This window comes from Hemitrygon akajei, chromosome 4, assembly GCF_048418815.1.
Source record: "Hemitrygon akajei chromosome 4, sHemAka1.3, whole genome shotgun sequence".
NCBI classification, from domain to species: domain Eukaryota; kingdom Metazoa; phylum Chordata; class Chondrichthyes; order Myliobatiformes; family Dasyatidae; genus Hemitrygon; species Hemitrygon akajei.
Genome location: NC_133127.1, coordinates 91,315,629 through 91,387,717, shown reverse-complemented (window position 1 = coordinate 91,387,717; position 72,089 = coordinate 91,315,629). Strand labels below are relative to the sequence as shown.

Here is a 72,089-nt window from a genome sequence, read left to right as displayed (position 1 = left end):
ACACACTGTCTAAAGAAATTTCTCCTCATCTCTGTTCTAAATTGATGCCCCCCTATTCTGAGGTTGTCCTCTCTGGTCCTAGATCCGTCCACTATAGGAAGCATCCTCTCCATATCCACTCTGACTAGGCCTTTCAATATGCAAAAGGTTTCAATGAGATTCCCTCCCCCCATTCTTCTAAACTCCAGTGAGTACAGGCCAAGAGCCTGCCTTGACCCTGCCTTGTGCAGCTGGATCCTGGAATTCCTGTCAGATTGCCAGTAGGTTGTAAGAGTGGGCTTCCTCCCCTCCATCCCTCTGACTCTCAACACAGGAGCTCCTCAGGGCTGCGTACTGAGTCCCCTCCTTTACTCCCTGTATACCCATGGCTGTATCCCCACCCACAGCTCCAATCTACTAATTAAATTTGCCAACAACACTACATTGAATGACCTTATCTCAAACAATAACAAGGTGGTCTACAGGGAAGAAATCATCTCCCTGACACAGTGGTGTCAAGAAAACAACCTCTCCCTCAAAAACAAACGACTGATTGTGTATTACAGGAGGAATGGAGATGGGCTAACCCCTATTAACTTCGATGGATCTGGGCTTGAGGGGTAAACAGCTTCAAGTTCCTCGGCATCCACACCACCGAGGACTTCACATGATCTGTACACACCCAGCTATGTGGTAAAAAAGGCATAACAGCTCCTCTTTCACCTTAGATGCTTGAGGAAGTTTGTTGTGGGCCCCCAAATCCTAAGAACTTTCGACAGGGGCACAATTGAGAACATCCTGACTGACTGTATCACTGCCTGGTGTGGGAACTGTACCTCCCTTAATCACAGGATTCTACGGAAAGTGTTGCGCACAGCCCAGCGCATCTGTAGATGTTAACTTCCCATGATTCAGGATATTTACAAGGACAAGTGTGTAACAAAAAGGGCCTGTAGGATCATTTGGGACCCAAACCATCCAACCACAATCTGTTCCAGCTGCTACATTCAGGAAGCGTACCGCAGCATTAAATCCAGGACCAACAGGCTCTGGGACAGCTTTTTCCACCAGGCCATCGGACTGATTAACTCACGCTGATTTGAGTGCACTCTATATTACATTGACTGTTCTATTTATTATAAATTACTATGATTGCATATTACACATTTACATGGAGACATAATGTAAAGATTTTTACTCCTCATGTATGTGAAGGATGTAGGAAATGAAGTCAATTTAATTCAATCAAATGATCCTCATATGTTAACCCTTTCATTCCTGGAATCATTCTTGTGAACTTCCTCCAAAGTGTCTCCAATACCAGCACATCTTTTCTAAGATATGTGGTCCAAAACTGCTCAGAATACTCCAAGTGGAGTCCGAGCAATGCTTTATAAAGCTCTTATATTCTAGTTCTCTCGAAATAAATGCTAACATTGCATTTGCCTTCCTGACCACCAACTCAGCCTGCTCAAACTTTAGGGAATCCTGCACATTGATGCCCAAGAGCCTCTGCACATCTGATTTCTGAATTTTCTCCTCAGTTAGAAAATAGTCCATGCCTTTACTCCTATCAAGTGCACGACCATACATTTCCTAATACTATATTCCATTTACCAGCTCTTTGTCCATTCTCCCAGTCTGCCTAGGTCCTTCTGCAGATGCCCTGCTTCCTCAACTCTGCAGCATCTCCACTTATCTTTGTATTCTCTGCAAATTTGGCCACAAAGCTATCAATTCTGTCATTCAAATCATTGATATATAATGTGAAAATAAGGTATCCCAATACTGGTCCCTGTGGAACATCACCAGTAACTGGCAGACAACCTGACAAGGCCCCCTTTATTTCTTCTTTTTGCCTCCTATCAGTCAGCTAATTCTCTATCCATGCTAGAATTTCTCTTGTAATACCATTGACTCTTATCTAGTTAAGCAGCATCATGTGCGGCACATTGTCAAAGGCCTAAGTATCCAAATTAACAACATCCAAAGACTCTCCTTTGTTAAACTCACCTCTATTTTACTCTCTCTTTCTCTCGTGTATATAAACCTTCTGATATCCTGTTATATATTATTGGCTAGCTTATCTTCATAATTCATCTTTCCTCTCCTTGTGGCTTTTTAGTTGCCTTCTGTTGTTTTTTTTAAAGCTTCCCAGTTCCCTAACTTCCCACTAATTTTTGCTATATCATTTGCCTTCCCTTTTGCTTTTATGCTGTCTTTGGCTTCCCTTGTCAGCCACAGTTGCCCCATCCTCTCTTTAAAATAGCTCTTCTTTGGGATGCATCTATCCTGCGCCTTCTGAATTGCTCCCAGAAACTTGAACCATTGCTGTTATCCCTGCTAGTGTCTCTTTCCAATCAACTTCGGCGAGCTCCTCTCTCATGCCTCTGTAATTCCATTTATTCCATGGTATTATTGATACATCTGACTTTATCTGCTCCCTCTCAAACTGCAGGATGAATTCTATCACATGATGATCACTGGCTCCTAAGGGTTCCTTTACCTTAAGATCCCTAATCAAATCTGGTTCATTACACGACACGTAATCCAGAATTGTCTTTTCCCTAGTGGGCTCAACCACAAGCTGCTCAAAAAAGCCATCTTGTCGGCATTCTACAAATACCCTTTCTTGGGATCCAACGCCACCCTGAATTTTCCAATCAACCTGCATATTGAAATCCCCCGTGACTGTTGTAACATTGCCTTTTTTACGTGCCTTTTCTGTCTCCCACTGTAATTAATATTTCACCTCCTGGCTACTGTTTGGATGCCAAGGGTTATTTTACCCATTCAGTTTCATAACTCTACCCACAAGGATTCTACATCTTCTTACTTCATGTCACCTCTTTCTAAGGATTTGATTTCATTTTTTAACCAACAGAGTCACCCACCCATTCTGCTTGTCCCTCCTCAGAGTCTCACTACACACTGCATTTACTTGCTTAGCAACTGCCCCATCCTCAGCCCTATCACTCCTCTTCACATACTCCTGCAAAATTAGCTTAAACTCTCCCCAGCAGCTCTAGAAAACTGGCTTGTGGGGATTCTGGACCCCTCCGGTTCAGGTATAACCCGCCATTTTTGTGCTTGTCATACCTTTCCCAGAAGAGATCCCAATGATGCAGAAATCTGAAACCCTGCCCTCTGTATCACTCCCTCAGCCATACATTCATCTGTGGTGTCATCTTATTCCTGCCCTGACTAGCACATGGTGCTGGGAGTAACCCAGAGATTACCACCATGTGTGTCCTGTACTTCAGCCTCTTCCCCAGCTCCCTATTGCCACTGTGCAGGATTTCTTCCCCTTTCTAGCTATGTCATTAGTGCTAACCTGTGCCATGACCTCAGGCTGCTCACTCTCCCTTTTGAGAATCTTGAGACATCCTGAACCCAATCATCTGGAGGCAACATGTTAATATGCCGTTCTGGCTTCTCTTACATGGCCACAGAATCTCCTGTCCATCCCTCTAACTATTGAGTCTTCTATTGCTCTGCCTGACGTTACCCTTCCCTGCTGAACCTCAGAGCCAGCCACAGCACTATGAGCCTAGCCACTGCTGCTGTGTCCTGATAGATCACCTCCCCCAGCAGTATCTTATCCTGGGGAGTACTTATTGCAGAGGGGGATGGCCACAAGAGAACCATTCATTCACTGCTTACTGCCCTTACTTTTCCTGGTGGAGGAGCATTGCACAGCCTTACCTACCATCCTGATTACACTTGTTATACCTCTATCTTCTCTCACTTAAGTTATAGCCTGTACCTTTTCTTGCCTAAGCCTGCTGAGCCAAAGCCTGACCACTCAAAAACTGGCCCTCTCCAACAATAGCCACTCCACTTACATCTCCCTTATTTATATTGGCTGCTGCAGAGCGTCTGATAGATCATTATGACCGCAGCCCACAGAAAAGTTTCAAAAGGCTCCGAGCCCTTTGTAAACTTTGGGGTGCCTCAGCAATGAACAACATTTTGCAGTAATTGCACAACACCATAAAGAACCTTGGATAATGCCACCCAGGCACATGAAAGAGGTAAGATCCTAAATATGAAGAAAGGCTTGGAAATATTTTCTGCACTTGCCAACTTTTTTTATATTCAAGAATTCATGCATTTCTAGTGTTGAATGGGGATATGTATTGTAGCGGCAGGGACATAGTAGCAGGCCTTTACACCTTTCAGCTTATTCCACCACTTACCTTTGCAACCACATCCCTATCCAACTAATCTATTGAGGCCAGTTAGGCAAATATTAATAAACATTTAGGAGATTGTGAACCCTGTTTGGGAAAATTATTTGTTGAGTTAACTACTAGATGTCCTGTTCTAATTTTAAGATTATGCCTTTGCTCTAGTTACCTAATTTCCTCAACTCCATTGTCTCATTAAATTCCTCAATGAGATCACTATCAGGTAGTCAAAGGATTCTAAATAATTTTATGGTATCTGCCACGGCGACTGCACGTTGCATCCTTGCCAAGGCTGATGGAACTTCATCAAGGTGATGAAACAAGGTTCACTGTGGAAAACTGAACATAGTTTTCTGACGGTAGTTGGGTGATACTTGGAAGCAGCAGTTCATTATTGTTACATTGACACAAACATAAGCATACCTTCATGGCATGTCCAATTATTATTTATAGCAATATATCTATTGTAGATTTATGTACTTAAGTATCCGAGTCCTTAGTTCCTCTACAGCAACCACTTTCTCATCTTTTAAATAAAAAAAAAGATAGGAGGGATTTATCCTTGGTGCTCATCTCCCATGCATTGTTGCAATTTTTAATCATCTCTGCAGGCTCACTAATGTGTACATGGTTAGTGGTTAATATCCTCATTACCTGGAATGACGAAGCTGAGAAATGAACTTGTTCCTGATGTTTTTCTGAAATGTAAAGTGCAAGACCCCTAAGTCTTCATTCTATCTTTGATCATTTTTCCCTGTCATATAATTTACAAGAGTAAGATATCTTTGTTCGCAACTTATGATCTGTCTCCTTTTTTGGCAGCTTCAATATTTCTCACATGCTGACCACAGGGAACAGGTTGCAGCTAAATCAGTATCTAAATCATGACAAAAGTTAGTATCAGCATGATATTTTGAACAATGTTTGGCAGGTTCCTACAGTCTAGATTTTGAACCAGTGTTTACCAAATAGAAAGATTTAGCAAAGGATTATCTGCCGATATTACTTTTCAGACGTTACTTCATTTTTTTTTTATCAGTATCTTTAATTTTCACTGTGAGATGAACTAATGGATTAAGTTCTAGCCATCCTACTACTCCTGCAGTTATTGAGGAGTTTGTTCGGCTGTGTCACGGTAACTGTAGATAATCACTCTCTTAGATTCAAGCATTTATCATTTGACATATCTGAACACAACTTGCACTGTATCTGACTAGCTTTTTACTGCTTTCTTGAAAGAAATACCGTGAGCACATTTTGGTTATAACATGGAAATATCTCATGCCACAGTTTGTTATCCTTTTTGCCATCCATGAGGTTCAGTATTCATTTGGCCTTACATTCCATAACCCTCCGTTGGTCAGGGTTGACCATAACTGTTCCATCCTTGCTGGCAAAGTTGACACACAAGCCAGGGCAGTATGATATGAAGAGTAAGCTGTTGTCCATGCAGCAGGCTCCCCTCAGCTGATGAAACCAAAAGGACGGTAGAGACTAATAGAGTTTAACACCAGTAGCATCGCAGGAGCTTCCAGGCAACGTTGAAGTCAAGGTAGGACTACCTTAGGGACTCCAGCTCCAGATTTTTCTTTGGGTTTTACTCCTGCTTTCCCCATGAGTGGGTACAGCTGCAATGCAGCCAAGGTTTGAGATCAGAGTTTTCCTTCTAGATGAGCTGCCAACTATGGCTGATGATCCCCATTTTCTCAAAGTGACTGATTTCATCACCAGTAGCCTACCCCTGCCCCTGCTTGACAAACAATAGAAAATCTGCAGATGCTGGAAATCCAAGCAACACACACAAATGCTGGAGAAATTCAATAGGTTAGGCAGCATCTATGGAAAGAAATACAGTCGCCATCTAAAAAGTTCTAACTACAGTCGCCATCAAGTTGGAGGCTACCTGATTAGGTAAGGGAGAAATAAAGAGATCTAGGAGTCCTTGTTCATCAGTCACTGAAGGTGAATGGGCAAGTGCAGCAGGCAGTGAAGAAGGCTAATGGAATGTTGGCCTTTATTACAAAGGGAATTGAGTACAAGAGCAAGGAAATCCTCTTGCATTTGTACAGGGCCCTGGTGAGAGCACACCTGGAGTATTGTGTACAGTTTTGTTCTCCAGGGTTAAGGAAGGACATCCTGGCTGTAGAGGAAGTGCAGCATAGATTCACGAGGTTAATTCCTGGGATGTCTGGACTGTCTTACGCAGAGAGGTTAGAGAGACTGGGCTTGTACACGCTGGAATTAAGGAGATTGAGAGGGGATCTGATTGAAACATATAAGATTATTAAGGGATTGGACAAGATAGAGGCAGGAAATATGTTCCAGATGCTGGGAGAGTCCAGTACCAGAGGGCATGGTTTGAGAATAAGGGGTAGGTCATTTAGGACAGAGTTAAGGAAAAACTTCTTCTCCCAGAGAGTTGTGGGGTTTGGAATGCACTGCCTCGGAAGGTAGGGGAGGCCAATTCTCTGGATGCTTTCAAGAAGGAGCTATATAGGTATCTTATGGATAGGGGAATCAAGGGATATGGGGACAAGGCAGGAACCGGGTATTGATAGTAGATGATCAGCCATGATCTCAGAATGGCGGTGCAGGCTCGAAGGGCCGAATGGTCTACTTCTGCACCTATCGTCTATAAGGTGTTGTTCCTCCAACCTGAGTGTGGCTTCATCTTGACAGCCTCCAACCTGATGGCATGAACATTGACTTCTCTAACTTCCGTTAATGCCCTTCCTCCCCTTGTTACCCCATCCCTGATATATTTAGCTTTTTTAACCCTCCTCCTTTTTGTTTCTCTCTTTCTGCCCATCACTCTGCCTGTTCTCCATCTCCCTCTGGTGCTCCCCTCCCCCTTTCTTTCGCCTGAGGCCTCCCGTCCCATGATCCTTTCCCTTCTCTAACTCTGTATCCCTTTTGCCAATCACCTTTCTGGCTCTCAGCTTCACCCCACCCCCTCTGGTCTTCTCCTATCATTTTGCATTTTGCCCTCCCCCTCCTACTTTCAAATCTCTTACTATCTTTCCTTTAAGTTAGTCCTGATGGAGGGTCTCAGCCCAAAACATCGACTGTGCTTCTCCCTATAGATGCTGCCTGGCCTGTTGCATTCCACCAGCATTTTCTTTGTGTTTCTTGAATTTCCAGCATCTGCAGATTTCCTCGTGTTTGCCAGAGGAGGTGATGGGCAGGAAAGGAGATAAGATTAGAGAGGGAAAAGGGAATGGTGAAGGGAGCTGGTGGGAACATTACTGGTAGTTCGAGAAATCGATGTTCATGCCATCAGGTTGGAAGCTACCTGGAAAAAATATAAGGCATTGTTCCTCCAACCCGAGCATGGTCTCATCACGATAGTAGAGGAGACCATGGATTGACATATCAAAATGAGATTGGAAAGTGACCACTGGGAGATACCACTTCTTCTGACGGATGGTAGAAATGGTTCCACCAGGCTTCGTAGCAAAGCCTCACATGAAGGCCAAGGACTGGACTTGGTTGTCAGAAGCTGTAAGAGATGCATGCCATTGGGAGCATCTAATAGGCAGTGGGAGAATATATCCCCACTAATTCCACTACCGACCTCCCCACCTGACTATGACAACCTTAAGCAACCTGACTTTACATTAAATAGATGTTATTTTTTGCTCTGGAGAAAACTTACATTTATACTACATTGTAGATAGTGGTTAGCACAACATTTTACAACACAGATGACCCAATTTCCATTCCCACTGCTGCCTGTAAGGAGTTTGTACGTTCTCCCCATAACCTCATGGGTTTCTCCAGGTGCTCTGGTTTCCTCCCACAGTCCAAAGATATACCAGCTGGTAGGTTAATTGGTCATTGTAAATTGCCCTGTGATAAGGCTAGGAATAAATCAGGGGGTTGCTGGGCGGTGTGGCTCCAAGGGCCAGAAGGGCCTATTTCGTGTTGTATCTCATTAAAGAAATAGTTCTGACATCAACTTTGAAGTTTGCTTCATGAAAGCTATGTTGGAATATTAGCTCTAAGAAAGAACAAATAGTTTGATAGTAGATGAATACTGGACAATACAAATGGAAAGGGAAACAGACCCTGTTCTAAATAACATTATGAAAAATCTCTATATGAATGTGTCTTCACTTCAGTTTATCAGTGGTATCTATTAGTAATTATATTCAAGAATGATGAAAATGACCTCTTGTGGGATACTGATGAATTTGTAGTTGGACATTTAGAATCAAACATGGAAGGCTAACAAGCAAGATGTTTTACATAACCTATACCTGTTGGGAAAGCATAATTTACCCCTTTCTGTCAATGTACGAATATCATCTAAAGCCTTCCTGTGGTTCCGTCATTAACTCTTCAATACAGTTATCTTGTTTTCATAAAAATGTGAAGAACAAATTAAAACAGAAAGCATGAAATAGATTAATGTTCATCACTAGATAGTGAATTTAAGAGATTGCAATCTCCTTTCAGTTCCAAACTTTGTAAATGACTTTGTTTTCACATTTAAGACATATGGATAATACACAGGTTGTGGGAAAGTAGAATTCCATCGGAAAGAATTATCAGCATCTGGTACTTTTAGTATTCTCCAATGACATCAAAAGCTTTGTGACAGTATGTTGGCTGTGAACTATTTCAGATCAACAATCACAGAAATGAAGACATGGTGGGAATACTGGTAAGAAAGACAATAGTCTGTGGAATTTATCCCCTGTTCCTCATTTGCAAACAATCCAGACCCCAAAATAAGTTATGTCAGTGGGTGTGGCATTAGTCTCATCCTCCACAGTAGAATGCAGTGTTAGAATGCAGTACTGCATGAGGGAAGAGCCAGTCCTTCAAAAAGTAACCAACCGTGCCATGTTGCAGGAGTTGTTCGAAGGTTTGAAATATTTAACCTTTCCCTCAACTATCAAGTATGTTAAATTAAGATCTGCCTGTAGCCAAGCACAACAGGAACTGCTATCCTCTCTTCTTTTCTGAATTTCAACCTTACTTCATCCCAAAACCAATCTCCAACCCCCATCCCCATTTGGTTTCAACTTATTTCCACACAATGAAGTTCATAGAAAGTTTTCATTTACTTGCCAGTAGAACGTTCACTAAGAATTGGGCTGATCCCTGGAACTGGATCTGAATTACAATGTAGGCCTAACTGCTGGTTGTTAAATATCTAATAAGGTACATCAGGAGTTTATGATTTCCTCCATTTTAAGTTCAAATCATCACACTACCAGGCACAATGCTTCATTCTACTGTATGCAATCACTGCCTATTAGGTCATTGTTGTTTAGGGCAGCAATGAAGGCACTCCATCTCTGTCGCAAACAGCTATTGAGGATTCTTCATTACTGTTTCTATAACAATTTTATTTTGCCACTTAAGGTTGTTAGCTCTGAGCTGAATTCCTGAACCTGAGGACTGGTGGGCTACTTTTAGCCTTTGATCTGTTTGGCATGGGTGGGTGACCCTACCAAGAACCAAGGCACAAGCCCTTGACTTTAGCCAATATAGCTCTCCAGGTCATTGAGGCACACAAACCTCGAAACCCTGTGACAAGATTGTGGTCCTCTTGAGGGACTGTTTGCCATACTGAGTGCAAAAACAGCAAAGAGTGAATGGGAATTAAATATTATACAACGTTAGAATAGTTGATGGTTATTCTTTCACTAAATTTGATGGTAAAAATGATTGGTTTGGATCAAATCTTTAAGACATAACTGAAATGTTTTATTTGTTTGGGGAACTTCAGCCATCTGCAAGAGTTCAAATATTTGCGTGAGAACCATCAAAATCAATTAGGTTATTACAAATTACTGTTTATAATTGTAAATAAACAAAGACCAGCAACAGCAGAGGTCCTGTAGTCATACAAACTTTAATAGCATATGCCAAGCCTTTCCAAAACTAAATTTAAAGGTTATTTAGTTTAAAAGCTAGTTTATTTGAGCAAATACACCATTTTATTTTGTTCTGGTTCATTTCCGAGGTTGACAGTGTTGATATTGCAACAGATGCTTATTTGGTCGATTAGTACTCAAACATCACATCCAACATCAGGGTTCTAGAGTCACAAGATAGTTACAGGGAGGTGGAAGGTCATGGAAGGGAGTAGAATGGGAAAGGGGCATGGGACAAAGAATTGGCTTTTGTCATGGCACCTTTTTTCAGCAAAGACATGCTTAAAATATGGCTTCAAATATATGGGGAAACTAAAATATTAGATTGGCTGGGCTTGCTTCATTCATGCGGGAGGTGACTAGAGGAAAATTGAGGCATGAAAGTTATAAGACTCCTGGAGAGACAGACCACAATAATCTATTTCCCCCAGTGGAAGTGTAGCAATGAATATGGATGTTTTTGTACAGATGAACACACAACTAAATCAAAATTGTCGACTCCAGAAGTTGCTGTTTCTTTTGGTATTCAGTAAAATCAACACTTGATTTCAATGGTATGGAAAGTAGAACAAACACGAGGAAATCTGCAGATGCTGGAAATTCAAACAACACACACAAAATGCTGGTGGAACACAGCAAGCCAGGCAGCATCTATAGGAAGAAGCACTGTCGACGTTTCGGGCCGAGACCCTTTGTCAGGACTAACTGAAAGGAAAGATACTAAGAGATTTGAAAGTAGTGGGTGGAAGGGGAAATGCGAAATTATAGGAGAAGACCGGAGGGGGTGGGATGGAGCTAAGAGATGGAAAGGTGATTGGCGAAAGTGATACAGAGCTGGAGAAGAGAAAGGATCATGGGATGGGAGGCCTCGGGAGAAAGAAAGGGGGAGGGGGGAGCACCAGAGGGAGATGGAGAACAGGCAGGGTGATGGGCAGAAAGAGAGAAAAAAAACAAAAAACTAAATATGTCAGGGATGGGGTAAGAAGGGGAGGACGGGCATTAACGGAAGTTAGAGAAGTCAATGTTCATTCCATCAGGTTAGAGGCTACCCTGCCGGTATATAAGATGTTGTTCCTCCAACCTGAGTGTGGCTTCATCTTGACAGCCTCCAACCTGATGGCATGAACATTGACTTCTCTAACTTCCGTTAATGCCCCTCCTCCCCTTCTTACCCCATCCCTGACATATTTAGCTTTTTTCCCCCTCCTCCTTTTTGTTTCTCTCTTTCTGCCCATCACTCTGCCTGTTCTCTATCTCCCTCTGGTGCTCCCCCCCTTTCTTTCTCCCTAGGCCTCCTGTCCCATGATTCTTTCCCTTCTCTAGCTCTGTATTCCTTTCGCCAATCACCTTTCCAGCTCTTAGCTCCATCCCACCCCCTCCGGTCTTCTCCTATTACTTCGCATTTCCCCTTCCCCTCACTACTTTCAAATCTCTTAGTATCTCTCCTTTCAGTTAGTCCTGACGAAGGGTCTCGGCCCAAAATGTCGACAGCGCTTCTTCCTATAGATGCTGCCCGGCCTGCTGTGTTCCACCAGCATTTTGTGTGTGTTGTTTGAAAGTAAAACAACTTTGGTTCTGTAGATTATACCAAATAGTACACTAAGGTTTTAGCAAAAGAAACTAAAGCATAGAATTAGCTGAGCATACAAATTTCAGTGTAACGATAGTCAGATGTGAATGAGGATCTTAGTAAGGGAGTGAGAACCTCACTCACTCTGGGTGTGTATGAATCATGTGCATTAGATCACATAAGACCCTTTTTCAGTGAGATAGAAGACACTGTGTGATTTCAGCATTGAAAGAGGATCCTACTCAATCTTACTCAATGAATATCAATCCAGTGTAAGAGTATGAGACGGCTACTCATTGTCAGTGAGTGAGAACTCCAGATGGTGTTTGTGAATGAGAATCGGGGCATTATCCACATATTTCAGGGAAATGTTGACAGTCTGTCCATAAATTGAAACTCCATTATTAACCAGCAGATTATATTGAATTAATGAGCTGTATAGAACACAGGAATTTACACAAATATATTAACCACTTTGCAACAGGAGGAAACATGGACACCATCCAAGGCATTGCAAAGCATGAATTCCGAAGACTGGATGGATTCAGCACCTACCCCTTGAACTGATCTTTCCTTAAGTTCCAATTTGCACCCACTCATGATGATGTGGTTGATAGCGACAACGTGTTGTGTGGCAATCTGTCCACAGGATGTGGACGTCTAGCAAGACTAGTGTTTACTCATCTCTAATTGCTACCAAGCTGAGGAAGCAGTTAAAGCATGGCAGCTTTGAAGTCAAATATAGCCCGGTCCAGGTAAGGATGGTAGATTTTCTTCCCTGAAGATAATTAGTGACCCACATTGGTTTTTATACCAATCCAGTAATTTCATGCTTACCATTATTGAAAGTAACATTAAATAAAATCCAGATTTATTTACGTTCTTGAATTTAAATTCCCCTGCACCATGGTGAGTTTGAACTCCTGTGATTGTGTCAATGGTGTAGGCTGCAGGCTACTAATGTAATAACTTAAATTTATACAGATGTATAGGTTATTCGTCTTTCTTATGATTGACTGAGCATCAGAGTGCCAAGATTCCCCAACCTAATATTCATTGGATTTGAATGGACCTTCCAATGGTGTCACGGTGGGCTAGCAGTTTGCATAAGGCTTTGGAGTGCCAGCAACCTAAATTCAATTCCATGCCGTCTATCAGGTCTTTGTGCATTCCCTTTTGTGTGCCCTGGTTTTCTCCCACATTCCAGAGATGTATGGGTTAGGGTTAATAAGTTGTGTGCATGCTATATTCGCACTGGGACCATGGCGATACTCGCATGTTGCCCCCAGCACATCTTCGGACTGAAATGGTTGTTGGCGCAAACGGTGTGTTTCACTGTCTGTTTGATGTATATGTGACAAATAAAGCTAACCTTATCTTTGGAACATTAACGAGGCAAGCAGTAGCTGTTTTGTTCACATACATGCTCTATTTAATGAAATTAGATTATTAAATTAGAAAGGTTTTTCTTCTGGAAGCAGTTTATTTTAGCTAGTAAGTCAGAAAGGCTCTATTGTATCTCCCGTGACTGTGATGTAATTTAAATGATGAGTTCATTATGGTCACTCTCATGCCACCTTGTTTTTCTTTGGTCAATGTTTCCCTTATGTTAGCTTGTACAGAAAGCAGAACAAAATGCTACCCTGAAGAGTGTGATGCAAAGTCACCTGTGAACCAGAGGTTTCTTCTTCTTCGTGAGAAATCCCTGGAGCTGAGGTTGATTAAGCTTCCTCTCTAGCTTTGTGGGTTGCTCACGAAGCCGACGTGAAAGCACCTTGACTAGGTGACAGAGTGGGTAGTTGGGCGGTTGGATATTTTGTGAGCTGTCACACTCCCTTCACTGTTATTGCAAACCTTCAAGAAGCTCCCGAATTGTGATCTTTAGATCTCAGAGCCATGCTGAAAGCCCTTCCTCCACTTTAATTCACACAGCCCCTGAGTGTGTGGAAATATTATTTTTCTATCCATTCAGTTATCGGCTTACTTATTCTTCCAAAGGTTTTGTGGAGATCCATCTTGTGGATCTCTCAAAAACCCTGAGCTATGTAGATTATCTTCATGGAGCAAAAGGAACGGATGTTCTGCAATTGTTGAAGAACTGTCTTTGTCCACTAGGTAAAAATGTTGTGGCCATGGGATTCCACTTAGAGGAGATTTCCACCAAAAAACAACTGAGAATTTTTTTTCCTATTTAGGAACATATAACATATGCTAAACATGAGAATGTCTGCAGATGCTGGAAATCCACACACAAAATGCTGGAGGAACTCAGCAGGTCAGGCAGCATCTATGGAAATAAATAAACAACCGTTGTTTTGCGTCGAGACCCTTCTTTAGGACTGAAAAGGAAGGGAGTAGATGCCAGATTAAAAAGGTGGGGAGAGGAGTATTGACTTACCAGAATCTATCTTGTTCACACAGTTAAAATGAAATTTCCTGTGTTGAATACAAGGAAACTCAGCCATAATGCTGGCTGATGCTGATTATTGCTTCAGTAAAATAAATCTTTTCTCCCTATGTACGTTGTAACATTTTGATATGAAACAGTGACCAAAGAAGTTTAATGCCGGGAAATGTGAAGTGCTAAGTTTCTGACGGAAGTGTGAGAAAAGGCAATACAAACTAAGATGTCAAAAAAGATATACATTGTTTGTTAAAGTGACAGGGCAGGTTAAGAAAGTAGTTAAAAAAGGTACAGGCATCTCAGCACAGAATAATGGAGCAAAGAGATAATGGTGATCCTTGGTTCAACCACAGTCTAGGGGGAATAAAATGAGTTAAGGTAGATTCATAGAGACGTGTAACTAGGCTTTTCAGTCCACTCCATATGAATCATCAATCATCAAATTAAATAAATTTTACTTTAATCCTGTTTTCAAATCACTGAAATTCCAATGAAGACTCTCAGATTCTACCACTCATTTACATACCAGAGGAAACTTATAGTGATCAATAATCCTACTAACCTCTCAAATTCCATCCTTATGTTCCTGTTTTGAGAAGTGGAAATGCATAAGGATGGCCAACAGGACTCTGGGAAAGCTGTATAGGCCAATCCCCTGTATGGATTGCAGCAGCATTGATGGGTTAGTTACTTAGTTTCTGCCTGTTATGCCACTGGCATTTAGAGCAACAATGAAGGTCCCCCATCTCTGTCTATCCTTGGCCATATTCTCTACTGTGCCCCAGGTGTGGTTCAGGATTCTCATTTCTGTCTCTACAGTATGGCACCAACATGCCTTAGGTCTCCCACGTTTCCTCTGCCCTTCAGGGGTCTAATGACGTGGTGTATTGATGATGGAGTTGGCTTCTCTCCTCATCACATGCCCAATCCATCTCCAACGTTTCTGCTTGATGATTGTGGCCATGTCTGCTTGGTGACACTGAAGGAGTAGGGTGTGGTTGGGATATTTCTTGGCTAGAAATTACAAAGGATCTTCTGGAGGCTCATGGTGTGGAATGACAACAGCCTGGCAGGGTTGTTCTCTATCTATACGAGAGTGTGGACAAAACACAGCTCTGGTGGAGCTTCAACTTGGTGTGACGTTGTGCTTGGTTGATCCCCATATGTTGCTCAAGCATTGATGAACTCCAAACATACCAGCAACCTCGGAGGATGATGGAGATGGGAGGTCATCGATGGCCTGTGCTTCACTTAGGAGCTAAGGGCCCAAGTAAGCAAGTACTAATCCTATCAACCTGATTGTCCTTGGAGAGTCCGAGTGTCATTGGGTGATTCTGTGCGTTGACTCTATCACAGAGTGGTTCTGAGTGCCACTGTTTAGCAATGATGTAGACAATTTAGAGAGGGGTAAAGTCATGGTGGGTTGAGGGATTTTAGTTACATAAACAGACAAAGAGAAGCTGAGCCTGCTGTCCTTGCAAATGGATATTATACGGATATTTAAAATCATAAAAGCATAGATATGGTTGATAGCGAGAAGCTGTTCCTCTTGGTGGAAGGCTCATTATCTAGGCAGCTCGAATAAAACAATTTGGTATCAGAAGCTAAAGTAAGAAAAAGCTTTTCAATGGAGTGAGTGCTTATGTGGAACATACTGCCAGGATAGTAGTAAAAACAGATTAAATTTTTATATTCAAAACAAGCCAAAGAATGCGTTGCTCTGAAAGTAAAGGATTTATCAAGCTGAGGTGGAGACTACATGGATTGTTCCATCTTAGAATCAGTTCTGACTTAATATAGCATCTTCTATGCTGGAACAATTCTGTGATTCAGTACTGTGATTCAGGGATAAGCTGTCTAACTATTCTACACATACGGTAAGAACACTGCCCCTTTAAATGTACAAAGCAAGAACCGAATGGGATGGAAACTGTGAGAGACAACAGTTTAAATTGTTACTGCCAGCAGCACTTATATGTATTTGCCTTGTTTACAGTTTAGTGCTATCTGTAATACCTAGTAAGTACAGTTTTAAGCACAAGGACATCATTTACAATGTCAGCACTTTGACCTCCATAATGGTGGTGCTGAGATTTACACTGTCCACTAGAATGGAGTGTGGCTGTGAAGAAATGTTTGTGTTCCTTCTCCATTAATATTAAACCTGCAAAGAGGATCAATGAAAGGTGATGTGTAAGAGCTGTTAGAATGTTGTAGAACAGGCAGATGGTTTGCTTAAGTATGAAGGCTCCCAGTTTCCAAACATTTATTCTGCAAACAGTCTTTGTGACATTCAGGTTTGCAGTTCAAGTTGCTATCCAGCTGGCAAATCCACCTTGCTTTGTAAATCAGAAGAAATTGCCTCTCCTTTTTGTAAACCTCAGAAGCAATTGTTAGCACAATTAATACTTATATTTTTCAGGTTTCTTTTTTGATTTCAAATTACAGAAAGAGTCAAATCTAATTCAGATTTGTGTGAATTGAATTGTACTGAAACTATTGAATAGACACCAATAATTCTCCAGTTACTAGTTCAACTCCGAAACTTTTCTGACACTTCATTTCAAAAATGCAGAATGTACGTACAGTATATAAATTCTTTTCAAAGGTGATTCATGTCTCACAGATATAACTGAGCACCTGCACAAGGAAATGATTCATTTATGTATTCAAATGATATTCAGCAGAATCTACTAGGCACGTCAACTCCATTTCAATTGGCCACCTGCTCTGAACATTGATCAAACTTTACAGCTTTTTTTTCACTGCCATGTTTCTTTTTGAAATGCCAAATGCAACCTGATATGTAACTTTTAACAAATGTTCATGTTAAGTAATGTATTCTCTTGGTGGACTCTCTTTAATGTACAGGGTCCTACACTTGCTTTTATCATTGTGATATAAATTCTGTCTTGGAAAAGATTATTTGATGTACAACTTTCTCAATTTTTTTTTTTCCATATATTCTAGCACCTTGATTGTTACACCTCAAGGTTTCTTTCTTCCCACTTTTACTAACAGAATGTTAAAAATGCAGGGAAATGTGAATTTAGGTGTAATGTAATGTCAGTGATAGCCATATATAGAGATATGAAGTGGTGCACTAGATGGCCATACAGCAATGCAGAATTATTTACAGGCAATCCTCATTGTTTCTTTGGCGCTTTCTTAAAATTAAACATGTTTTTCTACATTTTCCTCATTAAATATTTAGCGTTTAAAATCATATCAACCACGTGCTTCTTTTTGGAAGGGTACTTCTCATCCAATTAGTGCAATGTACTTCCTAATTCTTTGTGATTTCTCCAACGATCTGAGGTACCTCATCCTTGAAGTGAATTTTTCTAACCCTGTGAGTCTTTTGTGGAAATGACACAATGATGAACATAAGTTAATAGTATTTATTTTAGAAATATCTGGGTAAATAGATGAGCTTATTGAATTCATTTAAATCAATTTCCAAGTTGTTATTGATAATGTACCTAAATGCAGGAGAGTGGAATTAGTGAAATTACTTATGCATTCTAATGGATGTGCTAAAATACAAAAGAAGTATAATAACTTCTATATTTTTGTTGCTATTTTGGGTGATTTTTGAACGGGGCAGTCAGCAGATAATGGACACTGAGCTGAACTGAAGTGCGTCTTTTTGATTTTGTGCTTTATGATATGTCTGTGCACAACGATGTATATATTAGATAAAAGCACGCATACGGGAAATGGCTTTAACTGGTGTCTTCACATTGTAGCGAGACAGAGAGGGAGCAATGCACATACATAGACAACAGCACATCCGCAGCCAGCAGATCAATATGTAGTGCGGAGGGGTGGGGTGTAATTGCTCTAAAAGAAATAGATCCATACATTACGCTTTCTTCCCCTTTAGATTAATTCAACACAAAACTGTATATGTACAAAACCATTCAATTTCCCTTTCATAAGCCCATATTCCAAATAAACATGCTTTCACAATAACAGTCCATAAGTAACTTCACAGTTCTAAAGATTCAGTCTATTGGGTGTCACTCTGCTTCTTTCAGGACAGCGCCTCTGACCCTGTGGATGGCATCAGGTTTGGCAGGTGTCTTGTCAACGACAACGTTCTTGTTGTGCCTTTGGATCTGTGGAGTGGCATCAGGTTTGGTAGGGGGCTTGTCTAAGACAACGTTTTCGGTTTCTGGTGTCATGTTGCTGTCAGTGACATGATCATCACTGAGAGGCAATTCCGGTAACTAAAACATGTCTGTCTTGTTGGATGCAGTTGACTCAGGTGGGATCTTCTGTTGAACATCCTGTATCTGATCCACATGAGTCTCCATATCTGATCTCCATCATCCACTGTGTACATCAATGGTCAAGGTTTTGTAGCTATCCTACTGACGTCCACTTGTCTTCTTGGTAATCACGTGCTTCTTGATTGTCTTCTTGATTCCTGTCCAATCTCGAAGCTGGTTGCTGCTTCACTTGACAACTGGCTGAACTGCTTATTCTGTACTTCCCTCTGTAGGTCTGGTTTCAGGAGGTCTATGCGAGACCTCAGATTTCTGCTCATGGTCAGCATTGTAGGTGTTTGATTTGTCATCACATGAACAGAGTTCTGATATATAAGAAGGAAGTTGTCCACCTTGTGCTGTAGAGAAATGTACTCCTTGTCCATCACTTTAATAGACTTCTTGAAGATTTGGATGAACATTTCTGCTAACTCAATCATTGCTGGCTGGTGAGGAGCTGACTTGAAATGTCTGATGCCATTTTTCTTCATGAACAGTTGGAATTCTTCTGACGTGTATTGTGGTCCGTTGTCGCTCACAATTTGTTCGGGTACCCCATTTCTGGTGAAGATAGTCCTCAGAGCGGAGGCGGTCTTTGCTGATGTGGTTGACTTCATTGGTATGACCTCCGGCCACATGGCATGAGCAGCCACAACAATCGGAAATGTGGAGTCCATGAATGGCCCAGCAGATTCAATATGTACTTGTTGCCATGGCGATGGCAGCCACTCTCATGGGTGTAACGCTGACTGTGGGGGTGTATTTTGAACTTACTGGCATCCTGGACAGCGTTTGGCCAAGTCTTCAATCTGTTTATCTATTCCATTCTCAAGCACCTTCTTATTAGCATTGAGCAGCTGTGGCAACCATTCGGGGTTGATGCCACACTGAGAGCTTTGATTGAGCACCAGTCTAGTTGGATTTTTCTCAACCATTCACATCCAAAAAGTGCTGGCCCTCCACTTTTCAATACATAAAGCTCGAACTGCTATGTTTGGCCTCCATATGTCATTTATACCTTTAGTCTGCCTTTAGGAGATGCTTTCACTGGTGTAGGTCTTTAGCATCACTAAGGTCTTTTCTAATGGTATTTTCAAAAATAGTCTGTTGTAGTCAGTCTCTGAAATTATAGACAAAGCTGACCCTGTGTCCTGTTCTATTTTAGTTTTACACCAGACACATCTATTTTAATCCAAATGATTTTGTGATCTGCGTCAGTTGTACTATGCAGTTCTAGGCATGAAAGTTCACCTTTCTCAGACTCTGTGTTGTCTGATTCTGTTTCACATTCAGTAACTTTATGCATTTGCTTAGTTTTGTGTTTCAGACTTTTCACTTGTTTGTGCTTTTTGTCTGCCTTGCACATTCTGTCCATGTGACCTTGTCTGTGACACTTTCTGCACTACTTTTCTTTGAACCAACAGTCACTTGCATATGATTTACCACATCGTTAACAGCTTTGAATTTTTGCACTATTCAGACACATTTTGTGAATTTCATATTCTAGCCTCCTTTTCTGTAGTTCTGCCACATCCTTTGCTGCAGCTTCTAATGATATTGCAATGGACAATGCCTGATCTAGGGTTAGGTCTCTTTCTGTCAAAGGCCTCTTATGAGTGCTTTGACTCTGCATGTCACATACAAGTCTATCCCTTAATAAACCAGAAAGTTCATCTCTAAAGCCACAGTACTGGGCAAGTTGGCGCAGTTCTGCAACATATTCAGAAATGCTTTCATCTTTTGCCTGTTTTCCTTTTGAAAATCTATATCTCTCAGCTATTGCCAGAGGTTTAGGGCTCAAGTGATTTTGTATATTTGTAACAATGTCATCGAACGTCATGCTCGCTGGCTTTGCAGGGGTCACTAAGTTGTGTAACAGACTGTACATTCCTGTACCCATGAAGCTAAGAGATGTAGGGGCTTTCTTTTACACCTCCATGTTGTTCACGTTACAATACAGTTCAACCCTCTCGATATATGACTCCCAGCCTTCATTAGCGCTATCAAATACGTCAACTTTCCTGACTGAAGCCATCACCACGTTACTTTCACTTTAAATTCAGCATGTCTCTCACTATTACTCATGCATTTGTTAGTGTCTGTGATGACCTTCTTGTGCTGTTTAACTTTTGCTGTTCCGTCCCATAACTTTTGGAGCAGTTTGCGCTATTTTCTGATATTTAGGTTCGTACTTGTCGCCAATTTGGAGTGTCTGTGCACAATTACATATAAATTAAATAAAAGCACGGACGCAAGAGATAGCTTTTACTGGTGTATGCACATTGATGTGAGAGAGAGAGAGAGAGAGAACAACACACATGTGCAGACAGATCAATACGTAGTGCTAAGTGGGGGGAGGAAGGATATTACACTAAAAGAAATAGATCCATAAATTACACTTCATGTTTTGTGTTTCTTGATCTTTATTTTTGTTGCTGTTTGTGTGATTTGTTTTGTTTTGTGTGTGTGGGGGGGAGGAGGGGATGCTGATATTTTTTCTTTGAATGGGTTCCATGGTTCTTTTTTGTTTCATGACTGTGGAGAAGACGAGTCTCAGGGTTGAATACTGCTTACATACTTCGATAATAAATGTACATTTAATCCTTTAATACATGTAATAAGTAACAAATGCAACTATTATAAATACTGTATATATTCAATAATAATATTTATTAAAGAATAATTCATGTTATGGATCAATACAGATAATTTTAATCTAGGTAATTTTGGGAGCAATATACTGGTATGAAAACTTAGTGTGTTAGTATCAAATGCTCTACTGTTTATAACAATGAATGAATCTACTCGTTTTATTGAGTCCAGTAGCTCCATTAAAATAGCAAACAAAAGATGACACAATAACATTAAACCATTAAATATGAGAGATTTTGCAGATGCTGGAGATCCAGAGCAACAGACACAAAATGCTGGGGGATCTCAGCACGCTAGGCAGCATCAATGGAAATAAACAGTCGGACTTTTCAGGCCAAGACCCTTCTTCAAGACTGAAAAGGAAGAGGGAAGACACCAGAGTAAGAATTTCCTTACCCCCTTCCTCTTCCTCTATCCACACTCTGACCTTTTACCTCTTCTCTCTTGCCTATGGGTTTCCTCCTCCTTCCCTTTTTCCTGTGGTCCATTCTCCCCTCCTGTCAGATTCCTTCTTCTCTGGCCCTTGACCTTTCCAACCCCCCTGGCTTCACCTGTAAACCTTCCCCTCCACACACCTTTTTATTCCAGCGTTTCCCTCTTCCTTTCCATTCCTGACGAAGGGTCTCGGCCCGAAACATAAACTGTTTATATTCATTTCTATAGATGCTGCCTAACCTTCTGAGATACCGCACCCCCCACGGTTTTGTGTTACATTAATCAAATGTTACATTAAACATTTGTGTGATTACATTACCTGCTGCAATAATAATTTTAGTGTCAGCTTTATAAACCTGATGCAAAGAAACTGGAAGCATTTCATCTCTCGTACAGACTGTAGGACTCAGGCAAGGTGTTGCTTATGTGCTAGTTATAGAAACGGGTTGTTCAGAATGCAGTACTTGTGTTGTTCATGATTCCAATTTAAACGGCACATTGTCTATACCCCACCATTCGCTGCCTGTCTAAATGATTTTTGGAGTTATTTCCTTTGATCCTGCTCTTGCCTGTTATACAACTGACTGAAGAGGATGCTTATTCCAGGAATGGAACTGGTCAAAGCAGCACCATGTAAAGATTTCATCGCAGGCTTGAGATCTACAAACATTGTAAAGATTTGCAGGTGCCTCTCTGTTCCCACTTCAAAGCTTGCCCAAAATTTAAAAGTTGTTAGTATTTGGAAATTTGAAACCATAACCATGTGATTGCATTAAATTTTCTCTGCAGTCTTTGGCATATTATTGAACTATAAAAAATACACATGAAAAATATACTGAAAGAGTGACTAGCTAAGAATGGATTGTTGTCCTTATATTAAAAAAGTATCATACTTTCATAAGTTATTCAGGCCTGGTAAGCTTTGATTACACATGGGATATTCATGGCATTTCTTCATATTCTTGTTGGTTATTAAGCTCCGCTAAAGCCATGGAAGAATACAGAAAGCAGTGACTGGGAGGATTTATGTCTTTGTGTCTGCAAGTAGAATCACACTTTATTTTATAAGTATGTTATCCTAGCAATGAAGGAAACAAGAGATCCAAATTTTTAATTCCAGTCAAACGTTACTATCAATGGAGTCCAATAAGTTCCAGTTCACTCACCCTGAAGTTCATTTCATTGGAATGTTGGCAGATTTGTAACGGTTTCATGAAAATGATACAATCCCATATGAATCTGGACTGAACAAGGTTCAAAGTGCAAACAGGAGAAAATCTGCAGATGTTGGAAATCAAAGCAATGCACTCAAAATGCTGGAGGAACTCAGCCGGCCAGGCAGAATCGATGTAAAAGAGTAAGCAGTTAACATTTTGGGCCAAGACCCTTCATCAGGACTGGAAAAAAAGGATGAGAAGTCAGAGTAAGAAGTTGGGGGGAGGGGAGGAGGAAGTACAATATCAGCGATAGGTGAAACTGGGAGAAGGGGAGGGGAGGGGTGAAGTAAAGAGCTGGGATGTCGATTCTTTACTTTATTTCACTCCTCTCCCCTCCCAGTTTCACCAATCACCTACTACCTTGTACTTCTTCCCCCCATAACCCATCTTCTTCTTCTGACTTCTCATCTTTTTTGTTCCATTCCTGATGAAAGGTCTCGGCCCAAATAGAAACATAGAAACATAGAAAATAGGTGCAGGAGTAGGCCATTCAGCCCTTTGAGCCTGTACCGCCATTCAGTATGATCATGGCTGATCATCCAACTCAGAACCCTGTACCTTCTTTCTCTCCATACCCCCTGATCCCTTTAGCCACAAAGGCCATATCTAACTTCCTCTTAAATATAGCCAATGAAACGGCCTCAACTGTTTCCTGTGGCAGAGAATTCCACAGATTCACCACTCTCTGTGTGAAGAAGTTTTTCTTCATCTCAGTCCTAAAAGGCTTACCCTTTATCCTTAAACTGTGGCCCTAAAATTGTTGACTGTACTCTTTTCCATAGATGCTGCCTAGCCTGCTGAGATCCTCCAGCATTTTGTGTGTGAAGTTCAAAGTGCATTTTATTATCCAAGTATGTATACTTTATACAACCTTGAGAATTGACTCCTTACAGGCAGCCACGAAACCAAGAACCCATTTAAAGCAAATGAAGACCATCAAACACCCAGTGTGCAAAGAGGGAAATAATCTAATTGTGCACAGCGATAAAAGTACGCAAGCAGCATTCAGAACACCAGCCGATACAGAAGACCACAGCCTCAGTCCAGCACAGGGACGAGCAAGACCCGTAGAGCTGCGAGCCAAACTGACCTGTCTCTCACCTCCAACCCCAACACGACGGACATTTCAATTTAGCCTGGCACTTAAATCGTCCAATAGGAGTTTTAACCACTCTAAAAAAAGCTGAGGAATTAAAGAATTTTTACATCATAGGGAAGATTATTAAGGCAGCAGAATTAGGATAATTTTGTGACTATTCTTCATTAGGAGTTTGAAGGCATTTGGTATGTCAACAAATACACTCTATAGATGTATCGTGGAGAGCATTCTGACAGGCTGCATCACTGTCTGGTATGGGGGGGGGGGGCTACTGCACAGGACTGAAAGAAGCTGCAGAGGGTTGTAAATCTAGTCAGCTCCATCTTGGGTACTAGCCTACAAAGTACCCAGGACATCTTTAGGGAACGGTGTCTCAGAAAGGCAGTGTCCATTATTAAGGACCTCCAGCACCCAGGGCATGCCCTTTTCTCACTGTTACCATCAAGTAGGAGATACAGAAGCCCAAAGGCACACACTCAGCAATTCAGGAACAGCTTCTTCCCCTCTGTCATCCGATTCCCAAATGGACATTAAACCCTTGAACATCACCTCAATTTTTTAAAATATATTTTATTTCTGTTTTTGCACAATTTTTAATCTATTCTATACACATATACTATAATTGATTTAGTTAATTTTTTTTCTCTCTGCTTGATTATGTATTGCATTGAACTGCTGCTGCTAGGTTAACAAATTTCATGTCACATGCCGGTGATAATATACCTGATTCTGATTCTGCCCTTAAAATGATACAGGATCACCTGCCACTCTGCTTTCATTGACATTTGGGCATTTCCAACAGACTGGGGTTCCCAGAATAAGAGGCATCATGGTGACCCTGAAAGAAAAACAACATTTAACTTGGAAGTTTAATGAAAAGGTTTAAAAACACCACCATATGTCAGCAAATTTGTGAGCTTTTTGGCAGCAGTACCATGCAAAACATGATAAATGTAGAAAACAAGTGGAATTACAGTAAGTATGTATATGTATATTAAATAGTTAAGTTAAAATAGGTAATCCAAAAACAGAAACAAATTTTTTAAGAAGTAGTGAGGTCGTCTTCATAGGTTGAATGTCCATTTAGAAATCAGATGGCAGAGGGGAAGAAACTGGTCCTGAATAACCGAGTGTGCTGTCTTTAGGCTCCTGTACCTCCTTCCTGACAGTAACAGTGAGAACAGGGTATGCAATGGGTGATGGGTTCCAAAATGATGGGTCCATGCCTCACGTCTTCCTGAGGCACCGCTCCTTGAAGATGTCTGGGATACTACAGAGGCCAGGACCCATGATGGAGCTGACTAATTTTACAACTTCCTGCATCTTACTTCAGTCCTATGCAGTAGCTTCCTCATACCCCCAAATCAGATGGTGATTGAATCACCATCAATATGATTGAATGTAATTTTAAAGCAATGTAAATGTGTGACATGCATTCACAACCCTGTTTAGCTGGCAGCCAATCTAGAAGTAGTACTGAAGCGAAGTTCAGAGACTGCAGAAGCACTACTACTCTGGAGCAGGGAGTAGAAGTGCCCTCCTACATTCCTAATTTAAGGAACCAGACAGAGCCTCTCAGTGGTACAGTACAGGGCAAGGGACAGTGAGGTGATCCATCATACTTGACTTGCATCTGTAAAACTAATAAACTGTCAAACTCAGCCTCACCCAGGAACATGGTTTGTCTTGCCAATTTTGTGTGATAATCCAGCATCAGCACAGAAAGAAACTTTACCTCATTACTTGCTACACCAGATGAATAAAACTGTTTTTTCAGTGATGATGTCAATGTAGTGTACGTACGTGAGGAGCTAACAAAGCAGACACAGTTTTCATGAACACAAGAGATCCTGCAGACCCTGGAAATCCAGAGTAACACACAGAAAATGCTGGGGGAAATCAGCAGGTCAGCCAGCATCTATGGAGAGAAATAAACAGTTAACATTTTGGGCTGAGAGTTTTCAGCATCATCTCAGCCTGAAAAATTGACTATTTATTCCTTTCCATCAATGCTGCCTGACCTGGCCAGTTCCTCCAGCATTTTATATGTAGCATTACTATACTGTTACTTAAACTCCTGAACCAAATCTAATCTAGAAGAAATCTGATGATAGAAAAACTGAAATGGTGAATATGAAATAAAAACTGAAAATACTGAGACCACCATGTCAAGAAAGACAGTAATTAAAATGATTTACTAAGGAGTCAATATCTTATATATTTTCTAGACGGAATCCTCTTGTTGAAAATGTTGATAGGTTCTTCTTGGTACAAGTTGACATGCTAAAAGGAATGCAGGTTGATGATATAATGTAAGTTAGGCCAGTGGAATTTATATCAGGCACTTTGATACAAGGTGAATATTTCAGAGATATTGGAATGATCCCTGTTATTTTTATTCAAGTATGTATAAATTGGATTTCTTACCGAAATGTGGCTGTTTATGCAATGCTAGTTCAGCATTGTCCAAATGGCCTTATGTAAAAGTCCATATTCACTTCATAGATATGTCCCAAGTCAATTAACATGGACTACAGTATAAACGGAATCGCTTCTCACTAGAGCTATCAGAAACAGAGTAAAACACAGGGATTATGTTTAAATTATAACTGAGCTTTTGGTGTATCCCATCTGCAGCTAGGTTATACTTAGAGTCTAGCCAGTAATTATAGGGTTTGGTATTAATCAACAGCTTAATAAGCTCACTTATCAGCCTTCTTTTAATAGTCCACTTCGCAGACTAACCAGTGAAGGTTTGTGGTTAGCAAGTTTGTTTCACTTTTTTGTCTTTTCATCCTGACTTTACTAATTGGTATGTGCTGAAAGGATGGCAGTGCTTGATATTGCAGCAACATTTTGCATGTGTGTTTTAATGAGCTGAATATAAAACCTCCACTCACCAAATGACTTCAGCTCTGCATGTATACTTATGGCTGTCCTTGTGTTTAATTTGTCTACAAATTGTGACCATTGCTGCAGATTATTTGCTTATTTATTGAGATACGATACAGAATAAGCCCTTCCTGCCCTTCGAGCCATGTCGCCCAGTGATCCCCTGATTTAATGCTGTTCTAATCTTGTGACAGTATACAATGACCAACTGGTACATTGTTGGACTGTGGAAGGAAACCCATGTGGTTACGGGGAGAACGTACAAACTCCTTGCAAGCAATGGAGGGAATTGAACCCAGGTCGCCTGTACTGTAAAGTGTTGTGCTAACCACCACGTTACTGTGTTGGCCCTATTGGCAATATGTTTGTATAATGGAATGTGCTTTTTTCCATTTAAACTGTAACAATATTGCAGACGACACCAAATAGGAGTGTGTTTTTGATACATAGGAGGACTGATTTCTGTAAAGTCAAATTCATTTGGCAATACGTGGCAGGTGAACTAGCAATGTTTTAAAGCCCTGCTACTGAAGTATAATACACTATAGATTGGACTAAGTCTGCTTGGCAGGGAAGGTCACTTGTTAGATGAGAGGGGAAAGTCAGGACCTTGGGCCAGGTCAGGTTGTTGATCGTGCAATCTACCGCTGGCAATGAGGTTTAGACTGGTGTTGGAAATGGTAGCAGTTCAGAAAGAAGCCATGACTACAGATGTCATGGGGGGTGGGGGGAGTCTAGGAGAAATCACACAGGTGTTTAGTTTATTTAAGAGAATAAAGTATTAGGACATAGAACATAAAACATAGAAGAGTACGGCACAGGAACAGAACCTTCAGTCCACAGTGTTGTGCCAATCCAGCTAAAAAGCAAATCAAACACTAATCCCTGCTTCCTTCACAATGCCCATATCCCTCCATCTTCATGAGCCTCTCTAAACATCTCTTAAAAGATTCTAATTTATTTGTCTCCACCACCATAGCAGGCCGTGCATCCCAGGCATCCCCGACTCTCTGAGCAAAAAAAAAAACTTATATCCTCCTTGAACCTATCTCCCCTCACCTCAATGCATGCCCTCTGGCATTAGATACTTCTGCCCTGGGAGAAAGATACCCCCCTCTACTCTATCTATGCCTCTCATAATCTTATAAGCCTCTGTCAGATTTCCTCTCAGTCTCTGCCACTCCAAAGAAAACAGCATAAGTTTGTCCAGCCTCTCAAGATACCTCATACCCTCTAAATTGGACAGCCTCCTCTTCCATACCCTCTCCAGACCCTCAGCATCTTTCGTATAGTGGGGTGACCAGAACAGTATGCAATACTCCAGATGTGGCAGAACTAGTTTTATAAAGTTGGGACATAACCTCTTGATCATTAATATTGGTATTAATGGAATTGAAACTTAATAAATAGAACATAAAACAGAACAGGAAGAAGCTCTGCAGCCCATCGTTACTCTGCCAACTAGGATGACAATTTAAAATGATCCTACCTGCCTGCATACATTCCATATCCCTCCAGTCCTTGCCTGTTTATGTGCCTGTCTACATGCCTCTTAAATGCTGCTATCATATCTGTGTCCACCACCTGTTCTGGTAGCATGTTTTAGGCTCTTGTCGCTCCATGTGTTAATTACATGATTTGTACATCTCCCTTAACTTTTACCTCTCTCATTAAAGCTATACCCTCAAGCATTTGTCATTTCTAATTTCGAAGAAAGATTCAAACATCTCCCATATCCTTACCTGTCATAATTTTATCAGGTCTCTGAGGGTCACCCCTCCATCTCCGATCCTCGAGAGGAAACAATCCAAGACTGTCCATCTCTCCTTATAGATAACACTCTCTAATGTATTGCTGAACCTCATCTGCACCATCTCCAAAGCATCCATACATATTTTTATATACAAAGGTTTATTTAGATGAATATAATAACACAATATTATTGAAGAAAAGACAGCTATATAAGGAATACAAAAAATAGTAATAACGTTAACCTTAGGGCATGTGAACATATGAGAGCTATAGTCAAGAGGGAAATTCAGATTGCCAAAAGGCAGGTGGAGAAGGATATTGTTGATAATGCAAAATCCAAGAGATTTTTCCAATACTTCAGTAGTAAAAGAAAAGTCAAGGAGGAAACAAAGTGTATTAGAAATAACAGTGGGGTGATAAATTATGCAGAAAGGGACATAGCAGATACTCTTAATTTACAATCTGTTGAAGTATTCACCTGTGAAGATGTTAGCAATATGTCAGCAAGTGCAGAGAAAAATAAGGTTGTTTTGAGTTACTTAGAGATCTTAGAAAGCGAGGTCCTGCTTCAGCTGAAAAGGCTGAAAGTTATTAAATCCCCAGGCCAAAAATATAGGGTACTTGAAGCCAAACCTCCAATTTATATACAAACCTCTAACATCTAATTTTCAAAACTCATTGAAGACTGGTGAAATCCCTAAGGACTGGAAATGGGCTAATGTTGTCCCGGTATATAAGAAGGGTGATTGTATTGACGCAGGTAGCTATAATCCAGTAACCTTAACTTGTATCACAGGAAACAATAACTAAGAATGAGATGGAAAAGCAGACGATAAGACCAGACATGTTAGTAGAAAGCCAGCATGGGTTCAGAAAGGAGAAATCATGTTTTATTAATATGCTGGAGTTCTATGAAGAGGCAACTAAAACTTATGATAACAATAAAGTGGTTGATATCATTTACTTGAACTTAGAGAAGGCTTTTGATAAGGTACCCCTTTAGACAAATTACAGGAGGTAGGGATTCAGGGTAAGGTGTGTGAATGGATGCAGAATTGGCTCAAAAACAGAAGACAACAAGTTCTGGTGAGAGGATCATTTTCATACCTAGAAGATGTTAAAGGTGGGATTCCGCAGGGAGCAGTTTTGGGGCTGCTGCTGTTTTTGATGACACAAAATTAGGGGAATGGGCTGATAACATGCAGGCAACAGAATCAACACAGTTAGATCCAAACAAAATCCAATGTGGGCAGATAAATAGCAGATGAAATTTAATGTAAGTAAATGTGAAGTATTACATGTAGGAAGTAGATATATTAGATATCAATATACAATGGGGGGGTTGTCATGAGTTAGAAAGTGCACTGTATGAGAAGGTTTTGGACGTCTCGATGGAATCATTACTATCGTCATCTAGACAATGTACAGAAGCGATTAGGAAGCCAAATAGGATGTTGGGCTATATAACGCGCTGAGTGGAGTTCAAGTCTGGAGATAATCTCCTTAAGCTGTACAATCAGAAACAGAATCAGGATCAGGTTTATTATCACCGGCTTGTGTCATGAAATTTGTTACCTTAGCAGCAGCAGTACAATGCAATACATGATAATACAGAAAGAAAAATAAATAATTTAATCAATTACTATAAGAAAATATATGTATATTAAATAGATTAAAGATAGTGCAAAAACAGAAGTAATACATATTAAAAAAGTGAGGTAGTGTTTACAGGTTCAATGTCCATTTAGGAATTGGATGGGAGAGGGGAAGAAGCTGTTCCTGAATCACTGAGGGTGTGCCTGTACTTCCTACCTGATGGTAACAGTGAGAAAAGGGCATGCCTGGGTGCTGGAGGTCCTTAATAATGGACGTTGCCTTTCTGAGGCACCGCTCTTTGAAGATGTCTTGGATACTACAGAGGCTAGTACCCAAGATGGAGTTGAAAAATTTTACAATTTTTTATAACTTCTAATGCACTTGTGAGACCACACCTGGAGTTCTGTGTACAATTTTGGTCTCCATATTGTGTGAGGGATGTATGTAAAGGCACTGGAGAGAGTCCAGGGAAGGGCAATGAGACTCATTCCAGGTCTGTAGGGTATGAGCTTTGAAGAAAGATTGAAACAATTAAATCTTTTCAGCTTAAGTAGACACAGAATGAGAGGAGACTTGATAGAAGTGTCCAAAATCATTAAGGGTATAAGTAAGGAGGATGCCAGCTGCTACTTTAAAATTAATCCATCAACAAGGACCTGAGGCCATAGGTGGAGACTGGTTAAGGGGAGATTTCAGACTAACATCAGGAAGCATTTCTTTACACAGCAAGTTGTTGACACATGGAACTAACTACCTGGTTGATTAGTTGAGAATAGTACCTTAGAGACTTTCAAATCGACACGTGATAGTTACAGTGCCTTGTAAAAGTATTCAGCCCCCAACCCCTTGTTCACATAAATGAGTTTTACAACCAGGATTTTGATCAAAATAACTGAGGATTTTTATTTGTGAATCTCATGCCTCTTTCTTCACAGTAGAGCCCTCCAAAAACAGTGAAAATTGTAAAATATGAAAAACTAACAGTTTAAAAACTGAAATGTCAGCAGTTCAAAAGTATTCATTCCCCTTTGTTCAGTTCTTAGTAGAATCACCTCTTGCAGCTATCACAGCCAGTAGTCTTTTTGGATAAGTCTCTATTAGCTTTGAACAATGTGATGGGGCAAGATTTGCATATTCCTCCTTGCAAAATTGTTCAAGCTTCTCTTTTCTTTTTTTCATTTTTCATTTTTAGAATCTTCTTATTGGTACATAATCTTCTACAGCTATAGAATGATACAAAACTTCAACAGATTAATATGTATACAATTAATAAAGCTGAAGAAAAAAGCTTTATAAATTTATATATAAAAATGGGAAAAAAATTTATATAGGAAAAAGAAGGAAAAAAAGAACCCTGTCTAACTAGGAAAATAACCCACTGACTACAAAAAAAAAGAAAAAACCCATTAGGAATCAACCCCCTGGAGCAATACGTTTTACCATCATCTAAATATATAAAGAAAAAGAGTCATCAACAGCCAATTCATATTTATAAAAAAAATTAAAATTGGAAGGAAATAATATAGAATAATTCAAATTAAATGGTAATATTTGGCAAAAGAACCCCATCTTCTCTCAAAATCGAATCGAGGATCAAAAGTTCTACTTCTAAATTTTTTCAAACTGAGACATAACATTACTTGAGAAAACCATCCAATTAATGTAGGGGAAGAAATATCTTTCCATTTTAATAGAATAGCCCTTCTTGCCAATAATGTAACAAATGCAATTACATGTTGATCTGAAGATGAAATACCCTGAATATGACGTGGAACTATTCCAAATAGAACAGTCAATCTATTAGGTTGTAAGTTAATTTTCAGAGCTTTAGAAATTGTAGAAAATAAAGATTTCCAAAACAATTGTAATGAAGAACATGACCAGAACATATGTGACAAAGTAACTACTTCAGTTTTACATCTATCACAGTAGTTGTCTATACTAGGAAATATTTGAGATAGTCTCTCCTTTGTTAAATATTAACAGTGAACAATTTTAAATTGAATTAAACAGTGGTTGGCACATATAGAAGAAGAATTTATGTATTTCAAAACTCGAAGCCAATCTTCATTTACACAGGTCATATTAAGTTCTCTCTCCCAATCTTGTTTAATCTTTAGTGGTAGGTTCTCTTTTTGTAACAAAAATAAATTATAAATTCTGCTAATGGAACCTCTCACTAAAGGATTCAACTTCAAAATAGTATCCAACAAATCAGATTCTTGTAAATATGGAAACTTAGGTAAATATTGTTGTAAAAAATGTCTAACCTGAAAATATTGCAAAAATGTGAATGAGCAAGAGAATATTTGTTAATTAACTCTTCAAAAGTCATCAATCGACCATCACAAAATAAATCTGTAAAAGAACAGATCCCTTTATTTCTCCATAGGAGAAAAATAGGGTTGGTTATTGAAGGTTTAAATGAAAAGTTTCGATATAAAAAACTAGACAACTTAAATTGTTTAAAATTTTTTTTAAATGGGAAACCGAACCCAAATCCGTAGGGATTGTTTAATAACCGGGTAAAGATTTAAATTTGGAATTTTAGAGAGCTGTAAAGGTATTGGAGCTCCTACTATTGAAGTTAAGTGAAATTGTTTAACAGCTTTTAATTCCAAATCAACCCATAGTAGTTTTTGGCTCTTATCAAGCCAGTATAACCAAAAACATAATTGTCTAATATTCACAGCCCAATAATACAGTCTTAAATTGGGGAGTGCAAGTCCACCAACTTTTTTGGATTTTTGTAAATGATACTTGTTAATTCTTGGTCTCTTATTGTTCCAAATAAAGGAAAAAATAAGAGAATCAATTTGATCAGAAAATGTTTTAGTTAAAAAGATAGGTATATTTTGGAAAATATATAAAAATCTAGGTAAAATCATCATTTTTACAGCATGGATATGACCTATTAAAGAAACAGTAAGTGGATTCCATCTAGAAAATAGTTGTTTCATGGAGTCTATTAAAGGAAATATATTAGCTTTATAAAGATCTTTATATTTTTTAGTAATTATAATACCTAAATATCTAAATGTATTAACAATTCTAAAAGGAATATCATTATGTATACTAACAGGGGCATTTAATGGAAACAATTCACTTTTATTCAAGTTAAGTTTATATCCTGAAAATTTTCCAAAATCTTTAAGTGTTTCCAAAAGATTAGGAATAGATTCCTCAAGATTCGAAATAAGAATCAAAAGATCATCTGCATAAAGAGAAATTTTATGTATAGTTCCATTTATAAAGATACCATGAATGTTTTTAGCTTCACATAATGTTATAGCTAAAGGCTGCAATACAAGATTAAATAATAATTTAATACCATAAAGGACTTAATGGACATCCCTGTCTAAAACCACGAGAAAGTGAAAAAAAGAAGACCCGTAATTATTAGTAATGACCGTGGCAATAGGGTTCTTATAAATCATTTGAATCCATCTGTTAAAATTATTACCAAAACCAAATTTTTCTAATACTTTAAACAAATATGGCAACTCAACTCTATCAAATGCCTTTTCTGCATTGAGAGAGATAACACATTGAGGTTGCTTAGATAATGGTGAATATATAATGTTCATCAATCTCCAAACATTAGAGAAAGAATAATGGCCTTTAATAAAGCCCATTTGATCCATAGAAATGATTTTAGTTTAAAAAATTTCCAAGCAATTAGCCATTATTTTAGAAAGAATTTTTGCATCCACATTAAATAGTGAAATAGGTCTATATGATGAGCATTCAACAGGATCTTTATCTTTTTTAAGAATTAAGGAAATAGATGCTTCATAAAAAGAAGGTAAATTACCCTTCTTTAAAGGATTCATGAAATATTTCCAAAAGATACAGAGAAAGTAATCTTTCAAATTTTTTGTAAAATCCCACAGAATAACCATCAAGTCCAGGAACTTTACCTGATGGCATTGATAAAATAGCTTTCTGAATTTCATGTTCAGTAATTGGAGCATCGAGCATCTGTTGATCTTCAAAAGAAATTTGTGGAAATTTAATTTTATGTAAAAAGCCTTCATTTTGGAGGAATCTGCAAGAAATTGAGATCTATAAAGATCAGAGTAAAAATCTTGAAAAGTATTATTAATATCCTCATTGCTACTTGCTATATCTCCATTATTTTTATGAATCTTTAACATTTTTCTTTTAGCTCTAGCTTCTCTTAATTGGAAAGCTAAGAGCTTATTATTTTTAGACCCAAAAATATAAAATTGAGTTTTCAATTTAAGCAAATATCCTTCAATAGGATGTGTTAGTAATAAATTATACTGTGATTGTAATTCTACTCTTCTTTTAAATGAAACAACATTTGGAGAGATTGCATTGATATTATCTAATTTTTTTAATTTGTTGAGAAATTTTATCTAATTCCATTCTTGTTTGTTTCTTCAATTTAGCTATATATGATATAATTTGACCATGTAAATAAGCTTTTAATGTATCCCAAATTATTAACTTTGAGACGTTTCTTGTATTATTAAAGAAAAAAAACTCTTTTATCTGAGTTTCAATAAACTCAACAAATTATGAACTTTGTAATAAATATTCTGGAAAACGCCACAATGGTCTGGTAGAAACACCATCTTTCAATTCAAATATTAAGTTTAAAGGAGCATGCTCAGAGATAGCAATCGCATCATACTCACATTTCTGAACATTAATAAAAGTCGAGGGTCGACTATAAAATGGTCGATTCTCGAATATTTATTATGAACATGTGAGAAAAAAGAGTATTCTCTATCACTAGGGTGCATATGCCTCCAGATCTCAATTAAACCATAATCAATTAAAAAGGAATTAATAAGTGATGCAGAACGATTAGGGAGTTGATGTTTGGATGATGACTTATCCATTAAAGGATTTAAGCAAGTATTAAAATCACCACCCATTAATAACATATATTCATTTAAATCAGGTAATAAAGCAAAAACAGCTTTAAAAAATGAAGGATCATCAACATTTGGTCCATAAATATTAACCAAAACCATTTTCTTATTACAAATTATTCCTTGAACAATCAAAAACCTACCATTAATATCGGTTATAATATCCTCCTGATTAAAAGGAATAGTGGAATAAATAAAAATAGCGACACCTTTAGCTTTACTCTGGGAGTTTGCATGAAACGGAGGATCCTTCTAAAATTTAAAAAATCGATTTTTATCACATAACCTGATATGCGTTTCTTGAACAAAGATTATATCAGGCTGGAATCGGTTTATAACTTTAAATGTTTTCTTACGCTTAATAGGATGATTCCAACTGTGAACATTCCAAGTTAAAACATTTAACTGTTTAGATATCATCATGAAACTTTGTATCTAAAAAGAGTAGTTAGACACATGTCAGGAATAGGTGGGTTCAAGCTATGCCAGGTTAGTTGGGGAGCAGCGGTGGACAGCAATCTTGAGGTCTTGCCAGGGATGTTTGATCGGGTCAAGGCCAGGTCTCTGACAGAGCCACTCAAGGACATCAATTTTCTTCATTTGAAGCCACTCCATGGTTGATCTGGCAGTGTGCTTTGAGTCATTGTCCTGCTGAAGAACAAGCTTACTCCCCAGTTTAATCATTCTGGTAGAGGCTGCAGAATTGTATCCAGGATCTCACTATATTTAGCATTCATCTTCCCATCATTCCTGACCATATTTCCAGTCCCTGTTGCTGAGGAACATTCCCATAGCATGATGCTACCTCCATCATACTTTACAGTGGGAATGGTGTTACCTGACTGATGTACAGTATTAGATTTACACAACTCATACCGCTTAGCGTTGAGGCCAGAAAGTTCCACTTCAGTCTCATCTGACTAAATGACGCTTTAAAAAGTCTGCACGGGCAAGGATATGTGTTTTTTTATCTAGGGCTTGCCACTCTTCCATAATTTTTTTTTGTGCAAGGCCTTAGAGATAGTGGAACCATGAACTTCATCTCCAGTTGCAGCCACTGGCTTCTGCAGCTCCCTCAGAGTGACTGTTGGCATCACAGTAACCTCTCTTACATATGCCATTCTTCTCTGGTGACAAACTTTAGAGAAGCGACCTGACCTAGGCAGTGTGGATGTGGTTTCATATTTTTTCCAGTTTTCACTATGAGCTGCACTGAACGGCAAGGTATGTTCAGTGTCTTTGAGGTTGTCTTGTACCCTTCTCCAGATTTGTACCCTTCTTTATTATCATTTCCCTGACTTATCTTGAATGTTCTTTTATTTTCATTTTGGGTTGATCTGTTGAATATCTATTATACTGTTGGACCTTACAGAGAAAGAGGGTAGTCATTCTTATGAATTCATTGAGAACAAGTGATCCTCCAGTTTTCTACATTAACAAGTTGGGTGAGTTGGTAAGGTAATAGTATATTGCATCTGAGGAAAGTTGGCATAGTAATTACAATGGGGGATGAATACTTTTTCAGCTTCAAAATTTTGGTTTTTAATTTTTAATAAATTCTTAACAGGTTTAGAAATTTCTCTTCTGATTTGACATGAAGCATAATGTTTTGTAGATTAGCTCAAAAATTCTACTTCAAAATATTTTAAATTTAGAAAATGAGGTAGATAAAAGTGAAAATAACTGTGGGGGCTGAATACTTTTTCAAGGCACTGTATTTCAACACTCGAGAGATTTGGGAAGCTTTGTTGGGCTGCATCACCTGTTCTTGTCAAAAACTTTCTAACGTTCTGATGTTCTAACAACAATACAACCATGCGACTTTCAGGACTCCATAAATACACTGCTAAAATTTTCAAATTTATATACAGTCATCAATATCTACAACAAATTTGATCTCCTGAGGGGACCACCATTCCTCGAAATCCCCTATTGTACCCATGGACATTACATGCTCCTTCTGCTGGAACTCCTGAGTGCAGGTGTAATCCTGAAAGAGGGAAAGCAGTTGGCTTAGGCAGCAACCTAGACCTATGAATGGCCAGCTTACCCAGAACGAGGAGAAAACCGACCAGGACATCCCCCAAACCCCCACATTCCTCCGTATCAGGTGACCATAGATCAGGAGTGTGGTGTGGAGCTGAAGTACATCTAGAACCTAAAGAGCTACCCCTTCATATATTTGAATAGAGGCTGAAACCTCATGCACTCCATGTACATGTGATACACTATCCCTTTGGGGCCAAAGAAATGACAGGTTTCCGTAATTTTCCATACCTTTTCTATATTCTATAATGTGATGATTATAATCTGCTCTAAGTGTGGCCTAACCAAAGATGCACCTAGTTGCAACGTGACTTCCCACCTTTTATACTCAATGCTTTGAGTACTAGAGGCACCACACACACACGAGATTCTGCAGATGCTGGAACATCAGGGCAGCACACACACATGAGATTCTGCAGATGCTGGAACATCAGGGCAGCACACACAGAACGCTGGAGGAACTCAGCAGGTCAGGCAGAATCCATAGAAATTTGATGTTTCAGTTTGAGACCCTTCACCCAGACTGGAAAGGAAGGGGGGAGACGGCAGAATAAAAAAGTGGGGGAGGGAAAGAAGGACAAGCTACAAGGTTGATGGCTGAAGCCAGGTAGGTGAGAAAGGTAAAGGGCTGGAGAAGAAGGAATCTGATAGGAGGGGAGAGTGGACCATGGAAGAAAGCTAAGGAGGGGGAGGTATAGGCAGTTGAGGTAAAGAAGTAAGAGGCTAGAGTGGGGAATAGAAGATAAAGAAAGGGGGAGGGTTAATGGCTGGTCACCAGAAAATTCTGCTTTTTGCGGTTAGAGCAAAGGTGCTTAAAAGGCAGTTAACATCGAGTCTCACCAATATAGAGGAGGCCGCTTTGGAAGCACCTATGGGTACATTGGATTAAGTAGATGACTCCACCAGATTCACAGGCGAAGTGTTGCCTCACCTGGACCGACTGTTTGGGGCCCTGAATGGAGGTGAATGGGCAGGTGTAGCATTTCTGCTACTTGCAGGGATATGTGCCAGGAGGAAGATTAGTGGGGAAGGAGGAACGGACGAGGGAATCACAGAGGAAAGTGGAGAGTGAAGGGAGGAAAAGATGTGCTTGGCGGTACGATTCTGTTGAAGATGGCAGAGGTTGCAGGGAATAAAGTGTTGATTACAGAGACTCATGGGGTGGTAGGTGAAGGCAAGAGGAGCTCTATCACTGTTAAGGGAGTGGGGAGATGGGGTGAGTGTGGATGTCCGGGGAATGGAAAAGATGCAGCATCAATGGTAGAGGAAGGGAAGCCCCACTCTTTGAAGAAGGTGGACATTTCTGATGTCTTGGAAAGGAAAGCCTTATGCTAGGAGCAGATGCGGTAGGAACAAAGGAACTAAGAAAAGAGAATAGCATTTTTACAGAAGACAGGGTGGGAAGAGGTGTTGTCAAGACAACCATGAGAATTGGTTGGTTTATAAAATATAGCGTGAGACAGTTTGTCTCCAGCATTGGAGACAGAGAGATTGAGAAAGGAGGGATAGGTGTCAGGAATGGACCAAGTGAATTTAAGGGAAGGGTGGAAGTTTGAGGCAGAGCTGATGGAATCAGAACTCTGCATGGGTGCATGAAGTAGCACCAATACAGTTGTCTATATCTCAGAAGAAGAGTTGGGGACCATTACTGGGGAAGGCTTGGAACATGAACTGTTCTATGTAGCCACTAAAAAGGAAGGCAAAGCTGAGGCCCTTGTGGGTGCCATTAGCTACCCCTTGAGTTTGGAGAAAGTGGATGGAGCTGAAGGAAAAATCGTTGAGGGTGAGGTTCAGTTCTGCCAGGCAAAGGAAGGTCATGGTGGAGGGGAACCGGTTGGGTCTTTTGTCGAGAAAGAAGTGGAGAGCTTTAGCTCTGCGAGATGGGGGGTACAAGTGTATAGGGATTGGATATCCAAGGTGAAAAAGAGGTATAATAGCTTACACTCTGTTTACCGCTCTACTTCTATTGCCTCCTTCAGGGAGCAGTTGATTTGAATACGAAGTGCTCCAAGCGTCCTGACATTTACTGTATACTTTCCTCTTTCATTTGATCTCCAAAACTACACCACCTCACACTTGTCTGGATTAAAGTCCGTCTGGCATTTCTCCACCCATATTTCCAACTGATCTATTTTCTGCTGTGTCTTTTGACAACTTTATTCACGATCTATCACTCTGCCAATTTTCATGCCGTCAGTAAACTAATTTATCAGCCCAGCTGTATATCACAAGCAACAGATATCCTAAAAGTTCAAAATTTCAATGTTCAAAGTACATTTATTATCAGAGTATGTATACGTTATACAACTGTGGGGTTTGTTTCTTACAGGCAGCCACAAAACAAAGAAACCCAAAAGAACTCATAAAAAAGACTGCTAAATACCCAATGTGCAGAAAGAGACAAACACAAACCGTACAAACAATAAAAGAAAGCAAATAGCATTCAGACCAAACATAAGTCCATGGACATGAAGCTCAGAGCAGCTGGAGCAGGCCACAGCCTCGGCCTAGTTCAGGCAGAGCCAAGTAAATTTTACAGAACAGGGAGCAGAACCGGCTCAACCCTCACCTCTTGTCCCACACCCTGTCATTTTAATCCATCTGGCTCAGCATTATGGCCATCCAAACACCGGGTCATTTTGTGCATGAGCACCCGGGCTCTGTTGCACTGATACACTCTGGGCCTGGACCCCACCACCATGTTTCAGCCTGTACCCGAGCTTCTCCAAATCAGCCTGGCACTTCGGTCAATCAAACCTTACTCTCGGTTTAAGTGAATGGAGCTCAAATCTGCCTCATCTCCGCTCTGACTTTGCCTCAGATGCTGTATGCCTCAAACTCGCTTTGACTTTGTCTTGCACCCGCATGCTTCGAACCTTGTCTCAGTCTTGCTTTCGCTTATCTCCCCATTGTTTGCAGTGATTGTTTACCATAAGTTGTACAAGAAAAAGTGTTTTACTAAAGTATTAGTTGTGTTCTTTGTTTACTTACCGCCAGTAAGTAGTCGCTGGGCTTCAGCAGCACCATCTTAAATTAGTTCTAGTATTGATCCCTGAAAATACCACTGATCACAGGCCTCCAATCACAATAACATCCCTCTACCAGTATCCTCTGTATTCCATGTCCTAGCCAATATTGAATTTAATCTCCATGGATCTCATGAGCCTTAATCTTCTGGGTCAGTCTACAATGAAGAACCTTGTCGAATGTTTTACTAGAGTTCACATAGAGAACATCCATTGTCCTGGCCTCAATAATCATTTTTGTCACCTCCTCACAGAACTCTGTCAAGATTTTAAGACATGATCTTCCTTATTCTACTCTAGACGTATGCTTTTTCTTTCCCAAAGATTCTTCTCCATTAATTTCCCTACCACCGAGATGCATCTCGCCCTCCTATAATTTGCTGGTTTCACCCTGTTGTCCTTTTTAAACAAAGAACCAATGTTGATCATTCTCCAGTCCACTGGAACCTTGCCTGTGTCCGAGCATCCTCCTCTCTAATCTCAGATGTTGAAAATCAGTTCAATTATATGAGGATTCTTTCTATTCCTTGGGTGTTTTGAGTCTTGCTCAAGCTTAAGTGGCTGAGTGTTCATTTAGACAACTCAATTCTTCATTGCAATTGCTGGAAACTGTTTGTGGATTGTCCTATCAAAATCTTTCATCATTTTAAATCCACCTATTAAATCCCTTTGGCCTACTAATTCCATTGTAAAGATTTCCAGCTTCAAGTTCGCCTGGTTGACCATGGATGTTAAATGTCTGTAGAAGCTTTCCTGGCTAGCTACAAAAAGTATGGTCATTTTCTGTGCTTTTTGGTTCCCTAGGTAATTCTGTTCTCCTTAACCTTCAATACATTAATGCATTTTATGGTTAATTCTAGGACATTACTGTTATAAAATAGTTATCAAATTTACCATGGCAATATGGTCTGTGCATGTGAGGATGGTTCACTCTGATTTGCTCCTGAGCTTCATTGATGGCACAGTCATTGCTGGATACCAGGGATCCCCTGGAGAACTTGCCAGAGTGCCAATTATGTGGCAAAGGTTGCTAGTGGATAGTCTGGAATGCTCTGTTGCTGGACTCCCCATGAAGACCAGGCAAAATACTCCAGTGTGCTGAGAAACCGTGACATTCCATGAGGAATTACTTTTGCTCCTGTGCAGGACCCACCTCTGTTCAATTTCCTCAAGCTGGGAAGAGGATACATTACATATTTTAACTAGCCCTATCTTCAAACAAAAATGGAATTTTCTTTAAATTAATTATTTCAGTTGATTTCTATTTTCTGCAGTCCTCTATCGCCTCCTAGCTCCTTGCATCATTGCCGATCCCCCACCTGTCTTCTCCCACCTATACAGTACTTACTGTGTTTGTTTGTGATATATGACCACGAGGAGCACAGAAAAGAACATATTCATCGTTGAAATGCTTTTGGATATTCTGAAGCTGTGGAAGATGGATCAAATGGTTCAATTAAATATCACAGAATGTAGACAGTATACAACCTGACATGCTGACTCTTCGCAGACGTCCATGAAACGAGAGACTGCATAGAATGAAGGCAGATATTTTTCTTTCTACAGCAAATGCTTTCTTGACAAACCGAGCTAGCTGTAACTGCAATGGTTCCAGGACACCGATGAATATACAAGCACTCAAGGAACCTAAGGGTATGCCTAGGCTATGAGTTGTATCCTTTATTTACATGCTGGCACAGCAGAAATGAACAGAACATTAGATGGATAGTACACAACTGCTGTAGCATCCTCTTGTCTGCTCTTTTATGCCAGATGAAGTTACATGGGGATGAGGAAAGGGAGTAGATTAGGTTATATAATGAGTTGAAACATCACATCATCCTGTTAGATCATGGCATATCTACATCTTGACTCCTTTCACCCACTTTGGTTTGATATTCCTGGACAGGATACCCTTACATCACATCGATCTATTGATTTCTGCGTTACACTCTCTTGAATTTTGATGGCAAGCAATGCCACTGAGCTGCAAGAGAGGTTCAGTACGTGTGTTTGTTAGATGTTATCATTCGTGGTGCATTGCGCATTTTTACAATATTACACATGACCTATGTAAACATACACATTGCAACTCTTAAAAAAATGTCCTGCTATATTTGTCTACACACTGTTCAACTTAAAGCAATGATCAATTGCTTTAAAGAGACTAATACAAGCAGAAACCTTCACCATGCAAAATTGGTCAGCCTTCATTTCAGAGAAAGGGACTGTCAAAGACTCCCAAGTGAACCAACCCACTTTTAGAGTTTCATTAATCATAGACTAAATTGAGGAGCAAATGATATACAACCATCAGAGCTTTCAACCACAAGAGACAATAATGGCACTAACAAGGTCATTGCAGAGAGGTCATGACCCAAATCTCTCATCTCCACAGCTAATAACACAACAATGTTTAAAGAGGTCTTTGCATTTTAGAAAGCCCAAAATGATAAACTTCACCAGGGCATATCCAGTATGGGTTCTGAAATTAGCTGTCTAGATGAGAGCAACCATACAATTGTGAGAAAAGGCTTAGTCTCATGGCTGACCACACACAAACATCTGTGGACACAGGCAGTATACACCAGTGGATGACCACCCATACTCAAAAAAAGCAACTAACCGCAGATATGATCACTCCAGCTGCTGCCACCATATGCTGATGATAATGCTTGACGTGGCATCTATATTCCAAATATACAACAAATTTTTATATAATAATTGAGTTATTATGATGTGGAATTCACTGCTGGTAAATTAATAGATACAGGTAACATTTGTTGTGCATTTCTATATAATTTTTAACAGCTTTTACAGACATTAAACATAATGGTGTGTGTAAACATAATATTCTATTTAGACCATAAGACATTTCAGGTAGATGGAGCTCATCAGCCTGGGAGGACAGTCCATCTAAGAGGGAAAACTCTGATTTCAAACCTTCGCTGCCTTGCGGCCATACTCACTCATGGAAAGGCTTCGGGAGTAAACCCGGAGGACAAATCCGGAGCTGGAGTCCCTAAGACAGTCCAACGTTGCCTTCAACCTCATTCTGACAACTCCTGCTGTATTGACAATTGTCCTTCCTTCCCTTGGACAACATCGGTGGCGTGGAGAGAGGAGACTTGCTGCATGGGCAACCACTGGTCTTCCAAAACAACCTTGCCCAGGCCTGTGCCTCGGAGAGGCTGAAGCAAGACTTTCCAGGTGCAGATCCATGGTCTCGCGAGGCTAATGGATGCCATCCAGAAGACCATTAAAAATAGGACCAGAATTAGGCCATTTGGCCCGTCGAATCTGCTCTGCAATTTCATCATGGCTGATTGATGGTTCCTCTGAACTTCATTCTTCTGCTTTCTCTCTGTAACCTTTAACAACTGGACTAAACAAGAATCTATCATCTTCTGCCTTAATTACACACAATGACCTGGCCTCCACAGCTTCCTGTGGCGATGAATTCCATAGATTCACCACTTTCTGACTAAAGAAATTCCCCCTTATCTCTGTTTTAAATGGATGTCTCTGTATTCTAAGGCCGTGCTCTAGATTCACACACGATAGGAAACAATTTCTCCACATCCAATCTATCCAGCCCTTTCAAAATTCAATAGGTTTCAATGAGATCCCCTCCTCCTATTCTTGAAATTCCAGTGGGTACATGAGCAGAGCCATCAAACACTTCTCATAGAATAACCCTTTCATTCCCAGAATCATTCTTGAGAACTTTCTCTGAACACACTCCAAGGTCAGCACATCCTTACTTAGATAAGGGGCCTAATACTTCTCACAATGCTCCAAGAGCCTTAGAAATCCTCAGTATTACACCCTGGCTTTTATATTCTAGTCTTCTCAAAATGAATGCTTTCCTCATCACTGACAGAGCCTGCAATTTATCCTTTAGGAAATCCTGCAGGAGGGCTTCCAAGTCCCTTTGCACCTCGGATTTTTTAATTTTCTCCAAGTTTAGAAAATAGTCTATGCTTTTCTTCCTTCTCCTCCAAGAGGACGACAATCTTGTCTTAGGGTCTCTGAGGCTTATGTGCCTTGATGACCTGGAGATTTATGTTGGCTGGGATCAGGGCTTTATGCTTTAACTCTTAGTAGTGTCACACAGGTCAAAGGGTAGAGGCCAGACTAAGAGTGGTCCACTGGTCCTCAAGGTTTGGGGGTTCAAGTCACAGCTAACAACCCTAACTGTTAAAAAAAATTGTTATAGAATCAGCAGTGAAGAATCCTTCTATATCTGTGTGTGGCAGTATTCCTGAGTCTCCATCTGGGATTTGCATGACTGACAGTCATGAAAACTGAGAGGAAGCTACTGGCATGTTGAAGGAAGCACTGATCACCAAGACCAAGACCAAAATTGCCTTTTGGAATGTATGAACCATGTACAACACTGGCAAGCTAGCACAAGTAACTGCAGAAATATATTGTTACAGCCTAAGTATACTGTACATCAGCGAAAGCAGATCAACAGGGTCTGGCAGACTAAAGGTAGCAATTGCTGGAACAGTTTTACACCAAGATTGAAGCCATACCAAAGCTGTGCTCTGACTACACTCTTGTGCGGGTCAGAATGTGGGCACATGACAGAGAACGACCTTGCCCAGCTGTTGTCATTCCACACCATGAGCCTCTGTATTTTCTGGCCAAGAAAGATCTCTGACCATGCCCTTCTCCTTCAGTGCCAACAAGACAACATGGCCACAATCATCATAAGGAAATGTTGGAGACGGATTGGGTTTGTGATGCAAAGAGAGACTAACTTCATCATCAGACAGCACCTCACTGGACCCCTGAGGGGTGGAAGAAATGCAGGAGACTAAAGGCAATTCAAACGTTTCAAAGGTACGATTTAATGTCAGAGAAATGTATACAATATACACCCAGAAATACTTTTTCTTCACAACCATTCACGAAAACAAAGGAGTGCCCCAAAGAGAGAATGACAGTCAAATGTTAGAACCCCGAAGTCCCCCCTCCCAGCAGCAAAAAAAGCATTGACACCCGCTACCAAGCGTGAGCGAAGCAACAGCAAAGACACCGCCTTACAGAAAGACCTCGTATTTCACCTGGGTTTCGACATACCATGGGCTCTCTCTCCCCCTAATAAGGCTGAAAGAGGGGAGACTTAGCAATCAACTCGCTGGTTTATGATGTTAAAGTCCGTTATGTCGTTTGTCTCGAGCTCCTGGGTGTCATACTGTAAAGGCAGAAATGAGAACCCTGAACCACACCTGAGGCACAGTAGAGAAGATGGCCAAGGAGAGACAGAGATGGATGACCTTCATTGCTGCCCTAAATGCCATCTGCATAAGGGGCAGCAACTAACTAACTAACTTTCTTCCTTCCACCAATATGTATGACCATACACTTCCCAACACTGCATACCCTCTGCTACTTCTTTGCCCATACTCATAACCTGTCTAAGTTGTTCTGCAGCCTCTCTGCTTTCTTAACACTACCTGCCCCTCCATCTATCTTAGTATCATCCACAAGCTTATCCAAAGCCATCAATTTCATCATCCAAATTATTGACATTTGAGGTAAAAAGAATCGGTCCCAACACTGACCCCTGCAGAACACCACTAGTCACTGACAGCTAACCAGAAAAGGCTCCCTTTATTCCCACACTTTTCCTCCTGCCAATCAGCTAATCCTCTATGCATGCTAGTAAATTTCCTGTAATACCATGGGTTCTTATCTTGTTAAGCAGCCTCATGTGTGGCACTTCGTCAAAAGCCTTCTGAAAATCCAAATATCCAACATCAACCCTTTCTCCTTTGTGTATCCTGCTTGTTATTTCCTCAAAAAATTCCAACAGATTTGTCAGGCAAGATTTTCCATAAAAGACACCATGATAACTTTGGCCTATTTTATCATGTGCCTTCAAGTACCCGGAAACCTCATCCTTAACAATCGAGTTCAATGTCTTCCCTACCACTGAAGTCAAGCTAACTAGCCTATAAACAAGAGAAAATCTGCAGATGCTGGAAATCCAAGCACTACACTCAAAATGCTAGAGGAACTCAGCAAGCCAGGCAGCAACTATGGAAAAAAAGTACAGTTGACATTTTGGCCCAATATGTCGATTTACTTTTTCTCCATTGATGATGCCAGGTCTGCTGAGTTCCTCCAGCATTTTGTGTGTGTTAATTGGCCTATAATTTTGGTTCTCTCCTCCGCCTCTCTCCCTTCTTGAAGAATGGAGTGATATTTACAATTTTGCTGTCTTCTGGAATCATGCCAGAATCTAGTAATGCTTGAAATATCATTACCAATGCCTCTGCAGTATCTCCAGCCACCTCTTTCAGAACTCTGGGGTGTAGTATAACTGGTCCAGGTGACCTTCAGATCTTTCACTTTCTCCATAGTAATAGAAGTTGCACACACTTATTCTCCTGACACTTTGGAACTTCTAGCATACTGCTCATGTCTTCCACAGTAAAGATGGATGCAAACCACTTAACTAGTTTGTTCACCATTTATTTGTCCCATGTTACAACCTCTACAGCGTCATTTTCCAGTGCTCTGAGATCTACTCTTGCCTCTCTTTTGCTCTTTATATATCTAAAAAAAACTTTTGGCATCCACTTCAATTATGTTGGCCAGCTTACCTTCGTATATCATCTTTTCCTTCCTTTTTCAATGGTTGATTTAGTTTCCTTGGTCTTTTTAAAAACTTTCCAATTCTCTAACCTCATTAATTTTTGCTCTATTTTATGCTACTTGTCAACCATGGTTGCATCAGCCTGCCTTTGGAATACTTCTTCTGGGATGTATATGTCCTGCACCTTCCAGTTTGCTCCCATCAACTGCAGCCATTGTTGTTCTTCCACCATCCTTGCTCATGTTCCCTTCCAATCAATTTTGGCCAGCTCCTCTCTCATGCCTTGATAATTCCCTTTACTCCAAGGTACTACTGATGCATCTGACTTTAGCTTCTCTCTCTCACATTACGGGGTGAATTCTATCATGTTATGATCACTAACTCCTAAGGGTTCCTTTACCTTAGGCTCTTTAATCAAATTGAGTTCACTACATAGCACCCAAATTCAGAATAGCAGTTCCCCTACTGATTTAAAACATAAGCTGCTCCAAAAGGCTATCTTGTAAGCATTCTACAAATTCTCTCTCTTGAGATCAAGCACCATCCTGATCTCTTGCTGTTAAAATAAAGCACATATTCTGAAACTCTTGTTACCCAGTAGATATTGTTGTGGTTACAGCTGATCAGCAGAATTGACATTGTCCAGGTCCATTGCAAGATGCATTACAATTGACAGCCAGGATAAAATTAAGTTCTGATATGCATTGGCATGATAGAATACATCTCTCCAAAAAGTTTATCCTACCCATTGCTCATCATTGAACGCTAGGGAAATGTTGGGAGCTACAAGGTAAAACCAACAGAAATGATACAAGCTCTCTTCAAGTATGGAACCTCCATAGATTCTGTTCATCTTCCTCCATAAATACTGCCTGACCTGCTTCAGCATCTGGAGTTGATTCAAAGGTTAACCCCCTCACCCCATGGACAGATAACTCTGTAGGAGCTGTGGCAGATCAGTTTCAATGAGAGCACAAGCAGAAATGGCAGTGCATGTTGAATCTTTAACAATGATTTTAAAATAAAATTAAAGCAAGACATACAATTATGGGTTACAATGCAGTGCACCATTTCAGAAAAATAGTGATGCTTGTTGCTAATCTGCTGAGGTAGGTTTAAAAGTACATTTCAAAGCACAGTCATATGAGATAGCACATGTAATGCAGCATGAGAAACTGGTTTGTGTATCATCCAAGGAACAATAAAATGTGTTCTTTACTGCAAAGCATTAAACAGCTCTTGTTTAACTTGGCTTGTAGGGTTAGATCGTCTCTGGTAATGGCAGCCAAAAACATCAGTTATTTCTGTCCTTTATGAGCCACAACCTAGATGATAGTTACAGTCAAAGGACAAATTCTGATGCTTTGATACAGGAACTGAGACAACATCATGTGACTATAAATGGTGTGAGTCAGTGTTCTGGATCTGCTGGTGTTTTTCCCACACACAGTTGTCCTTTAAGAAGTTCAAGTGTTACTCATGTCAGAACAAATGTTTAAACACTGGGCCTGTAAATTGGAACAAAGTAACAAATAAGAAATTTACACTTAATTCAATGCCAACACAGGGAGTGCTACTTTCTTGTAAGAAGTCACAACGATAGCCCATGCATAATCTTGATGTAGCTAACATAAATTTCTTTTATATATCTTCAGTGCCACAACTATCAATGAGCAGAAGCTAGTGGGAGTTGCTGAACTTTCTAGTTGGGGCAGTAGAATTAATATGTGCAATTGATGCTGTTCTATGAGGAATTGACCATAGCATGAACGTTCCCCATTGAGAAGACAGCAATGCATCAATAATGCAGCAAATTGGCTAATAATATATTTTATCATATAATAAGGGTTTTTTCCCCTTTTTTTCTTGCTTTTCCTAACAGCTCTGACTTTGGTACTGGGTTTAGATTTTTTTTCTGTATAACAAAATTATTATATTTCAATATTACAATTTAATTTAATTTTTATGAATACAGGGCTTTGTGATTGTAACTATATTTTTAATACAATGTATTTGGTACTATTTTATTTTTTTTCTTTTAACATGTAATATGTATCCTCTTGTACCATGTATTCCTCTATGCAGAAACTAATAAAAATATTGATAAAAAAATAATGCAGCAAATGGCAACATACACCAGACTGGTAAATTCCATATTTCCTTTCTGTTTAATGGGACCTCTAGTCCCGGACTATCTTTCCACCTACCCTAGTTCTTAAACTCTCTCCACATTGGGATGTGGTTCACATGCTTCCTTGAAACACACCAGATGCTGTTCCCTAAGCTCCCTTTAAACTTACTGGGATCTATAACCCTACTTCTTTAAACCTCTAGTCTGGTAGGGGTCTTTGTGACAGTGCTCTATGTAAGACCATAAGACATAGGAGCAGAATTAGGCCATTCATCCCATCCAGTCAGCCTCACCATTCCATCACGGCTGATCCTGGATCCCATTCAACCTCATACACTTGCCTTTTCGCCATTATCATTTGATGCCCTGACCGATCGGGAAACAATCAACTTCCACCTTAATTATACCCATGGACTTGGCCTCCACTGCAGTCTGTGGCAGAACATTCCACAGATTCACTACTCTCTGGTTAAAAGAAATCCACCTTTCCTCTGTTCTAAAAGGTCACCCCTCAGTTTTGAGGCTGTGCCCTCTAGTTCTGGATATCCTCACCACAGGAAGCATCCTCTCCACATCCACCCTATCTAGTCCTTTCAACATTTGAAAGGTTTCAATGAGATCCCCATGCATTCTTCTGAATTCCAGTGAAGTGCAAGCCCAAAACTGCTGCACACTCCTCATATGTTAACTCCAACATTCCTGGAATCATCCTTGTGAACCTCCTTGGGACTCTCTCCAATGACAACAGATCCTTTCTGAAATATGGGGCCCAAAGCTGTTGACAACACTCCAAATGCAGCCTGACCAGTGTCTTATACAGAATCAGGTTTATTATCACCGGCATGTGACGTGAAATTTGTCAACTTAGCAGCAGCAGTTCAATGCAATACTTAATATAGAAGAATAAATAATAATAATAAATAAAATTTTAAAAAAAACAAGTAAATCAATTACGTATATGAATAGATTTTAAAGAATGTGCAAAAATAGAAATACTGTATATTTAAAAAAAGTTAGGTAGTGTCCAAAGATTCAGTGTCCTTTCAGGAATCGGATGGCAGAGGGGAAGAAGCTGTTCCTGAATCGCTGAGTTTTCTGTACCTCCTACCTGATGGTAACAGTGAGAAAAGGGCATGTCCTGGGTGCTGGAGGTCCTTAATAATGGATGCTGCCTTTCTGAGACACCGTTCCCTAAAGATGTCCTGGGTACTTTGTAAGCTAGTACCCAAGATGAAGCTGACTAGACTTACAACCTTCTGCAGCTTCTTTCAGTCCTGTGCAGTAGCCCCTCCATACCAGACAGTGATGCAGTCTGTCAAAATGCTCTCGACAATACAACTATAGAAGTTTTTGAGTGTATTTGTTGACATGCCAAATCTCTTCAAACACCTAATAAAGTATAGCTGCTGTCTTGCCTTCTTTATGTCTACATCGATATGTTGGGACCAGGTTAGATCCTCAGAGATCTTATCACCCAGGAACTTGAAGCTGCTCACTCTCTCCACTTCTGATCTCTCTCTGAGGATTGGTATGTGTTCCTTCTTCTTACCCTTTCTGAATTCCACAATCAGCTATTTCGTCTTACTGACGTTGAGTGCCAGGTTGTTGCTGCAGTACCACTCCACTAGTTGGCATATCTCACTCCTGTACACCCTCTCATCACCACCTGAGATTCTACCAACAATGACTGTATCATCAGCAAATTTACAGATGGTATTTGAGCTATGCCTAACCACACAGTCATGGTATACAGAGAGTAGAGCAGTGGGCTAAGCACACACCCCTGAGGTGCGCCAGTGTTGATCGTCGGCGAGGAGGATATGTGTGGTGAACTCCATATACCTGTCTGGACACGCCCCCTTCCGCTGAGACTCCGGTATAAAGGTGATTGGAGGCACAGCCCCTTCCTCAGTCTCCAGGATGTTGTGTGGTGGTCACTTGCCGCTTGTTCTTTCTTCCAGCCAATAAAAGCCTATATCTCACCTCACGTCTCTGAGAGATATTGATGGTGCATCAAATTTATTGGCTGGAAGTTTTAAAACATGGAGAGTATTTTATGTCCAGAAAAATTAGACTTGGACACCAAGACGGCGATTCAACTCTGGCCTCTGTAACCCTCGACCAAAGCGCCCCACACCAGCTTGCAAGGTCAATGATGGACATCCTGGTGGAGGGGCACAGGACTAGCTGCCTGTTTGACACAGGCAGCACTGAGAGTTTTATGAACCCGGACACGGTGCAACGCTGCGGACTCGTGACACGGCCGGTAAGCCAGAGGGTCACCATGGCTTCTGGGTCACATTCCACAGACATCCGGGGGGGTTGTGTAGCGACATTGGTGGTGCAGGGCACAGAATATCGGGACTTTGCGCTACTGGTCATGTCTCAACTGTGTGTGCCTGTGCTATTGGTGCTGGACTTCCAGAGCCACCTAAAAAGTGTGACTATGGCATATGACGGGCCCCTCCCACCACTCACTGTCAGGAATCCTCAGTTTTGTGGGACTTCGTCATATACCCCGCTACTGACCACATACACACACCAACTGGCACATCCCACCCAGCACCATGCTGACAGCTGCACCACTGACACCACTTGCAGCCTCTCCACCCTCAAGATCCCTCCCCCACAGCTGTTCACCAACCTGACCCCCGACTGTAAACCTGTGGCAACTAAAAGCAGGAGGTACAGCGCGGGGGACAGGGCCTTCATTCAGTCGGAGGTGCAGCGGTTGCTCAGGGAGGGGATCATTGAGCCAAGCACAAGCCCTTGGAGGTCCCAGGTGGTTGTTGTTCGGACCGGGCAGAAAAATAGGATGGTCGTGGACTATAGTCAGACCATCAATAGGTTCACGCAGCTTGACGCGTACCCCCTACCCTGCATCGCAGATATGGTCAACCAGATAGCTCAGTACAAGGTGTACTCGACAATAGATCTGAAATCCGCTTATCACCAGCTCCCCATCCGCCCAGAGGACCGCCCCTACACCGCCTTCGAGGCGGGCGGCAAGCTCTATCACTTCCTGTGCATCCCATTTGGTGTCACAAATGGTGTCTCGGTCTTCCAGAGGGAAATGGACCGGATGGTGGACCAGTGCCAACTGAAGGCCACATTTCCCTATCTGGATAACATCACCATCTGTGGTCACAACTGGCCGGATCACAACACCAACCTCCAATGATTTTTTCAAGTGGCCAAAGCCCTGAACCTTACTTATAACAGGGACAAGTGTGTGTTCAGAACCACCCGACTCGCTATCCTTGGGTATCTCGTGGAGAACGGGGTCATTGGCCCTGATCCCGACCGTATGTGCCCCCTGTTAGAACTCCCTCTTCCCACCACCCTCAAAGCCCTCAGACGGTGCCTGGGCTTCTTTTCCTATTACGCCCAATGGGTCCCTCATTACGCAGACAAGGCCCGCCCCCTGGTCAAGTCTGCCACTTTTCCCCTCTCTGCCGAGGCCTGCGCGGCCTTCAGCCGCATTAAAGGGGACATTGCCAAAGCAACGATACATGCGGTGGATGAGACCATTCCCTTCCAAGTAGAGAGTGACGCCTCTGACTTCGTGCTGGCTGCTACCCTCAATCAGGCAGGCAGGCCAGTAGCATTCTTCTCTCGTACCCTTCAAGGCTCTGAAATTCGGCACTCCGCGGTGGAGAAAGAAGCCCAGGCCATAGTAGAAGCTATTAGGCACTGGAGGCACTATCTCGCCGGCAAAAGGTTCACCTTGTTGACCGACCAACGCTCAGTTGCGTTTATGTTCAGCAACCAACAGCGGGACAAAATCAAAAATGATAAAATTTTGCGGTGGAGAATATAACTCTCCACCTACAACTATGATATCCTGTACCGGCCTGGAAGGCTCAATGAGCCCCCTGATGCCCTATCCCGGGGAGCGTGTGCCAGCGCGCAGCTCGACCAGCTATACGCCCTCCATGCAGATCTTTGCCACCCGGGGGTTACCCGATTTTACCATTTCGTGAAAGCCCAGAACCTGCCTTACTCCGTTGAGGACATCAGGACAATGACCAGGGACTGCCAAGTCTGCACTGAGTGCAAACCGCACTTCTACCGTCCTGACAAGGCACAAATTATCAAGGCCACCCGCCCCTTTGAGCGACTGAGTGTTGACTTTAAGGGCCCCCTTCCCTCCACCGACCACAATGTCTACTTTCTCAACATTATCGACGAGTACTCGCGGTTCCCCTTTGCTGTCCCCTGCCCCGACACCACTGCCACGTCCGTCATAAAAGCCCTGTGCCAGCTCTTCACTCTGTTCGGATATCCCTGCTATATCCACAGTGATAGAGGGTCCTCCTTTATGAGTGATGAGCTGCGCCAGTACCTGCTGGCTAGGGGTATTGCTACTAGTAGGACCACGAGCTATAATCCCCGGGGAAATGGACAGGTGGAGAGGGAGAATGCCACAGTGTGGAAGGCTACACTTTTAGCCCTTAAGTCAAAGGGGTTGCTGGTCTCTTGATGGCAGGAGGTCCTCCCTGAGGCACTCCACTCTATCTGCTCCCTGTTATGTACGTCCACCAATGCCACCCCTCATGAGCGCCTATTCTCTTTTCCCAGGAAGTCTGCCACAGGGACCACCCTACCGGCTTGGCTGACATCCCCAGGGCCAGTGCTGCTCCGGAAACATGCGCGGAGCAATAAATACTCCCCGCTGGTCGAGAGGGTTCACCTTCTACATGCGAACCCCCAGTATGCCTACGTGGTCTTACCTGATGGGCGGGAGGACACGGTCTCCGTCCATGACCTGACGCCCACAGGAGCAGCAGACCACTACCCTGAACACTCCACGGTAACTATCAACTCTGTACCCAAGGTGACACCGCGCACACCGAGCCCTACACAGACTCCTCACGACACTCCCATACCGGGCGCCTCGCACACGCATGAGGGACCACTGACGCCTAGTGGGCTGACACCTCCAGTCAGGCCGGAACCAGCACAACCACCATCTCTGGTGCAATCACCACCGGCTCCTCTGGAATCACAGCCCGTGCTACGTAGATCGCAGCGACAGATTCGACCACCTGATAGACTTAACCTGTAAATATACTTGTAAGAAACTTCGCCTCATGGGAACTCTCTTTTAAAACAAAGTGGGGGTGAATGTGGTGAACTACATATACCTGTCTGGACACACCCCCCCCTCCCCGCTGACTGCTCCTGTGTCTCCACCCACAGACCCCGGTATAAAGGCGATTGGAGGCACAGCCCCTTCCTCAGTCTCCAGGATGTTGTGTGGTGGTCACTTGCTGCTTGTTCTTTCTTCCAGCCAATTAAAGCCTATATCTCACCTCACGTCTCCGAGAGTTATTGATGGTGCATCAATATGTTATCACCAATCCGCACAGATTGTGGTCTTACGGTTAGGAAATTGAGGGTCCAATTGCAGAGGGAGGTACAGAGGCCCAGGTTCTGCAACAAGGAGCATTATTTCTTTGCTTTTATATTCTATTCTGATTGAAATAAATGCCAACATTACACTTGCCTTCTAAACAACAGACTCAAACTGTAAACTAACCCTCTGGTAGTCTTGCACGAGGACTCCGAAGTCTTTCTGCATCTCCAATGTATGAACCTTCTCTGCATTTAGATAATAGTCCATACGCAATATTGTACATTTCCCAGCACTGTATTCCACCTGCCACTTTTTTGCCCATTCTTCCAATTTGTCTAAGTCCTGCTGCAATAGCATTGTTTCCTCAGCATGACCTACCCCTCCACCTAACATTGTGTCACCTGAAGACTTTGCCACAAAGTCATCAATTTCATTATCCAAATCATTGACAAACAATGTGAAACATACTGGTCCCAATACTGACCCCTGAGGAACACCACTAGGCGCTGGTAGCCAACCAGAAAAAGCCCCTTTTATTCCCACTTGCTGCCTCCTGCCTGTCAGCCATTCCTCTACCCATGCCAGTATCTTTCCTGTAATGCTGTAGGAGCTTATCTTACTAAGCAGCCTCATGTGTGGCACCTTATCAAATGCCTACTGAAAATCCAAGTAAATGACATCCACTGTCATGTAGATGTACTCAATTGTGGGAAGGACTTTATCCATGATGGACTGGGCTGTATCCACTACTTTTTGTAGTATTTTCTGTTCAAGGCATTGGTGTTTCCTTACCAGGCCATGATGCAACCAGTCAATATACAGTCCACCACACACCTCTAAAAGTTTATCATGACATGCTGAATCATTGCTAAGTTCTAAGAAAGTAGAGGTGCTGCCATGCCTTCTTCACAATGGCATTTACTGTATGTGCTGAACCCAGAACAGATCCTCTGAAATGAGAACACAGAGCAATTTAAAGTTGCTGACCCATCCACTTCTGATCTCCTGATGAGGAGTGTTTTACGGACTACCGGCTTCCTCATTGGATCAGTCAATAATCATCTCCTTGGTCCTGTGGACATTGAGTGAGAGGTTGCTGTTGTGGCACCATTCAGCCAGATTTTCATTCTTCCTTCTATATGCTGATTCGTCATCAAATTTGATTCAGCAAACTTAAATAAGGCATTGGAGCTCTGCTTAGCCTCACAGTCAGAAGCATAAAGTGATTAGAGTAGGGAGCAGGCCCTTTTTCTCTCTGGCATGGGAAACAGAGGAGATGCATTTGAGAGGCTCTGTCAATAACAGTGGGTGGGTGAGAAACACTGTGTTCTGAAAATAGATGTCCTGGAGTGGAAGGCCACATATCGAAAACAAATGTGGCAGTGACAGAGGAACTGAGAGAAAGCAATAGGGAGGTGTGGGCTAGATATTCCTCTCCATAGATGCTGTCTGACCTACTGAGTTCCTCCAGCGTTTTGTCTGGGTTAATTGTGGGAGTCAGTATGTTTCTAGTTAATACCAGTAGATAGTCTATCTCTTGAGATGCAGATAGAGATCATCAAAGGGGAGGGAGGTGTAAGAAATGGTCTTTGTAAATTTAAGGGCAGGGTGTAAGTCAGTAGCAAAGTTATTGATACTGCCGAGTTTCTCATGGGTGCAAGTGCTCTGATTCAATCAATGTTTAGATCAGCAACAGTAGGAAATATATAAATCTATGAGGGGCTTAGACAAAGTAAATAGGAATGAGGTAACTCTCTCAGACAGAGGTCAAAACCAGGGAGCATAGATTAAAAGTAATTGGTGGAAGGATTAGAAGGGGGCATTAGGAAAATCCTTTATTACCCAGAGGCTGATTGGGCTCTAAAACTGAAAGCGTGGAGGAGGTAAAGACCCTCACACTTTCAAACAGCACTCGGGCCTCTCTCTCTCTCTCTCACACTCTCTCTCTCTCTCTCTCTCTCTCTCTCTCTCTCCTCTCTCTCTCTCTCTCTCTCTCTCCTCTCTCTCTCTCTCTCTCTCTCTCTCTCTCTATATATATATATATATATATATACACACACAGTCTATATATACATTGGCACCCTAGTGCCAATGGTGGATCTAACTGGGTAGAGCTTTTTATACCACGATGGGTGAATAACCGTCTCTGGTCATCACTTTCCTGTGATTCCATGAACAGAGGGAGGCAGAAGGTTCACTCAGACGATAACTGGGTACTGGGTTGACTGACAGAAGTTTTCTCAAATTATAAATGCAATGTTTTCCATTCCCAAATTCTCTTTGGAAGTTGACAGAGTCCTGAATGCCTTGATGGAGTTCAAGCAACCTCATTTTCTTTTCTTTGTTCACAGGTTATTCTCCTTTGTTTGTTCACAGAGTGTGGACACAACTAATAACGTCGGCAGTTATTGCCCATTCTCTGAATTGAAGAGGCTGATTAAAAGATTAATCATTTAATTAACCAGTTTTTTGTGTGGGGCTCACATAGGTCAGAATGACATACCTTTCCCTGAAGGATTAGGTGAAATGGATAAGTTTGAACAATATCTAGCGGTTTCATGGCACCTCACAATGAAGCTATTTTATTAATGTATATTTTGTTAATTACTTGAAGTAATGCCCCATCTGCCAATGTGGGATTTGAACTGGGATTTCTGGATCATAGTCCAGAACTCTGTTTGCTAATCCAGTAAATTACTGTAAAACTGCCTAAAAACAGAGTCACTACTTGTGACAAAATTATTTATTTTCATTTGCTGCTCTTCAGATAAAATCAGTAGATCTTCAAACAGTTCATCTCCAGGAACTTAAAATGACATCTCACCCAACTCACATTCTCTTTGATTTACTTGAGTGACTAGGTCAATAAGAAGCTCCTGAAGAATGGTGTCGGCCCAAAATGTCGACTATCTATTCACTTGTATAGATGCTGCCTGACTTGCTGAGTTTCTCCAGCATTTTGTGTGTGTTGCAGTAATTTTGATGGTTGTGTGATACAAAGACATTTTCCTATTAATTGTGTTTTGAATGCAATGAAGTAATCGCTTTGTTACTAATAAATCGCTTCCCTCCTCATGTAAGAGAACAGAATTTATCACCTGCACTGAAAACATGACAAATTGAGTCAGTAAATTCCATTTTAACTAGCTAAATGTTTCTGATGGAAGTGATTCCTCATTTATTTGAGTTAATTATCATTGTATTTAATATTGGCCAAAAGCATGCCATCTCTGAAATATTTGGAGAACATATATGGTGAATGTAATTGTCTGCAGACTGTGTTGTATCAACATTATGATAATAGGTAAAATATCTGCTTGATTAATAGCATGTACACTTGGATTATTCACCACATGTTGATAAACGTGATTAATTTTAGTCTTGTGAATCTTGACTATTTTATTTGACACATTTCTCATTTTAAATGGTTAGTCCTTATTGGAAGAGAATCTTTTTGTGAGTTTCATAAACACAACTTGATAGCATGTGCAACAGCAGTGCAGTGTAAATTTGCAATTGATTGATCTTGGGATGAGAGGTTTGGTCCAATGGGGAAGGAGTAAATAAATCAGGCCTACACTCTCTGGCATTTAGAAAAAGGAGGGACGATCTCATTGAGATATAGAATTCTGAAAGGGATTGACAAAGTAGATGTAAAGGGCCTGACTGGAGAGTTTTGAAGTTGGAGATCAAACACTCAGTGTATGGTGTTAGATGATTAGGACTAAAATGAGGCAGATTTTCATTCCTCAGTGGTTTGTCCATCTTTGAATTCCCCTCTCATGGAGCCCTATACTTTCAAATCCAAGGCCAAGATGAAAGAGATTTTTTACCATGAAGGGGATTGGGTGAGAAAGTGGACAAAGCATGGGATCATCCGTTATCCTATTGGATAAATAAGCAGACTTGATGGGCCAGATGTTGCCTTGCTGCTTCTATTTCGTCTGATTTTTTGTTACACTCTGCTCAAGTCTTTTGTTATTGCTCCTATTGTTTTGACTGAATCTGACAGCCAAAAAATCTACTGTATTGGCGAAATGTTTGCATTAAATCCACTGTTGAACATTTTTGAAATATTTTGTTCTCATCTTTCTATATGTTGAGGAAGTATAATTGGTGTGAGGCTTGGGTAACTGGTTATCAGGCTTAGTGCGAAAAGCCAGTTGTGCTTATTGGGCAGCTCCTATTTCACTGCCTGATGTCAAATTAGTTTGATGTTGAAGTCCCCTTTGCTCCTGCTGATATACTTATGATTGGCTAATAGAGCTTGATTAGTGTATCACTCCACAGACAGACAATACGTCTTTCTTAAGGTCTTTCCCAGAGGACACACTTTGTTTTTGCTTCACTAGGCATAAATGCTAAACTTTTTGTGTTGAGTATAATGTTAAGGTAGTTTGTATTTGACTAACAGTATTTTAATGTTGCATCAGTAAACACCAGGTGTGTGTTTTCTTGGCTAAAAAGAACAGGAGAGAAAAGTTGTTTCTGATAAGGCCTCATAAATTTATCTAGACACAAGCAAATAGAACATTTCAGCAAAGTACAGGCCCTTCAGCCCACAGTGTGAAACATCAGAGCAAAGAAGCAGGAACAAATCTAACTTTAAAGGTAAATAGTACTGTTTGGAAGCTTCTTCAAAACTGGAGCTGGCTAGTAAGGAAATAAAGAGTTGGTCCTTAATTTCAAAGGCCTATTATTTGCATTTATTGGAATAGACAGCAAAGTAATGTAATTATCTCCATTATCGATACAAGGGATTACATTTTTTTTGGAATACCCTTTCATCAACCAGCTATTTTTATACTTGTATCTATTTCCCATATCAGCTTCAAAACTAAAAAAAGCCCTTTGGAGATTTTTGAAATATTTGAAATATATATATAGTTTGACGTTTTTGGATTCCTTAAATTCCAAAATGGAGGGAAAGAAAGGATATGGTCTAAGTTATGGTATTTAAGTGTAATTTAATCAAAAATAATCAAACAATTTTATTTGAGTTAAGCTGTAACTCATATGTAGAGTAGATTAAAGGACTAATGATGACCTCTAGGAAACAAACCTTTAATTTGACAAAATCCTTTCAGTAACTACCCTTGCTCCAATTCTCTCACCTTAGTGATACTTTTGGGGTGTTGAAAGAAGCTGAAATTATTTGAGATAAATTAATTCAGTCATGGTATGCATAATTTTCCAGTAGCCAAAGTGATTTGCCAAGAAGCTTGGAGAAAGAAAGGGGGAGGGAAGCACCAGAGGGAGATGGAGAACAGGCAGAGCCATCTCCCTCTGGTGCTCCCCTCCCCCTTTCTTTCTCCCTAGGACTCCCGTCCCATGATCCTTTCCCTTCTCCAGCTCTATATCACTTTTGCCAAACACCTTTCCAGCTCTTAGCTTCATCCCACCCCCTCCGGTCTTCTCCTATCATTTCTCATTTTCCCCTCCCCCTCCTACTTTCAAATCTCTTACTATCTTTCCTTTCAGTTAGTCCTGATGAAGGGTCTCGGCCCGAAACGTCGACAGCACTTCTTCCTATAGATGCTGCCTGGACTGCTGTGTTTCACCAGCATTTTGTGTGTGTTGTTTGAATTTCCAGCATCTGCAGATTTCCTCGTGTTTGGTTTTTCCACTGAGCCAGGGGAGAAAAAAACCAGAGGACATGGGTTAAGGGTGAAGGGGGAAAAGTTTAAAGGGAACATTAGGGGGTGTTTCTTCACGCAGAGAGTGGTGGGAGTGTGGAATGAGCTGCCAGATGATGTGGTGAATGCGGGCTCACTTTTGACATTTAAGAAAAACTTGGACAGGTATATGGATGAGAGGGGTTTGGAGGGATCTGGCCCAGGTGCAGGTCAGTGGGACTAGGCAGAAAAATGGTTCGGCACAGCCAAGAAGGGCCAAAAGGCCTGTTTCTGTGCTGTAATGTTCTGTGATTCTATGGTTCTAATGAGAAGAATGCACATCCTGGGTGATGGGGGCTCTTAATGATGGACAACACTTTCCTGAGACACCGCTCCATGAAAATGTCTTGGATACTACGGAGGCTAGTACCCATGATGCAGCTGACTGATTTTACAACTTTTTGCAACTTACTTCAATCCTTCATCCCCCATACCAGACGGTGATGCAGCCAGTTTGAATGTTCTCCATTGCACATCTGTAGAAGTTTCCGGGTGCTTTAGGTGCCAAAGCAGATCTCCTCAAATTCCTAATGAAATATAGCCACTGTCTTGCCTTCTTTATAACTGCATCAATAAGTTGTGTCCAAGTGAGGTCCTCGAGACATTGACACCTAGGAACTTGAAATTGCTCACTCTCTCCACTTCCAATCCCTCTTTGTGGATTGATTTGTGTTCCCTCATCTTACCCTTCCTGAAGTCCACAATCAGATCTTTGATCCTGCTTCATCACCACTCAACTAGCTAGTACATCTTGCTCCTGTACACCCACTCGTCACCACCTGATATTCTGCCAATAATTGTATCATCAGCAAACTTATGGATGGCACTTGAGCTATGCCCAGCCACACAGAGACACAGGTCCCTGTTCAGGAAGAAGCAAATGAAAACAATGGGAAATAATCTTACCCAAACATTCTAAAACAGGGGTTCACAAACTTTTTTTTGTGCTATGGAACCCTATCATTAACTGAGGGTTCCGAGGATCTGAAGTTTTTTACCCCTATTCTAAAGAGTATGTAAGAACAGAAAGATCCAAAGGTATGGTTGGATTGATTCTAGAATATGACAAGATATGTTGAGAGAGCACCTAATGATGCATTTATAGAGTATAGAGTACAAAAGCATGGAATTCATGTTGAATTTTTAAGGAATACTTACCAGTCTTCATCTGGGGTATTGCACTCATCACTAATTAGCTCATGTTAAAATGAATATAAAATCCCAGAATGGCTGGAAGATTTACTGGAATTATTCCAGGGGAAGGAACTTCAGCTACAACCTGACCCACTGGAGAAGATAAATTAGTTTTTTGTAGCAAAGAAGTGTGCAGATGTGATGATGCACAAGGTCATGATTGTCCTAGAAGGTATTAGCAGTGAGACTCCTACAAGATGATGCCAGCGAACAACATGAATAAGGGCAACTATTTGTGAAACTACTTCTTTCACTTTTTCTTCTGTCAAACATGGTTCTGCTACTGTTGGAGCCCATGATCTACATTTTGGTGGTGTATTTTCGGGCAGATTGAATGGTCTTGTGCTTTGCTGTCTCTGAGGCAGTTCTGCGAAGTTTCAAGTGAAGTGTGTGGCCTGGAGGGCAAGATGCCTGGACACAGAGTATGAGCCCTTGATTGACTCCATTTCTCACCGGTCACTCTGATTGAAGTGTCGAGAAAGATAGAAATCATTGAGGCAAAAGCTGAAGGTGAACAGCACCATCTATCAGCCTCTCGCTCACTGCTGCTGGAGGAAGTATCCACGTGTGTGATAGTCTCTCTCCATCCCTTTTCTCTGCTACTTCCAGAGGAAGGTCCCCCTGCATACAAAGGGTCCCCTCTCCCTCTTGGTTGATGCTGAGAGAAGATGGTGCTGGAGTCCAAGGTCTTGAGCAAGGCGTGATCACTGAGGTTTATGGACTGGACTCTAGTTCACATTGTGATGTGTTTCTGGTTTCTTGGTGCTCCTTTTGTTTTTGCTTTTGATGTGATTTTGATTGGAGGCTGGACTGGATCTGCAGCCTGAACAAACGGAACTGAGTATGTTTGGATTTGTTCGATGATTTGTGGTTCATTGTTTTATATTCTGTGTTTCTCATTCATTGTTTTGCCTTTTGCGTGATCTGTTCTTTTTTATGCACATTGGGGGTTTGATGCTCCTCTGTGAATGGGATCGATGGTTTTCTTTCATTGCTTCATAAATGTCTGTGGCAAGATGAATCTTGGGGTTGTCGTATATACTGGATATAAACTGTACTTTGATAATAAATGTACTTTGAATCTTTAAATAAAAGGAAGTTGTTCCACCAGTAATGACTTCAAGGAGCAAGGTACACACATTTACAATATATACATAATATACAAGGGAATGTGAGAGTAAACATTTTCTTTAAGACAGAGAGATGTTATTTTCTTTAGAGGTGATGGAAACAGAATCAATTAGTGGCTTCAAACACAAAATGGAAAGCATTGATTTCTTATGATATTGTTCCCAGCTGCTTCCACTCAAACAAGGTAAAGTGTAAATGATACTAGCATGAAAATGAGAAGAGATGTTACTCCAATCCAACTATATATGTTTTGATATTTCAAATCAAAGTTGAACATTATGAGGGCAAGGAAATGAAGTGTAAATAAATTCTGCAGTTTTAATTCCAAATTCACTCTAATGAAATACGTTACAAAGCTCTATGAAATACTGAATCATGGGCTTTACGTCCAGTGAGACAATCAAAGTCAAACCCTATGTCCCTGTCATGAGAGGTGGAAATGTGTCAGGCCAGTCAACAGGGTTCTGCTGAAGCTGCATAGGACAATTGCCTATACAGTGGATACAATGGACTGCAGAATATTGTTGAACTCCAAGCATACAATCGATTTTGTGAGAAGAGGCTCAACATTGAATGAGCATTGGATGCGGTGCAAGGGGTATCATCAGGATCCTGCAAAGCCAACGGCTCTTTTGTACACTGTGGGGAAACAGCAATCAGGAATCCATAGAGATACAAATACATCAACGGAAACAGAGGTGGATTCGCCATACTTTGCGGAAGCCAACCAACAACTTCACCAGGCAGACATTAACATGGAACCCCCAGGGAAAGAGGAAATAGGGACATCCAAAGAACAACATGGAGGAGAGACACTGAGGCCAGAATTAGATGATGGAGTCACTCCTGGTCCATCCTCAAGAAAATGGCTCAGAATGAAAAGTCATCAATGGCTGATGCTCCACTGGGAGCTAATGGCCCAAGAAAAAGAAATCATAATATGGACCATAATATTGTTTTTACTAAATCCTTAGCACCATGTAAATATTTAAAATTTTGGAACCTTAGTCAGTTGGAGATAGGAATGAAATTGAGCTTGAGAAGGAGCGCAAAATGAGAGAAAGTGCATCAGACATGGGCAAAATACTTCACATGTTGGGCAATTGATAGAGACACAAAGTGTGTTGGATATACACAGCTGGTTGGGCGTTGTGAAGAATGAAACAGTGTTAGTCTTTCTGAGGGTGAATTGGAAGCTACTTTGCATGTTATACAATTTTCTTTTACATTGAAGTTAATCACAATATTAGAAGATTCATTGAAAGTCAAGAGTAAGGAGAAAGTCTTATGGTTACTGCCATCTTCCCCCTTCCTTCTCAGTCCTGAAGAAGGGTCTCGGGCTGAAATGCTGATTGTTTATTCATTTCCAGAGATGACCTACTGAGTTCCTCCAACATTTTGTGTGTGTTTCGTATGGTTCTGGTGATATTGTTCGATATTCATCATAGTACAGGTCAGAAGGGCAGAGAAGTAATAAGGGAACTGTGATTATAACAAACTATAGCAAGCTGTAACTGTAACTGGCTGTAGTAAAGGGACATGAGCATGTTTTCCTTTTATACTGCAAACTGGTCTGGGCCGGTTTAGATACAAAACGTATTTAGCAGGTACAGGCTGAATCACACTTCAGCTTGGCAGACAAAGGAACTACAGAAATATCGAACTAACCATATCGCAGGTTACTAAAAGTCTACAGACAAACAGGTGATTATTCAAACAGGTATAGGAAAGTGTAAGGAAAGCTAAAAATGCACAGAAAAGCACAAGAAAAACAACAAACTGGATCCAAATCGCAATATTATTCTAGAAGTACTTTCCAGATGCAAACCACTCACTAGGTAAAGATATTGTTCCTTAAAAGACTTTGGGTTCACTCCTGACCACTGGTTCTCGATGCTCTACAATTAGGCGCTACTTTTCTCGAACATGATTGTAAATACCTCCATCAGATCCCCTCAGCACAGCATCTGATCCAAAAAGGACAATCCCAGCTTCCCCAGTTATGCAAATAACTAAAGCCCATCATCTTCTCCAGAGCCTTCCAATTTTCCCTAAATTGCAGTGCCCAGAACTGGATATAATACTCCAGTTGTGGTTGGATCAGCATTTTCATCATGATTCACAACGTTGGCAATTCCTTTTCTCCCACAGATTCTGATCAATCACTGAGATGTTCCAGCAAGTTTTTTGTTGCCTCTTCATTGCTTGTTTGATTTAGATTTTCTGCCTCTACATTTAAAACTCAGGTCCAGTGTGTTTTTTAACTTCTAAATAACTTCACATCCATCCTTCTATTTTCAATGCATAATGTGCTTATCCCTCTAGATCCTTCTGCTCTGATACCCCCTTGAGAACCACGTCCTCCAGTCTATATTTTTCACTCTTCCAACTAAAATATAACACTTGCAGGCAATGAATTTCACCTGCAACCTATCTGCTCATTCCACAAGACTATCTGTCTCTTTGAAGCCTATTAATACACTTCTTGTGGTTCACAATGCCTTCATTTTTTGTGTCATCTGTATATTTGGAAAATGTGCCTTCGGGAAATCTACTGTACACCTATATCCAGAATAAAAAACAACCTTTCTCAACTACTCAGTAAGTCAGGCAGAATCTGTAAAAAATGAAAGATAATTTTTAATTCTCTTTCACTTTCCACAGGAGTGGCAGAGTATTTCCAACTTCTTTCTGTTTTTATTTCAGGTTTTCAACAGCTTTATTTTTTTTGACATCTTTTATAAACGAACTACTCTTTATTTCCTATGAAATATTTCTATTTGTCCATTTTCTATATGTGCTGCCACAGCCATTTTAATTTAATCATACCCAACCTTCAAAATGATGAACATTTTATATACCAATTTGCCAAATATTGTCTGGAAGTGCATATAAACCACATTAACTATGATTCCTACATCAAATCTCTCTGTAACTTCTTTAAAAATGTGATCAAATTATTTAGACATGATTTACCTGTAATATGGGCTTTTTCTAGTCAATCCATACTTGCCTGAGAGACTTAATTATATCTCTGATTATTGTTTTGAAATCCTTCCCCATGCTGAAATTAAACTGGCTGCTCTGCATTTGCCAAATTTGTTGGTCAAATCTTCCTTGAAACAGAAGTATAAGGTTTCAACTTTTCCAACCTCCTTTTCCACCCATGAACTCATTTGCAGTCTTCTTTCTTACTTTTCTCCACACCCAAGGATAGATTCTGCCTGAACCAGTTTAAGTTAAACCTCCATCTCTAGTACTTGCTCTTTACTGATTTTTAACCCATCCACAATCTCAGCGGCAGAGATTCCAGCAGCAAATTTTTCTTTGTTGAAGATTGATATAAAGCACATTTATTTGTTCCTCAGCCCTGTCCTTTGCCTCTTGAGTACACTTACATTTTGCTCTCTGATCGACCATTCCTCTCCTTTGAGAAAGAGTTACTTGTTCATGGCACTTATGCAATATTTTTGGATATCCTTTGATGTTCACTGCCAGCCATTCCTCGTGCTCCTTCTTTCTTCCTCTCGGTTCTCTCCTGAACTGTTTACAATCAGCCAGATTGTCACATGTTGAACACATGGCATCTGTCATATGTTCTGTTTCTTTGCTCAGTTTTCCTCATTGTTTCGTTTATCATCCATGGAGTTCTGGCTTTAATTTCCATATCTATATCCCTTATGCAATTGTACCTGGACTGTAACCGAAACACCTCCACTTCAAAGGCCACCCATTGTTCAATTACGGTTTTGCTTGCCATCCATTGATTCCATTTTACCCTGCTCTCATCCTACTGTAATTGACAGTCCTCCAAATGTATACATTTACCTTGTACACATGTATTCATTTCCATACAGTAGTTCTTCTGAATGTCGATTTTCCAGGAGTCTAATAACATCTTACCGTTGCTTATCCCTAAATAAAGGGATTCTGTCCTTGATCATTTCAGGATTTTTCCATTTCCTGGCACTGCAATATATTCCTTAACACTGCCACTCCCAAACTTTTCTTTTCTTCCCTTTTTGTTCAGGAATACCTTGTATCTAGGAATATTTAAAACTTATTCAAGCAGTTTTTAGAAGACATGTCTCTGCTATTGCAAGTTTGCACACCTGCAGTTCACCAACTTTGGTTAATGGGAATCTTTGCCTGAATGTACATGAGTTTAAAGGTGTCTTAGATCTTTTTAGAAGGTTCTCAGTCTCAGCATAGATGTTGCCTGACCTGCTGAGTTGCCCCGGCATTTTGTGTGTGTGTTGCTTTGGGTTTCCAGCATCTGTAGACTTCCTTGTGTTTAGATCTTCTTGGACACTTTTGTAGGCCAAGATTACAACCTTTGGCGTCCTGTTCTTAATGTGTTTCTTAACTGTTTAAAAGATGTCTACAGGATATCATCCTTCTTTCCACGTCAGTTATTGTCACCTGAATGGAACAAATGTTGATGCTTTTTACTCTCAACCCTCCAGAGCTTTCAGCAGAAAAGGAGATCAGGCATTGCCAAAGTTGTTGAATTGAAATCACAAATTTTGCAACACGGCACAAGAGGAACTTAACACCATAAAACTGCCACTTGCAAACCCCTCATAACCCCCCTCCCAAATCTCCCAGCCTATCCTTTTATGCTTCCCTGTATCAACATTCCCGCATTTCACGGGCAGCAGACCTTGCCAAAGTGCATGCTCCATGTTCCCTGCTGAGAGAAGTAGATTACAGGATTGTGCTGAGTGATGGTTTCCAGGGAATGACAGTTCACTGAGATGCTTTCGTCATGTGTGAAGCTGGGCAGTGTGTGTCATTAAGCTGCCTGCTCATCCTCAGGGTATATCTGCCAAATGTAGTGATGTAACTCATGCGACATCTATTCTGCAAGTGAAAAATACAAACTAAATGCAAGTTCAGCCACAGAAGGATGAGACAGATAATTGAAGATCATGGCATTAAAGTTCTCTGCCGATGGAGTGTTCAAAAACCCTAGTACAATGTAGCTAGATGGTTCAGACTGTAGGTCCTGGGCTGCTTGCTGATTCCGCACGTCCCTATAGGTAAGGGAGCAGGTAAATGAAAACATGATGAATCTGGGATTGTTGAGAGGAAATTGATGGTAAAAGGGCTGGTGTATTGTAGGTGTGTTAGAGTCTTGTGGTGGTGCAATGGGAAGATACTTCTCAGGACTCCATAGAGGGAGCTGGAGCTGTGGAAGGAGGGGTTGGAAGTGATTTAACTGGAGTTCCACTGTGGACATCTGACTTTCAATCAAATATATGGACAAAAACATGGCTTCACATGTGCTTTTAAATTGCCCGAGATCTTTGTTGAGGCTACTTGGAATCCTGTGTGTAGATCTGTTCTCCATATTATTCAGAAATGAAAATAGATTGAGATACTGAAGAAGATGCAAAAAAAAAAGGATTTGCAACGGTGATTTTAGAATTGAAGAGATCCAGTATGTTATCAAATAAGGCAGATGTGGCTGGGAATCTTTTGTATCAGAAAGGATACATTGGTTTATGCTTCAGGAGAAGAACGTAAATAGTGAGCTGAGGGTGCAGATTAGACTTTGCCTATGTTTTAATCCAGGTCTACAGTCATGTACAACAAAACCCTATTGACTTGAAAGAAGTCTGAATCCAGACAGAAATGTAAATGCACATGAATGGCTTGCTTATTTTATCTTGTTTATCATAATAAAAATAATTTGTAAATTGTAAACGTGTTCCAAAGCCTTTCTTTATTTAAAGATTTTTAAGATCTGTTACTTGAATTATGAAATTCCATTTGATGTATTTTTAAATGTCACTGATCATCAAAGCTGTCAAGATTTTCAGCATGGTGAAGTACTCAGTGGCCAGTAATCACAGAGTCTTCAGGATGGCCCATGGGTGCAGCAGTCTAACAAAGTATCTTGCATTTGTTTAAATTTATCCTACAACAAAATAAACGTGCAAAAATACATCAATTTTTCTTCCAACTATTTGAAAGTCTCACTGACTGTCAGAGGGGTGTATCGGGCGAAGATCAGTTATGGCAAGCATACAAATCCTATTAAAGTCTGCCTTTGAAAGCTATAATGAGCATGTTATAATGATGGGCTTGTTGCTGAGAATGTAAATATGTGGTTTTATGTTAATGTTCCTTAAATCAGATGCTGCAGAAAAAAAGAGACCAAATCACACTTTTCTTGAATGTTTCAATAGAAAATGAATTGCAATAAATAAATAGTTTTTATCATTTTTGGTAATCAGCAGCATTTAGTAGGGAAAGGGATTGGTTGATAGATTAATTCCTCCATTAATAGTATACAAGGGTGGCTAATGAAGCACAGCATTCACGTAACCATCCATCACCTTAAGCCTTCACCGCTGCAGAAATTGACCCATTAAAAACTGCTTGAAAGCTAATTAAAGTAAGTTATTTTCTTGATCTGACTAGTGTTCCTTTATTGCCATCAGAAGCAACTGCTGAGAAGAATTTTTTTTATTCAGTCCCCACAATTATATAATAGTATGGATTGATTATACAATATAAGATTATCTGTCCTGGTTGTGAAAAGCCTTGTATTTCCACAAACCAACAACATTATGAGGGGATGCATATCTGGACAGTTGTCTTCTGGACGGATAAATCCTTTGACTGGTTGCCTGAGGCTTCCTTTATATTTTGGCAAGCTACTTCTTCAGGATTAAAGTAAAACCCAGCGGACACTAACAAAGAACACACCATCCCTTAAAGATGCAAACTTCCCTAAAGGCTGATCCATCAGTGTATTAAACTTCAGGGACTATAGGACTGTGAATTGTTTCAACAGGGATATTATAATCATTAAAAAAGACATGATATAGGAACAAGAAATAACAATTTTCTTTAAGCAATATCTTCCACAAAATGTGATGAGATTTATTATTGCACTGCAGCTGGCGTCATGTCATTCCCCAAGTCAGGTTGGAGATTTATAAACTTGTAGAAACTGCTACTGTTTCACTCATAGATTCCCTTCTAGGTATTCTGGTCCACTCTTGCAATCAGGGACTTGGTGGCTTGGACAAGCTAATGCTTGCTGAAGGAAAACTCAACAGAACATCTTCTTGTTGAACAGAGTAGCTGTGGGCTCTCTTCCACCAGGAATTCATTAGTGGCCACCTGGGGCTGATAGCTGATAAAATAAATCTTCTTGTGCATTTAAAAAGTCACCATGTTCCCCCCAGTCCTTCAGTTCCACAGTGCTGGGGATCAGGTCTCCAGCCTCAGTCTAGTCATGGAGTTTCCCTCCACCAACCCCTGGCAGGTTGTTTGTTGCTTTTGTTGGACGAGCTGACTATAGGAGTTTGAAGAACACTGTCAACTGATCCTGGGAAAGGCCTGAGACCAATTTATGGATGACCTTGGCCCTCGCTCTTTGTGTGTTTTAACTAACTATGAGGGGTGATTGATAAGTTCATGGCCTAAGGTAGAAGGAGTCAATTTTAGAAAACCTAGCACATTTATTTTTCAACATAGTCCCCTCCTACATGTACACACTTAGTCCAGCTGTCGTGGAGCATATGGATCCCTGCTTTGTAGAAGTGGTCCACAGATGGGTGATTGAAAAGTTTGTGGCCTAAGGTAGAAGGAGATGATTTATTAACTTCAAACTTTCTCAGAGAGTTGAACTGCACGTGCATGTGACGAGAGCGTCTTAGACCACCAGGTGGTCCACAGCAGGGGTGATTGATAAGTTCGTGGCCTAAGGTAGAAGGAGATGAGTTATACAGCTCTTGTTACATGCATGCGCAGTTCAACTCTGAGTGAAAACGCAGAAAGTTTGAAGTTAATAACTCATCTCCTTCTACCTTAGGCCACAAACTTATCAATCACCCCATGCTGTGAACCACCTGAATGTCCAAAACACCGAATTCTACAAAGAAGGGATCCGTATGCTCCACGACCACTGGACTAAGTGTGTACATGTAGGAAAAATAAATGTGCTAGGTTTTCTAAAATTGACTCTTCCTACCTTAGGCCATGAACTTATCAATCACCCCTCGTATTGTCGGCCTTTCACTTGTTTTCCTGTTGATTGTATCTTCATGTAATTTTAAGTCTGAGGACAGCTGCTAGTAATTCAATGCTTAATTTAACTTACGTAGCTGCCTTTGGAAAACGTGAAAGAAGATAGTTGCATCAGGCAATTGGCAACACTTTTCTTCCCTCATAAATGGGAAATATGTTTTCTATATTTAATGAGACACAGTGCGGAATAGGCCTCTCTACCCAGCAGCTCCCGATTTAATCCTAGCCTTATCACAGGACAATTTACCATGACCAATTAACCTACCTGATAATGCTTCTGAGATACCATATTACTGATGGAGTGCTGAGTTTTGCTGTGAATTGCTGTCAGTTGTGGCTCATCAGTTGACATAAGGGTGATCACATGTTGTAGCTCTGTGATTTCCTGACCAAATACCTTCTTCATAAGAGGCCCCAGGAAATTTTCTTCCTAGTCCCTCATTTTTCAAGCAGGATAATTATAGCTTTAGGGTACTTCAAGAATTTTGATTTAGCCCCTTCGTGAAGAATGATCACTTGAGCCTAAAGCACTATTGTTTCAATAATCTGCTACTCCTTAGCTTCTCTTAGTCTTGCTAATCAACTATTACATGTACCCTGATCTACCAATGCAATAAATGCCTGATTATGGGTTATACTCAACTGATAACAGCAGTTTGTCTTTGTAACAGATACTATTTAGCACTTGGAGTCATAATAAACTTTAAGAGATATGAACGAACTTGCCTCATTCTACTAGACTCTGTTGGAACTCACTGTTCTGGAGATGAGTACAAATTGGTCAGCAGTTATAAAAGCAATGAATGCTCCCACCTTGGCTACCTTCATTCAGTTAAGGGGAACAGTCAAGGAAGGTTCCTTGGATAGCAGGTTCCAGGCTGTACTCATAATTGGCCAAGCAAGAAGATAAGTTTACTGTTAAAAAAGTGAGTAATCTACTGATATTTCTCTGTCCAGAGCACTGTGAATCCTGGGTATTGAATAACTCAAGGACTGCTCTAAACATCCTCTTATGGAGTCATGAAAGACTGCAGGTACAGGAATATGGAGTACAAACTGAGTTGCTTGAAGAACCGAATGGGTTGAGCAAAGGGAAAGTCAACATTTCCTGTTTAAGTTTAAGATTGTTTAATGTCATTTCCAGTACACAATCATAAAGGAGAATGAAATAATAGTTACTCTGGATCCGATGCACCACGAAAAAATTAAGATAAAGAACACAATAATAAAAAACATAATAATTAAAACACAATTAATATAAAAACATAAGATAACTTCTATTTGTAGACTGATTTTATGTTCATAAAGTGACTCTAGGCACAGGAGTGTCTGTAAATAAGGTGTCTAGTAGGAAATGATAAAGTAGTGGTGGTATGGGGGGGTGAAGTGGAGGGGTGGGTTGGAGGATGGAGGTGTTAATCAGCCTTACTGCTTGGGGAAAGTAGCTTTATTGGACATGGTTGTTATGTAGCCTCCTCCCTAGTGGGAATGGGACAAATATTAGAGTGGGAGCCTTCATGATGTCACAGACCCTTCTCTGGCGCCTTTCTGTATATATGTCCTTGATGGTGAGTAGGCTGGTGCTGATGAGTTGTTGGGCAGTTTGGACTACATTTTGTAGAACCTTCCTTTCTATCAGAGTGCAGTTTCTTACCACACAGTGATGCAACTTGTTCAGCTGCTCTCTACCGTGCATCTGTAGAATGACATGAGCATAGATGTGCAAAGTCCAGCTCCCTTCAGCCCCCTCAGAAAGTAGAGGCATTGATGAGCTTTCCAGACTGTGTAGAATGTGTCCTGGGAACATGAGAGTTTGTGTGAGATATGTACTGACTGAAACTGCCCACAGTTTCCACTGCTGAGCCACTGATTTCAAGAAAGGTGTGAGTGCTGTGTGTTCTCTTGAAGTCAATAGCCCTCCTGATCCAGCGTCATGAGGAGAAATGTTGACCATCACTTTGCGTTGACGTGAAGCCTTCTTCAACAAGTTTATTGTGAGCTCCTCTGATTGTCTTTCAT

General features: G+C 40.7%; 1 long non-coding RNA gene across 1 annotated transcript; it reads right to left on the bottom strand.

The window, feature by feature from the left end:
• Window positions 1–30,373: 30,373 nt before the first annotated feature.
• Window positions 30,374–33,994, bottom strand: LOC140725933 (uncharacterized). Its single transcript, XR_012098531.1, has 3 exons — window positions 33,866–33,994; window positions 32,216–32,303; window positions 30,374–31,168 (listed from the first exon to the last, which is right to left on the bottom strand). It is a non-coding gene; the product is annotated as an uncharacterized lncRNA (long non-coding RNA).
• Window positions 33,995–72,089: the final 38,095 nt, after the last annotated feature.